Here is a 60,948-nt window from a genome sequence, read left to right on the forward strand (position 1 = left end):
CACTGCCCCGAGTCAGAAAACGGGCGTCTGTTGGGTAGCGGGGCTGGGGGCCGCTTAGTAGCAGAGCCTCCATCGGCTCTGCCTGGAGGGCTCCTGGGCCACTGTCTTGCTCTTCTGACCTGTCCTTGCCCGGGGACTCTTTCTGAGGACCCAGCTGCTATCCCATGCTCCCTCCATTCCACACTCTGCATTGGTGCTGGCCCGAGGCTTCTGAAGGTGCCCCAGCCCTGAGAAGAGCCCACGCTCCTCCCCCAGCCTGACCTTGACCCTCCGCCTGCAGTGCCACGCGCAGCCCTGAGCAGTGCCTGTTTCTCCTCTCGCCTCACCTCCCCCGAATCTGAACACGCCAGCTCGTCCAAATGCTTGTTCTGTGCTCACACAGCCCACGCGTGTCCTGGCACTTTGCTCCGCCTCACTGCCCTTACCTTGTGACGTCTGTCTCTGTTTCCCTATTTAGGGCTCCTCCACCTGGTCCTGATTCAGTCGGGAGTCCAGGGAGGGGGCGAGCCTGCATTTGGGTTCTGAGTTGTCCCTGTGTTCTTTGAGGACAACGACTGAGGACATGGTGCAGAAAACCGTGGTCTCATCCCAGACTCGCATATTCAGGGTCTCTGGGTGTGGGGGTGGAAGTCTGCGTTTCTGACACGTTCGACGGGTGATGCTTAAGTAGAGTCAAGTGGGAGAACCACCGTCGTCGTGGGTTGAGTTGCATCCCCCAAGAAGATATATTGAGGTTCTAATTGTAGTGCCCAAAACATGACCTCTTTTGGAACTAGGGTCTTTGAAGATGGAATTAGTTAAGATGGAAGGGGCCTCTAATCCCGGAAGAAGAGGAGGGCTGGACACTGGGGAGAAGCCACGTGAAGACAGCAGGTGCAGAATGAAGCCTCTTCAAGCCACGGGAAGCCACGGAAGGCCAGCAGACCCCAGAAGCTAGGAGAGGCGAGGGAGGATTCTCCCCTATATGGGGCAGGGGAACACAGCCTGTGGGACTTCAACCTTGGACTTCCTCTACAGGGGGCAAGGGAGCATAGCCTGCTGGACCTCAGCCTTGGACTTGCCCTACAGGGGGCAGGGGAGCAAAGCCTGCTCAACCTTGACCTTGGACTTGCCCTACAGGGGGCAGGGGAGCACAGCCTGCTGGACCTCAGCCTTGGACTTGCCCTACAGGGGCAGGGAAGCACAGCCTGCTGGACCTCAACCTTGGACTTGCCCTACATGGGGCCAGGGGAGCACAGCCAGTGGGACCTCGACTTTGGACTTCCTCTACACGGGGCAGGGGAGCACAGCCTGCTGGACCTTGACCTTGGACTTGCCCTATTGGAGGCAGGGGAGCACAGCCTGCAGCGCCTCGACCTTGGACTTCCTATCCCCAGACCCGTGAGACAATGAATTTCTGTTACTTTGGGCCACCCTGTCTGTGGTACTTGGTTACGGCAGCACAGGAAACTTTAACACCACTGCTCTAACCTGACAAACGTGATGCGCTGGAACTTGCCTCTGGGATAACATTTGGACGTGTTGGGGGCTTTTTCCCCCACTAAAAGAGAATTCCAGCCCAGCCTGGCTTGCTCTTTAGCCAGGGCCACATGTCCAGGGAAGGAGGACCGAGGTAAGCTCAGACTCTCCTCACCAACCTCTGACGTCTCCCGGTCGTGGAGAGTGCGCGTGTGCGTGTCCTCGGTCCTGCTGAACGTGTGCAAAGAGACGGTGCTGGCTCTTGAGGCTGCTGCATCTGCACCGCCTTGCCTGGAACTCAGGTTTCCGGGACCTCCCAAGCTGGGTGGCGGTCATCCCGGCACCCCCGAGGACACCCCCCTCAGCGGCCGAGCAACCGTCCTGTCCGTGGTCTGCAGCTGAGCATCTCCATGTGGTGCCTGTGAAGGGGAGGAGGCGCCACCGCTTTATGCCATCCCTTCCCTTTCAGGTGGCAATGCTGTTTTAACCTGTCGTTTTCTCCTTTTTTCTCTTCCAGGGAATTGCTGGCTCTTTCTCCTTGTCGGTCAGGAGTGGGCCAGCCCCGTTTGGTTTCTTGCCCATCCCAGCTTTCCCCTCCAGCCTCCCTTTCCTCCCCAAATGTCCTTCTTATCGCTAGGTCCCAGGAAGAGGCGCGGCGGGGCTGCCCCAGCGAGTCCAGGGCCGGCTGTGAGTGTTTCTTTGGCAGTGTCTTAGCTGGTTGTTGTGAGTAATAGTGCAGGAAGCAATCAGCAAGTATACTGCCCTAGAAGTGCGGCACGTTGTGGGGCCCGAGCAGGGAGAGATGGGCCGTCGTGGGCGATGGAGGCCCCGCTCCAGGATGCTGGCCGGTGAGTGCTACTGGGGAAGAAGGCGCGGGGGCCGGGGCGGGGGCTCTGGGATCCGTTCTCTTAACCACTGGCTCGGGGCCTTGGAGGGGCAGGGGGCAGGTAACGCGCCCCCGTGGACCCGACTTGAATGAGAACACACACACTCGTTCTCCCGTGGGACAGATTCCAAGTGTGGTGGTTAGGTGTGGAGCAGGTACCTGCCCGGGCAGGGGAGACGTTTCCGCCTGGGGGTGGACCGTTTAGCCCAGCAAGCCCAGGGTATCCACGGGAACGGGACGCTGGCGGTGGTTTCTAGCCCTTGGCCGATAAGAAAGCTTCTCCCGAAGGGACTCGGCTGAAAAGAGAGTTGAATTCCCTGGTCCGGCCAGTGCCCCTTACAGATGACAACTGGGTCCACTGAACGGTCACAGTTCAACCCAGTGGGGTTGCCATGGCAACAGGGATTGCACCCAAACCTGCGGGGGTGTCCGAGGACGTAGTTGTGCTTTCCAGACCTTGGACCTCGGCATGGCCACGGCCTCCTGGGTACCGGGGTAAGTTGTGAGTGGAGCCTGCGCTTCGGCAGAGCTGGCGGGGCAGCCTCGCCCCTTGCCCTGTGCCTGTCAGCCTCTTGGCACTTGGTGGCACGGGGCCGAGGGTACTCCACTTCTCTGCCCCACGCCTGGCACCTGCTGTGTGACAGCTTGCAAATTTTTTATGAATCCCCCAAATTGAAAGATGATGTTTTTAAACTAACCTGTTCCCCTGGGAGTGAGATCCTTTGATTGCATTGAATTTGGTCAAAGGTCCTTTGACTAGATCACTCGATAAGGTCGGTTAGGTCAGTGAGGCGTGAGCCAGCTTGCAGACAGAGAGACAGACAGATGCAGATACAGGAAGCCGCCGTATTTGATCCTGCGATGATGATGATGAGGGAAAGGAGCTCCAGTTTCTCCCACAGCTGAGCTGTGAGGGGAGAAGCCCTGAGAGGCTCAGAGAGCTGAGAGACGAGTGTGCCTGATAGCTCCCCGCTGAACCGGGGAAGAAAGCGGAGTCACTGAGAGAGAGGAGGCCCTGTGCTGGGCTTGCCTATAGCTGCAGAAAGGTGGAGGCCCTGGCAGAGCTCAGTGCCAGCTTGCGTCACCACGTGGCAGCTCACTGCGGTGAGAAAGCACCTCTTGGGGTCCCTTGAGTTGGATTCTCCATGAACTTGGAACTGTAAACTCTTACCCCGATGCTTAGCATTGGTACTGTGCATCGACGGCCCTCTGGTAAACTAAGGCGTGCTGTGACCCCCGGCTTGGTACACCTGCGGGCCCCTCCCCTGCCCGCGCTTCCCACCGGGGGCCCGTCACCTTGTTCCATCTTGCCAATCCCAGTGCCTCTTAGGGGAGAGGAGTTGCTTCCGTTCCGAGTCAGAGGGCACCTTCAAGAGTGTTTCTGGGATTTAGAGTCTCTCTGTGGTCTCGACATGCTCTGCCAGCAGGACCCTCTCCAGCCTAAGGTAGCATTCCCTTTTCCTCACTGCTGGAGAGCAGGGTGAGCAGCCAGGCTGCTCCCGGATCCTACTGGAATGTTCTTTTTGTCCTCAGATAGGCTGCAGCTCAGGGGGTGCTTCTGAGAGGGTCCCTCTGTAATGCACATTGGGTTGAACCAAGCCCGCTTGGCCACATATCCCCCTCTGCTCCCCAGACCCGCAGACCTGGGCGTGGGCCGGAGTGGGGCCGATGAAATGCCTGGAATGCCGGCTGGAATGACAGGCCAGCACTGAGAATTCCTGACGGGAGTTTTTTCTGAGACAGCATTTAGATTTACTTCAGATCTGAAGTCATTTCATTTTCCCCAATTTTAGACCGAAGTGAAGAATGTCTTCCTTCTCCCAGCCACGGATTCATTCAGGACACTGAGCTTTAAAGGGGCACTCCCTGGGCTAATGAGCTCACTGGCCTGCTCATTTGAGGTCGGGTGAAAATGTTTGCAACTAACCTCTCTTCCTATCTAGGTTTGCTTTCGTTATGCCAGCATAAAAACAAGAAAAGTTGTCATTCTCGGATAGACTTCACCTGTGGAAGTTTCGGGTAATAAGTAAGGAAATGGAGACAGTAGACAATCTTTGCTTCGGGCCACGTCTTTGATAAAATTGATGTCTTTGTGGGAATTTAATTTGCTATTGCAGACTTTGGAGTGGCTGGAATGTATTTTGTCATTTTTATGTCTGACAGTGGAATAAGAAATGTAGACACTTACACATGGTTTTTATTGGGCTCTTTACCTTTCAGAAATTCTGAAAGACAGGAGGAGCAGGTTTGGAATGAGTTGGGACAAAGAGGGGCCACTTCGTGCACGTACACACACACACACACGTACACACACAGGTACACACACAGGTACACACAACCGCCACGAGTTCGGGGGTTCACGGTCCAGTAAGTTGAGAGTATCCAGACTCATGGCAGAGTGCACCTCTGCTTTGGGGGAAGTCCGAGCAGATTCTAGATAACAGTTGGTGAATTAGAGAAGGACCTGAGGATTTCGTGTTTTCATGTGGACTTAGATGCAAATTTTAGGTATTGGGAGGAATTGTTTGAGCTTCTTGACTGTGAGGCAGAGTGAACTTTAAAATATACATTCTGATGTCCATCAGTGGATGAATGGGTAAACAGAACAGGCTGTACCCATACAGTGAAATATTATTCTACTGTAAAAAGGAACGAAGTCTGATATGTGCAACAACATGGATGAACCATGCAGACATCTTGCCAAGTGAAATAAACCAGATGAAAAGGACAAATATTGTATCATCTCCCTTACACGAAATAATTAGAATATGCAAATGCATAGAATCATAAATTAGAATATATATATCCTTGCTAATAATATGTCACTAGGATGTGAGCACACTACAGGTGAAAGACTAGAATAACTGGATTCCCATACCCATATGGAAAAAAATGAATCTTGAATCCTACCTCATACCCTATACAAAAATCTATCTTCATATAGATCATTTGGCCTAAGCATCAAAGCTAAAACTCTTTAGAATAAAACAGAAGAAAATCTTCTTGACCTTAGGGCAATCAAAGACCTCTTAAGACACAAAATACACAGAAGAAAAACTGATAAATTGGACTTAAAAACGTCTGTTCTTCTAAAGAAGATTTTTAAAAACAAGCCATAGACTGGGACAAAACACAATATAAATATCTGATAAAGGACTTACATCCAGATTATATAAAAAGCTCTACAGTTCAATAATAGAAGATAAATTTTTATAAAGGGGGGAAAAAGATTTGAATAAACACATCACAAAGTTGCATCAATGGCCAATAAGCACATGCAAAAATGCCCAGCACCTACAGTCATCAGGAAAACGTAAATTCAAACCACAATGAGATACTGGTATACACCAGCTAAAATGGCTAAAAGTAAAAAGGCTGGTAATACCAAGTGCTGGCAGGAGTATGGAGCAACTGGAACTCTCATCTATTGCTGGTGGAAGTGTTAAATGGTACATATAATTTTGAAAACAGTTATTTGAAAATTTAAAATCAGTTACTATGATTTTTAAAATTAAAAACAGGGCAATTACAATATTGAGTATATATATTTTTTATATTATATCCATGGTTCCCAGCTCTCCCTCACCACTTCACATGAGTTGAAAATTAGTGAATTAAAGGTTTATAATTATGGCAATTTGTAATGCTAAGCCACCAGCCTTTTTTTTTTTTTTAATTTCTTTCTTTCCCCTCCCCACCCCCACCCCGGTTGTCTGTTCTCTGTGTCTATTTGCTGCGTCTTCTTTGTCCACTTCTGTTGTTGTCAGTGGCACGGGAATCTGTGTTTCTTTTTGTTGCATCATCTTGTTGTGTCAGTTCTCCGTGTGTGCGGCACCATTCCTGGGCAGGCTGCACTTTCTTTCGCTCTGGGCGGCTCTCCTTATGGGGTTCATTCCTTGTGCGTGGGGCTCCCCCATGCAGGGGACACCCCTGTGAGGCATGGCACTCCTTGTGCGCATCAGCACTGTGCATGGGCCAGCTGCACACGGGTCAAGGAGGCCCAGGGTTTGAACCGCGGACCTCCCATGTGGTAGCCGGACGCCCCTAACCACTGGGCCAAGTCCACCCCCCCACCAGGCTTCCAAAGGAAAGGCTTTTTTTTAGGTCCCTATATAGAAGAAAGTGCTTGTAAAATATGATAGGCAGGGGCAGTGGGGGTTAAGATTTTGCTATATTTCCCTTAAATATAATGTATGTAAAGTATTTAGCTTAATGACTGTCAAATACTAATATTAACGCCTCATAAATGTTAAGTATTATTTTGTCATTTTGGGAGGGAAGTTACCCTTGGATTTTCCTGCTAAGAAATATATTCCTCATCCACCCATGCTTCTTTGGGCATAAACTCAATTTTTATTCTTCTATATAATACATGGACATATGGAAAATTTTTCCTTAAATATCTTGCAACCCTGAGGTGATGTCTTTGGGTACATAAAGTATATAGCAACAATAAATGAAATCTGAGCTTTGGGAATGACAAGTGGACTTGAAAAACATAAAATTTATGCAATTGCACACATACCTGCAGTATTCTGTGCCTGTCTAGTCTCTTAATTCAGCTATCTCTACTGCTTTACAGTTTGCAAGCTAGACAGTTTTAAAACTCTGTATCAATTTCATCATTTACAATGTCTTTCTTCTGACTGAAATTCAATAAATTAACATGAAATTTACATATAGGGATTTTTGTCTGGTGAGTGCATTGCCAGCAAGCATGCAGAATTTTTGAATACAGCATCTGCCCACATAAAATCTTTTTTTTTTTTTTTGCTGTTTTTAAGTTAATTTCTGAGTTGCAGAGATTTATCCCCCCTCCCCATGTTTTTAGAATTTCCTCTGTACCCCCGTTCAGTCTTGGCTGCCACAACTAGACAGAAAGCGCAAGGACCTTTTTTTCTTGCATCTATAGTGGAAGCCTTAGCAGCCAACATGTCAGAGATGCATCCCGTAAAATCTTTAAACTCCGAAAGGGAATGGACACTATGTGACTGCGGTGACCTTGGGCTCCCGAGGGACTCTGGGATCCACACTGGTTCCTTAATTGTAACAAATGTTACCACACTAATTCAAAATGTTACAGGGAAAACTGTTGGAGGGAGGGGTACATGGGACTTCTATACTTCCTGCAGGATTTTTCTGTAAACCTACAACTGCTCAGAAAAATTAAAAATTATTTCTATGTATTTGACAAACTCTGATATTCTACTGTGGTTCTCAAAGATGTTAGCGCTAGGGGAAAGTGGTTGTGGGCTCTACTCTGCTTTTTTTTTTTTTTTCAATTTCCTGAGAATCTTATGATTATTTCAAAATAAAAAGTTAAAGCATAAGCAAATACATATTGATATGTATTTGGACTAAATGCAGCATGAAATCCTGGATTGGATCCTAGAACAGAATAAGGGCTTGACTGGGAAAACTGGTGAAATCCAAAAAAGCCTGTAGTTTAGTTGGAAGTAATTTGCCCGTGCCTATTTCTTAGATGTTGTCGTTGAAAAAACTGGGCGAAAGGTGTAAAGGACTTCTGTACTATCCTTTGCAATTTTTCAATAATTCTAAAATTACTCCAAAATAAGGTTGTTAAACACAAAGGTGTGATATATATACACACACACCTTTGGGTTTATATGTGAACACATCTGGGGGCCTAAAACCCTTTAAAGCATACTTTCTTTGGAGGCGGTGGCGTGGGTCACTACCGAGGACCTTTTGACAAATGAGCTGCAGGGTCATTTCGCCCCTAATTTGGCTGCATGGCCAGAGGGAGCCCTGCTGAGCTCTCCCAAGAACGCAAGAGGGTCCCTGGAGTCCTCATCTGAGTCGCACGTTAGGAAGACTTCATGGTAATACAATCCCACTTTCCAGATCGGAAACGGGCACAGAAGAGAACTGACGTCCTAAGATCGCAGTTTCTTGGAATATTTAAAAACAAATTTTTAAGTTTTTGTTTTCCAGATAGGTGCTTGCAAATGTACAGAATAATTGTTAAACTAGTGGTGTGAAAAGGGCAGCTCTTTTTAGGGCCCCTCTTCAAGGTCTGTGGTTAAAATCAGTGGGTGGGGCACCCAGTCTGAAAACAAATGTTAATTCAGCACCTGCTCTGCGCTTGCTCTGCGGGGTGTCTGGGGAGGCCCGAGGACCAGCAGCACCGGGTGGTGTCACTGCCTGGCGTCCCTTCTCTGTCCTCCTGTCCGGCAGCATCTGCCTGGCCTTTGGGGAGCCACCCCCCTCCCCTGGCCGTGACCCTAACTTCTTCCTGACTGCACATGAATCCTGAGCATGAGGGAGTTGGGGGGCAGAGGAAATGTGCTTGTGACTGAAGGGTCGTGCCGCTTAAAGTGGGGTTCCTTCACCCTGACCCCCTGGTCCCCAGCTCCCTGGTCCGTCCTTGCCCAGGTGTTTCCCTCCATCCTAGGAGCTGCCTTGTCCTTCCAATAGATGTCTCTTGGCTCCACTTGGCCAGAGTCGCTTCTGGGGTTTTTTAAGGACACCCCTTCCCTGAGTGGGATGGGGAGGAGAGGAATGGACTCTTCCTACCTGTGTGTCCCTGGCGGCGCCTGTCGACCCATAGGGCAGCTGCATGCCTGCGGCCTCTTCCAACAAGCCGCTCGTCCTTTGTTAGAACTGGAACGCTTCACGAATTTGCATGTTAGAACTGGAAATGTCAACCTAAATTAGCAACTACAGCTGCCCTGTGTCATCTTCAGCCAAGAAGCACTTTGGGTACCCAAAGTACCGACATTTCTGTCGCAGGGTTCAAGCCGGGAACGGCCTCTTCCCCTTCCCAGGATCCTGGATGTTATGTTATTCCAAAACAAAACGGCGTGCCTTTAAACTTCACAACTGAAACAAACCACAGGTCAACCTGTGTGCCTCTGGGTTAGGAGCTGGAGATGTCTTTTTCTTCACTGTTTGAAGATGCTCCACCCTTGAAGCGTAGAATCCAGACCAGAGAGGAGAAAAAAGAAGAAACCATTAGCAGTGCAGGATCAGCATAGGAACAGCCTTTCGTGTAATATTCTAGAAGCATCCACGGAGCAAGGATCAGAGGGCAGCTGCCTGGGTAGGGGCAACAAGGCGGCTACTGGAATGAGTGACCCTAGACATCGCTGTGTTCTGGACTCTGACCTCCTCCCTCCTCTGTTTGCTTTTCCTAAGAGCAGGGCCACCCACATCTGGGCTGTTGCCATCTTGAAATTCGTAATAATCTTTGAGTTGGGTCACCAGTCCTGCCTAACAGCCTCCCGTAGGCCTCCAGGCTGCAGTCATGAGGACTCTGGGTCCGGGGCGCTTGGAGAGATGGTGCCGAGCTCATGCAGGGTGAGGGCAAGCCTGGCTGCGGGACTCGCTCTGCCCCCCGACTGGGGAAGCATGGCTCTAGGCTCGGCACTGCTGCCGGCTCAGGTCAGAAGCTTTGCACAGTGATGGGAACCTGGAAGGGATTTATTTAGTCTAGTGAATTGTGTCAATTTGGGGTTTTTTCTGGATGCTTCAAAGTTAAGGTTTAATAGCTTAAAAATGCCTCCCGATTTGAAAAGCCGAGGCGTGGACTCCTGGGCCTGGGGACCTGCGGGACGAGGCCCCGGGCAGCAGGACGGTGGCTGCGGGTGGGCGCTCAAGCTGATGGGAGTCGCCTGATGCTGTTTCCAGGTGGACGCAGGGGAGCAGAAGCCAGAAATCGTGCCTCAGCTGTCCCCCAGTTCCCGTGAGTGGGAGCCGCCAGCCAGGGACCTGAGGGCCAGGAGCCTCCTGGGTGGCCCTGAGCACCGTCTCCAGAGTGCCCAGAGGCTGGGGCCGGGGTGCTCGGCACCTCCCAAATGGAGGCCCCTGGGAGCTGTTTAAGCCTTAAGACTCGGGCTTCCCGGGCTGGGTGGGGCCGGGCCCTGGACCTGCACAGAGCCTCCCCGGGAGGGCCCGGGAAGCAGCTTGGTCCAGAGACTGCAAATGTGCGAGCCGCAGGTCGCTCCCTGGCAGCTCGTGTATTTTGTACAGATTAGTTTTCCACAATAAAAAGGCTTTTAAAACTGCTCCCAAGGAGATTCTGATGTCTCTCCCGGGTTAGGTCAAAGGTGGGAGCAGGTCGCCCTAAACTTGCCCCTGGGTCTCCCTGACACGCAGGAGGCAGCGCCGTCTAGTGGTGAGCCTGCGGCATGACTTGTGACCTGGAGTGGGGTGTGACTCAGACCAGGCCCGTGAGGGCCCCAGGGCGACTTTGGGAGGGGAAGCGAGGCCAGCCTTGGAGCAGGCTCGGAACCTTGGTCGTCCTACGGACCCCTTTGCCAGTCTATCGAAGCCTGTGGATCCTTAGAATAAAGTCATAAAATAAATGGGATTCCAAAGCAAACCACTGAACATGAAATGTAATTATCAAAATACCTGAAAAAATCAAATTTGTTACAGAGTACCACCTATGCTTCTTATTAGAACATAAAATAAGACCCAGCAGCAGTTGGTCTAAAATAATGACTATAATTTAAAAGAAAGTGGTGAGCATAAATGATATTTTGAGAAATTTGCAACAATTGCAATGTGAAAGGAAAATACCTATGCTTTCTGTTGGTGACAGAATCACAGTGCTGAAAAAAAGTCCCTAGAACAGATTCTTCATTCTCAACATTTAGGTAAGATGTGAATATATGTAATATAGCAATGTTTTGTTGCAAAATTGAGATATAATTCTTACTGAAAGTTTTTTAAATTTTATTATGATAACAATGTAGCAGTTTGATATAGTTATGAATTCTAAAACTAGATATTAGTTTATGTTTGAAAACTGGTCTGTACCTGGGCATGATTAAGTTATGATTAGGGCTTTGATTGGGCCATGTCAGTAGTGTGTTGAGTCCCCGCCCCTTGGTGGGTGGCGACTCACAGAAAAAAGACATGGCAAAGGACAGAGTTGGAGATTTTGATGTTGGAGTTCTGGTTTGGAATTTAATGCTGCAGTCTTGAACTGGAGCCTGGGGAAGTCAGCACACAGAGGAAAGAGAAGCAAGCCCCAGGAAGAGAAGTCCTGAGCCAGGAGAAGAACACAGGAATAGAGATGGCTCCTTAGACAAGGCAGAAACCCCAGGGAGAGAGACAGAGCCGTTCACCTGATGGTCTATAGCTGACCTGACCATGTGGCGAGAGGCAAAGCCTAGAGAGCCTCATAGTCTACAACTGACCTTGTGGAGGAAACAGATGACCTGCCCAGAGAGATGCAAGACCTGGGAAGAGAGGAACCCAGGAGGCCTGAACCCTGGCAGACGTTGGCAACCATCTTGCTCCAACACGTGGAAATAGACTTGGGTGAGGGAAGTACTTACGCTTTCGGCCTGGTATCTGTAAGCTCCTACCCCAAATCAAAACCCTTTCTGGAGCCAACAGACTTCTGGTATTTTACATCAGCGCCCCTTTGGCTGACTAATACACATAAATAACATAAAATTTGCCATCTTAACCATTTCTAAGTGTATGATTCAGCAGCCTGAAATATGTTTACAAGATTGTGCTACTGTCACCACCAACCGTTACCAAAACTTTTTCATCACCCCAAACAGTGAAAGTTTTCTTGTAATCCCACTTGCTTTTAAAGCCAGGTTTTCAACATAGCTTAAGCCCATGGCCCCCTTTTATAAAGCAACAAACACACAGAACTTCTGGAAGATTCTGAAGGGTCTCTGGGAGGAGGGGTGCTCGTCTTATGTCTCCCCCCCCGCCCCACTAAGAGACACCTCCCTGACACTTTTTCCCCCCTCCCCTGACCGTCGCGGCGCCCCAGCCTCCCACAGGACGCCCGTCCACTCTCGGTCCTGGGAGCTTTAAACAGCTTCGTGCTGACGACCTCCCAGTTGACAGGACCTCCGCTCAGAGGCCTTGCCCCCTGTCCACCAAGCGAGCCCTGAGCGGGGGGACAGAGGAGAACGCCCTTTCCCTTTTGGTGGCACAGCTCTTCTTTGATTTGCCCGGCCCCGCTTTACCGAGGCGGCTGGCGTGCTACTACCTGAAAGCTGCAGCAGCCTCCGGGCTCAGCGTGGGAGGGGGAGACTCCAGGTGATGGGGAGAGCTTGAACTCACCCCTGCCGAGAACTGAGGGCTTCTCCTGTGGGAAAACTCACTACCCATGAACGGGGCTCTCTGAACCCCCCACACCACTATGACCAGCCAGGCTTTCCCTGGGCTTCTATCTGTGTGGTCAGACAGCCACACGAATATGCCCAGTGGTTGCCCTGGGTGGTGGCGTGCCGGGGGAGGCAGGTATGCCACGCACAGAGCACCGTATCAGTATGACAAGGGGCCCGTAGGGGCCGCTTCCTCCTCGGTGGCGCCTGAGTAGGAAGGGTAAGACGAGCTCCCTGCAGCAGGTGACGTGGGCTGTGGTTAGAGGCAAAGCCCGCACCGTCCTGACCTTCAAATGGGGAAATGAGAAAGGTGGCCAGCCTGGGTTCCTACCCAACCATGGAGGAAGTCCCTCTTGTGTTCTAGTTTGAAAACCACATGGCTGGTATTGTAGCTCAGAAGATCACTTAGGTCCCCCCCACCCCCCACCCCTGATTTAGAGATGTCAAATTGTCGCTCCTTTTGCAGTGGTCAGGAGGAGACTCTTGTGCCAGCTCCTGGGGTGAGTGGAGGGAGGGGATTGCAAACCCCCGCTGGCCTGCTGCTAATGGGGCTGCTGTCACAGTTACGGGGTTGGGATCTGGGCCCCAACCTCTGCAGACAGATGTTAGGGTGCAGAGGAGGCTGTCATGAAGCATCTGCACACTGGACAGGGCCATTTCGGACATTGGACATGGAGCAGAAGACAATTGCCAGCTGGCTTGGTGCAGCTGCTCGAGAGAAGACTTAGGATCAGAGGAAGACTCCAGCTGAGTTTCCTACCAATTCCCCCACAAGGAAGAGGGAGGAGGAGGACTCAAAGACCAGAAATTTAAAACGTGGCTATTGGGACACTGCATTCGGTATGGGCTGGGAACCATTAGTGGCAGCGTGGAGCCTGGGGCTTATCTTGGTCTGTGCTGTTGGTCAGTTTGGGGTAGGAGAAAGCAAAGCCCCAGGAACTCTGGGATCTTTGGTGGCTCCCTTCGGTGGTGGTGAAAAGTGACAGACCTGTGCTGGCTTTGGGTCACCCAGCCACTTGGGGAGTCATGAGTCTCACCTCCTGGTTAGTGCCTGGATGCATCTGGGCCACACTGGTGAGCTCAGACTGTGGGAAATCAGCTTCAAGCTTAAATGACGCTCTATCATTGCATGTCTTTCCTGGTGCACATTAAACCAAACAACCTCCTGGCCTCTAAAATAGCCAACTGCTCACCTGGGAGGTGGCAAAGGTCTTTAATCTCAGTAAAGCAGTAGAAGTATAGTCAGGCTTGATATGCTCACAGAGCAGGTTTCCAGAAGACCTCGCTACCTCCCTTTCCCCCGAATACCTGAGGATTAAATGATGGACAATCTGGGGACGGAGTCCATTCCATAATTTTGCCCTGCCACATGCCAAAATCCAGGACTGGTTGCAAAACCCAAGCTTAAAACAAAGCACCAGTGAAAAGCTGAAAGCCTTCACTGACAAAATGCCCAGCTGCAGTCCCTCTTGGAGGTCAGGGGATGCTGGAACAATTAGAAGTGTCTTGGAAGGAAAGCAGCTGTTTTCAGTTCTCCGCAGAATAAACTCTATAGATATGTTGGCTCAAGCTGCAGAAGATTTTTTTAGTAATGTATTTTGCTGATTAAAAAATAATATATCTTCATTCCAGCATTGTTTATATGTGACAAAACCCCAGAAACTCCCCAAATGTCCCCAACAGTAGACTGGATAAATATATAATGAAATACTATACAGCAGTGAAAATGAATGAACTACAGCTATGTGTGAGAATGTGGATGAGTCTCACAAAAAATAATGTTGAGCAAAAATACAAGACGTAGAAAGGAGCATAGAGTATGCTCCCATTTATATGAAGCTCAATGACAAACTGCTATTTTGTTTAGGGATGGCTACATAGATGTTGAAAAGAAAAGCAAGGAAATTACTAAGGGGCTGGGGGAAGACTTCTGGTGTGCTGGCAACGTTATATTTCTTACTCTGGATGGGTTTTTGCTTTATAATTTTCCATTAGATTGCACATTTGTATTTTATGCACTTTTCATTATGCACATTTTATAGTGCAATGTTTTTTTTAATGAAAGATTTATTTATTTATTTCTACCCCCTCTATCCATTGTCTGCTCTCTGTGTCCATTCACTGTGTATTCTTCTGTGTCTGCTTGTATTCTCGTTAGGCGGCTCCAGGAACCAATCCTGGGACTTTCCAGAGTGGGAGAGAGGCGATCATTCTCTTGTGTCACCTCAGCTCCCTGAGCTGCTGTGTCTCTTATTGTCTCTCCTCTGTGTCTCTTTTTGTTGTGTCATCTTGCTGTGCCAGCACTCTGCATGGGCCAGCTCACCACACGGGCCAGCATACCTTCACCAGGAGGCCCTGGGCATCAAACCCTGGACCTCCTGTATGGTAGACAGGAGCCCAATTGCTTGAGCCACATCCACTTCCCAGTACAATGTTTTTAAAAGGCAGATACAGAGTCTAGCCTTTTATGAATCAAATGCAAAATCAAATCCAATGTATACTGAAAACTACAAAACATTATTGACAGAAATTAAAGACAAATAAATGGAAAGATCTCCCATGTTTATGGAAAGTTTTATTATTATTAAAATAGTATTACTCCCCAAATTTATCTATAGTTTCAACACAATCTCTATTAAAATCCCATCTGGTCTTTTTGTAGAAACTGGCAAGTGAATCATCAAATTCACATAGAAATGGAAGGGACCCAAAATAGATAGTCTTGAAAAAGAACAAAATCTTTCTGATTTAAAAACTTGCTATGAAGCCACAGTCATCAAGACTATGTGACTTGCAACACCTACGCTCCAGTTCATTGGACTTACCCAGGTCAGCTGACAGGGAGGTGAGGATGGTCAACCACCACAACAGGGAAACGAGAGTGTCTACAACTGCAAGCAGGAGAATCACATCCATCAGCCATGTGGGATCTAAGCCCCCTCTTGATTTAGAGGTGGAGTGGACATCACCATCCCAGGGTCCACAGGATGGAGGAATATACTATGGACTGGAGTGGACTTGCTGGTATTCTACTATAGAACTGTTGTGACTCTAGCAATGGAAGTAATTGTGTCATTGATGTGGAGATGGTGGCCACGGGAGTTGCTGAGGGCAGGAAGAGGGAGCAAGAGGTGTGATATGAGGCATTTTCGGGACTTGGAGTTGTCCTGAATGTTATTGTGGGGACAGACGCAGGACATTGTATATCTTGCCATAACCCACCAGATGGACTGGGGGAGAGTGTGAACTACAATGTAAACTATGGTCCACGCGGTGTGGCAGTGCTGCAGGGTGTGTTCACCAAATGCAATGAGTGTGCCTCACTGATGAAAGGGGATGTGATGTGGGAGGAGTGGGGGGGGGGTATATGGGAATCTCATGTTTTTTAACGTAATGTTTTGTATGATCTATTTATCTTTTTTAAAAAAGACAATAATAAAACTAAATGAATTTTTTTTAATGTAAAAAAAAAAAAGACTATGTGGCTCAGGCAACTGAGCTCCCGCTCACCACATGAGAGCTCGCTGGTCCAGCTCCCAGTGCCTCCTAAAGAAATAAGGAGGATAGCAAGTGCAAACAACAAGGGGGCGGGGAGAAATAAAAAAATAAATCTTAAAAAAGACAGGGGTACTGGCATAAGGATAGATCATCAATGGATCAATGGAATAGAACTGAGTCCAGAAATAAATCCAAACATTTATGATCAATTGATTTTTTTTTCCAAACTGTTCACTGGCTCTCGATTTTTTAAAAAAGTATTTTTATTTTTATTTATTCCGCCCCCCCTTGCAGCTTGCTTGTTGTTTTGCTCTCTATATCCATTCACCTGTGCAGTCTTCTGTGTTTTAACTTGTCTCCCTCTTTTGTTGCGTCACCTTGCTGGGTCAGCTCTCCGCGGTGCTTGCAGGCCGGGCGGCTCTTGGCGGCGAGCCTGCCTTCACAAGGAGGCCCAGGACGCAAACCCAGGGCCTCCCATATGGTAGACGGGAGCCCAGCTGACTGAGCCACAGCTGCTTCCCTCAACTGATTTTTTAGCAAGAGTGCCAAGACCATTCAATGAGGAAAGAATAGTCTTTTCAACAAATGTAGCAGGACAACTGGATATCCAGGTGCAAAACAAATGAAGTGGACCTTTACATGCAGCATATATAAGAATTAACTCAAAGTCGACCAAAGACCTAAATATAAAAGCTAAAACCATAAAAACTCTTAGAAGAACACATAGGTGTAAGTCTTCATAACCTTGGATTAGACAGTGGTTTCTTAGCTATAACACCAAAAGCACTAACAACCAAAGATGAAAATAGATAAATAGGACATTATCAAGATTAAATACTTTTGTGCTTTAAACGATGCTATTAAAAAAAAGTGAAAAGACAGAAGGGCAGAACATTTTTGCAAATCATATATCTGATAACAGTCTAGTATCCAGAATACATAAAAGAACTCAACAATGAAAAGACAAATAACTCAACTTTTAAAATGGACAAGGGATTTGAATAGACATTTCTTCAAAGAGGATCTGCAAATGGACAATAAGCACACGAAAAAATGATCAACATCATTAGTCACCAGCAAAAATGCAAAGCAAAACCACAGTAAGATACCACTTCACACCCTCTAGGATGGCTGTAATCCCCAAGTGCTGGCGAGGGTGTGCACAGATTAGAACCTTCCTATGTTGCTGGTGGGAATATGAAATGGTGTAGCTGCTTTGGAAAACATTCTGACAAACGGTTTAAGTAAGAGTTGCCATAGGAACCAGCAATTTCACTCTTAGATATCGACCCCAAGAGAAGTGAAAACTTATGTCCATGGAAAAACTTGTTCACAAATGTTCGTAACGCTGGAGTAGAAAGAACGCAAATGCCCATCAACTGACATTTCTTTTAAGACTTATTTTATTGTAATATTTCTCCCCACACCCTCGTTTGTACTTGCTGTGTCTGTTCATTTTCCTTGTTTCTCTAGGAAGCACCAGAAACCGAACCCAGGACCTCCGATATGGGAGGGAGACACCTAGTCGTTTGAGCCACCTCCATTCCCTGCTTTGTTGAGTCTCTCATTGTGTTTTTCTTCTTGTGTCTCTTGTTGCGTCCTCTTGTTGCATCAGCTCGCTGTGCCTGCCTGTCGCACCAGCTCACTGTCTTGCTCATCCTCTTTAGGAGGACCTTTCGCTCCCTACTTTGTTGTGTCTCTCATGTTTTTCTTCTTGTGTCTTGTTGCGTCAGCCTGCCGTACTTGCCCATATCACCAGCTCATTGTCTTCTTTAGGAGGCACCTGAACCAAACCAGGGACCTCCCATGTGGTAGGCTGGAGCTCAGTCACTTGAGCCACATCCACTTCCCTCAACTGACTTTGTGTCTTGTGACACTGACATTTTTGAAGAGTTCAGGCCAGTTATTTTGTAGAATGTCCCTCAATCTGAATTTGACTGCTGTTTCCTCCAGACCAGATTCAGGTTCTGGATATAAGTGGTATATTCATACAATTGAATATTATTAGATAATAAAAAGGAATGAAGTACTGATATATGTGTCAACCTAGTAAAGGAAACCAGTCACAGAAGCGCACATATTGTATAATCCCATTTATACGTAATATCTGGAACAGGCAAAACTGCAGAGACAGAAAGTTGATGAATGGGCGCCAGGGGCTGAAAGGGGGCTGTAGAGTGGCCGTGAATGGGCGGGTTTTCTGTTTGGAGGCGTGAGACTGTTCTAGAATTAGTGGTGATGGCTGCACACAGTAAGTGTATTGAGGACATTTTGTATATTCAGCCGCGTGAATATACTAAAATCCACCAATTGTACCCTTAAAAATGAATCCAGTGGTATGTGAATTTCATCCCAATAAAAACATGTACTTTTAAAAGAGAGCTGTAAATTATGTATTAACTTCTTGATTGTAAAAAATCGAATCTGTTAATAAAAAAATGGCACATGCTCGTTGCAAGAGCAATTGTAAACACCGCCTTCCCGAAGGAAGGGCCCCCTGAGGTAAGCCTGAGACGGGCGGTTTCCCGGCGCGAGGAAAGAGGCTCCCGCCCCAGAGGAAAGAATGCGCCCCTCAACCCCCCCACACACAGAGCACTCCCTCCCGCACACACACAGAGCACTCCCTCCCGCACACACACAGAGCACTCCCTCCCGCACACACAAGCACATGCACACAGCAACCCCGCACACACCCCCCCGCACACAGAGCACCCCCCGCACACAGAGCATCCCCCCCCCGCACACAGAGCACCCCCTGCACGCACACACCTCCCCGCACACACAGCACCCCCTCACAGCACCCACCCACACACACACACACCGGCTGACCGCGCGGAAGGGAAGCAACAGCAGCCCGAAACCCGCCCGCGCCGCCTGTACCCGACGTCGGGGCGGGATAGTCGGAGCCAGGAGAGCCCCGGGCGGAGCGCGCGGCCCCACGCGAGGGGCGGGGCTCGCGGACTGCGAGGGGCGGGGGCGGGGGCGGGGGCGGGGGCGGGGCTCGAGGACGGAGGGGCCGGCCGCGGGCGGGGCGGGGCGCGCTTGCGGACTGTGAGGGGCGTGGTAGGGAAGGGGCGGGGCCGGGGCCTGGAGGCGGGGCCGGGGCCTGGAGGCGGGGCCGGGGCCGGGAGGCGGGGCCGGGGCCTGGAGGCGGGGCCGGGGCGCGGCCTGCGGGCGGAGGGGCGGGGCTCGGGCTCGAGAACTACGAGGGGCCGGGCGCGGGAGGGGCCGGGCGCGGGAGGGGCGGGGCGGGGCCGCGGGGCGCGGCTTGCGGGCTGAGGGGCGGGGCAGGGGCGGGGCCGAGGGGCGCGGGTGTCTCCCGGCCCGGACGGCGGCTTCGGCCGCAGCGGGCGGCCGGGGCTGTGTGCTCGTGGGGCCCGCCGCCTCGCCGGGGGCCCGCCGCCTCGCCCGGCGCCCGCCCGCCATGCCGCCGCCCGCGCCGCCCACGGAGCTGGTGCCGTCGGAGCGCGCGGTGGTGCTGCTGTCGTGCGCGCTGTCGGCGCTCGGCTCGGGCCTGCTGGTGGCCACGCACGCCCTGTGGCCCGACCTGCGCAGCCGGGCGCGGCGCCTGCTGCTCTTCCTGTCGCTGGCCGACCTGCTCTCGGCCGCCTCCTACTTCTACGGGGTGCTGCGGAACTTCGCGGGCCCCTCGTGGGACTGCGTGCTGCAGGGCGCGCTCTCCACCTTCGCCAACACCAGCTCCTTCTTCTGGACCGTGGCCATCGCCCTCTACCTGTACCTGAGCATCGTCCGCACCGCGCGCGGGCCCGGGACGGGCCGCCTGCTCTGCGCGTTCCACGTCGTCAGGTGGGTGGTGGCGCCGCTGGCCCTGGAGACCCCCCGACCCAGGCCCTCGGGGGGTGCGGGGCTGGTGCTCGCCCTCACAGCCCGGGCTTGGTAACTTGGCAGCACCCGGGCAGCTGGCCCAGGACACTGTGTGCCCTCCCCGCCTCCTGCTTCACCGCATTCCAGCTCCTCTGTCAACCCCGGGGAGAAGCGCCTGGTCCCCAGGCTGGGAGTTGAGGAGGCGGCGGCCCCGGGAGCAGGTGGCCGCCCCAGCTGCTGAGCCCGCACCCCCCCCCCCCCCAGGTCCTGCCAGCCTCACCCCCGCCCCAGGCCACCGCAGGCGCTGTGCCCTCCGCCACTCCCAGGACGCGGACGCAGCGCCTCGGCTGTAAAAGCGCCCGAGGGACCACCCTGCTGATTTGTTTTGAGGCTAGTGGCAGAGGCGGGCGTGGAAAGGGCTGCGAGCCTGCCTGGAGTCGGAGAGCAGGGAAAGCCAGGGCCTCGACCTGCCCTCGCCGAGGCAGCGCCCCAGGAAGCCCCCACCTGTGGAGGAAGGTGGGCCTCTTCTCCGTGTCAGTTCAGGTTTCGAAAATCTCGCAGCGTCCTCTGCTGAGCCAAAGGCAGGCGTCCTAGGGTGCATTTCCTCTTCTCCCTGCCCCAGATAATACTGCCCTAATTATAGGTCCTTTCTATTAAAATCTTGAGTCCTTTCCAGGGGACTGGGAGGACAGTCAACACTTTGGTAGAGACAGGTCACCTGGTGCCTCAGTGGGGAGGCCACAGCCTGTGTCACGTGTCCCTTGACCTCCAGCCCTCAGAGCAGCTGGTGTCTGGAAGACTAAGCGACCTGCTTCTCAGCTGTTCTAGTCAAGATGGTGATTCTGTCACCCCAACCGTGCCTCGGATGCTGCAGGGATCAGCAGAAACCTGTCCTCTCTGCGGCATCCCACGTGACCCAGCAAGTCCGTTTCAGGGACTCAGTCCCGGAGGGGCAGCTTGGGTATGCGTAGCGTGCGTTCAAGAGTTCACTTGTACTGGAAAAGGAGCCCAAGACTACATCTCTCTTTGCCAGAACTTTTGCTCTGTTTCCTTTTTTTCTTTTAAAATAGTGAAGGCAATATAATATTTTTTTGGATGGATATAGAGGACCTGGTGCAGCTGTCTGTACAAGAGAGATTTCCTAGCAAACCTGAGTTGGGAGAGCTTTCTGTTCACTTCTCACCGGTAGGGGCTTTCTAGCCATGCTCTCTTTTACTTAGGAATCACCTCCTTCTAGGAAAGTCTGTGTCCCTTTCTGACTTTGAAAAAGAAGCAAATTGTTCATTTCGTCTGTTGAATATGATCCACCAACTTCTTGAAAGAAAAAAGAACAGAAAATGACCTGTATCCAAGCTAGAAAGTGAGTTTGGCAATTTAGTCCTCAGAAAGGAAGTTAGCATTCAAGGGAATTGGCTAAAACCTATGTAACACGTTCATTTATTGACTGAGATCCTCCCAAAATATATTGCCAAAGATCTTGCTAAGACTATATTATTTTGGAGGATTAGTCTGTTGTTGCCAAAGGACCTGTTAGTGTGAGAAATCTTGTCTTCAAGCATAAACTATATGACCGATCTGCTTTTAAAATATTTTGAACACTGAAAATCAATCCTTTTCTTCAAACCATCCCTTCTTGGAAGTTTGGCAGAGGATATACTCAGACAAATAGTAATGACAGTTGATAAATAAGTAGAGAAAAGTTTTGTATCATTTTTCATTAAATTAGAAGAAAACTAATACTAACCAGAATACTAAGCTAACATGATAAATACCAGTAAAAACGGTATTTTCCTACATTATTATTGGCAATGTAAATTGGAATAGCTTGCAGAAAGTATTTGGTTCACCCCCCCTTGACCCAGTAATCCTATCTCTGGGGACCTAATCTGAGGAGATAATCCAAAATATGTACAGAGCTGTATCTACAAAGCTTTTTGGCAGCGCCTTTATGATCATGAGAATTTGGAAGCACCGTAAATGTCCTACAGTAAGGGAACAGTAAGTTCCAGACCGTGCCCAGGATGTCATGCATCCAGTGTTGGTTGTAGACACCATCATCCATATTTTTTAAGAGAAAAAAAAAGCCATCTATAAAACTGAACAACTGAAGGGCAAACCTGATTGCAACCATGTAAAAAGAGGAGGCCGGGGAGACTCTGCGCAGGCACGAGTGCCCAGGCAAGTGGCCACATGCCTCCTGAGAGTCCCCTGGTAACCGTGGCAATATCTAACAGCACTCCTGTGTGCAGGGCTGGAGTTTTTATTGAGAGAGACTTTTTTTTCTGATTGGAGGAGGAGGGCAGCTTAGACTTCATCCCCAGGAAACTTTTTTCACAAGCTGCATCTGGCTCTTGATGGCTTGCCAGGGGCACCCCTTTCACATTTGATAGCAGTAAGCCAGCAGGTGGGCAGGGTTACCCTCCCTGAGAGCTGCAGTTCTCCTGGGCTCAGTCATGGTGCAGGTGAGGCGCAGGTGAGGTGCGGCTCAGGTTTAGAACCTAGAGTTGAGCCAGGGCTCCTCCAAGGATTTGATCTTGTTTCTTCTCCACAATAAAATTTTTTTTTTATTGAGATATAATCCAACAATAATTCTTTAACTTTCCAGATTTCCCAAATGTTAAGATTGAACCATGTCAGCTTAGCTGCCTGCTCCGGTTCTTTTTTCCCCTGAACTATTCTAGAGTAAATTGCAGACGTGGTAACCTTCAGCCTCTAAATACTTCAGGGTCTGTTTCCTAGAGACAAGGGCAGTTTCTTACATAATCACCTAAACTTACCCAAAGCAGGAAATTCACACTGAGCAATGCTATTATCTGATATGGGGTCTTTGTTGAGGCTTTGTAAATTGTCTCAATAATGTCCTTTGTAGCAAAAGAAATGTCCGGCTCATGTATAACAGTTTTCCTGTCTCTCCATTCTCCCTCAACCTAGCCTTTCCGCCTGTCTTTGTGTTCTGTGACACTGACAGTTTTGAAGAGTGCAGGCCAGTTACTTTGTAGAATGTTCCTCCGTCTGGATTTGGCGGCCGTTTCCTTCGCGCCAGATTCAGATTTCTGGGCAGGAATCTCACAGAACTGTTCCAGTTGCATCATGTCAGGTGGCAGTGACTTTGGTCCCACTCCCGGCCAGGTTGCCTTCGACCACTTGGCTAAGGGGAGGTCTGCCAGGTTTCTCCACTGTGTAAGAAAGAAATCTCCTTCTGGAAGAAAATAAGGCTCACCCGATTGTGGAGAAGAAGAGAATTTATTCTCAATCTTGCAAGAAGGGACGCACAACCAGAAAACGTGGCTGGTGCCCCAAACAAAGAAAAATGACACAATTTATACCCCTAAGCCTAGCGGCCAAAACCTTCCTGCATTTCTCCATAGATTGGATACTTCAGAGGTTACATCTGAGAAGTCTTACTTTCCCACGCAAGTTTCCCAATTTTTTATTAACTGCTTCTCCCATCACATTCCAACCTTTTTAGCTTTTACCTGCTCCTTTTGCCAAATAAGGTATGGAATTTAGTGCTGAATTGGTATTGACTTAGCTTTTCTTGTGCGTTCTTTTTACTGACCATAAGACTGGCTTAAGCGGGTTTCCTTTGTTCCTGCTTAACCGAGGAGTGGGAGACTGAGGCAGTAGGCTGCCAGGTTACATTAATATTTTCTTCCTTTATGTGAAAACTAAACTAATCTCTGTTTTTTACAATCACCCCTCTTTCTTTTAAACTCTTTTTAGTTTTCACATTTCCATTCAATTTTTTAAGGGCTATTTCACACTCTTCATCATAGGGGTCTCCTTCTTTAAGGGGGTACAGATTGTTTTGCCTACACTGTATGGGCATTTGTTTGGTTAGGGCAGTTTCAGTGAGTCTTTGAACTAGCCTGCGGGCACAAGGAATGATACAGCATCTGACTGTGGTAAGCACCCCAGCTGAGATAATGAGGGAAGTTAAGATGGACAGTGCAACCCCTTTCCATTTTCCAAACCAATTTTCAAGCTATCTTGTGAGTGAATTGCTAATGCCAGAATTCTCTGCTAATTCCTCAGTTAGGGCTGTTAGGCCTTGTAAAGCTTTAGTGATAGTTCCGTCAGGGGCAGTGTTTTGGGGATGAATGTACAGCAACTACCTCCAATCATAACACAGACTCCCCCTTTCTCAGCTTGCATCATAGCTAAGGCCATGCTATTTTCCCATGCCATTCTGCTAGTAGCATCTAATTGTCCTGCAATTCCCTTAACTGCATCCCTGGTGTAATTAATAAATCTCTGTTGATTATAATAAATGTAATTAGTCCAATCTACATTTTTATTAATGGTGACCCACCAGAACAAGAATGACTCAAACCCAGCTACTTCCTGATTTCTAGCCTTAAACTCATCTGGGACTCCTCGGGGAACTCCTATATTGTCTAGATAGATCTGCTCGTCAAAGGAACCAAGTAAAACGTCTCTTCTCTCTCCCTCCCTGGGATGATATTCTCGCTTCTTTTTCAAATGCCGAGGTGAATGGGATAGCCAGTTGGACCAGAGCACAGGTTCCGCCCCACCTCTCAGGCAGTATTGGTCGGAGAACACCCTTTCCACAGGACCACCACAGGTCTGCTCGAGGTCTGACCAAACTGGAGAAATTGTCAGTACAATCACTGCTTACATTCCACACTCGTGTACACGAGGCCATAGTTCCAAGGTCCCAGAATCCTTCCCCCTGTCTAGAGAGACAAGCAGAGTGATTCCCTGGGCCCAGACGCGAGGCAGATATGGCCTTGATGTTTCCGTTTTTGACTGGGGGGAAGAGAGAGGACAACGTAGTACAATTTTCACCAGGAGTAGCATTCTGGAAGAGGAGTATCATGCACTTAAACTCCCTTTTATGCTTTTCCATACCTAGTGGAAAGGGTACATGAGCTGTGGGCCAGCCTGTTGCACAACCGTAACAGTTGCTTTTGTTCAGACTCTGGACTGTGTATTTGATCCATTCTACCCAGGCATTTGTGTCCCCATATCCTGTCTCTATTTCTATGGTTTGCTTAAAATCTACTGCCTTAAATATCCTGACTGCTTTGAGATCACTTTGAAACGGGGAACTGACTTTGGTTGGTTTTCCTGTGGTATTTCTGAAGGGTTGGCTGGAGAGGGCGTTGTTGACGTCATATCTACAGGGGGAGGAAGGATGCGGACACAGAGCCTCCCCAGAGGATCTTTACCTGTAACGTCTGCTCCCATTCCATATGCTCTATTGACTACTTGGTCCCTGCCGCTGCTCTCAGTTTCTAATTTGTCTGCTTCCTTAATATTATTACTACTGGATTGCACTGAAGACTTTTGTAGTCTGGCAGGGTATTACCTTTATAAAAGGTTATCTTACCCTTTAATGGCCTCAAACTTGGTGAGACCCATCCCATATTCACGGTCCATCCCTATACTGGGTAGTCCACCATACATCATTCCAGGAGGGGCAGGGGAGGGCTTGACTGTAACCATTCCCCACTGGCTGTGGGCACAGGTGTTCATTTTCCCTACTCAGCCATCACTGGTGCTCTAAATTCCCACAGTCTATTACTTGGCAGGTGTCAAACTGCACCGTCTGGGACTCCAAACCTTCAGTCACATTTATAACTAATTTGATGGGGCTAGTTGCTTCTCCAGTTTGAAACGTCATGGCTAGTAAGATTATTTTCACCTGTAACTTAAGATCTGCATTCCTCCTTTGGTATTCCAATAGGACTAGGGCCATTGTTGAGTAGGACGATACCCAGCTCAACTATTCCCCCTCCCCCAACTATTGTCATTTCAGTGTAATCTTTAAGGGATCTGAGGCTGAAATTATTTTCCAAGACTCAGACGAAGTTGTTGGGTACTTATCATCCGGTTCAGGTACTGGTCCTTTAACTCGAGTGTAGTGAGTGCAGCCTTTTTCTGCCATTTGGATTGCTCTTACAGTTGTCAGCAAAATTGATAAGGTCCTTCCCAGCTCGGTTGGAGTTTGGACTCTTTCCATGACTTGATTAGGACCCAGCTGCCAGGTTGGTGTTGTTGGACTGCAAATTCAAGAGGTGGAGTCTGAGCTAGCAAACCCCCATGTCTAAGGGATGACAAAGTAGAAGACAAGGCCAGTCTATCATTTTGAAGAAAGAGATCCTTCGACTTGAAGGTGGGAAGTTCTCCAGGCTTCCCAGGGAAGGGCAGACCAAAGAGTATTTCATAAAGAGAAATTCCCAGTTCCCTCCTAGGGGCAGTCCGGATTCTTAACAGAGCTATTTAACCCATGGTAATTTGGTTTCTAAGACCAACTTAGAGTGATTTTTTTTAAGATTTGGTTCATTCTTTCTACTTTCCCTAAGGATGGCGGGTGCCAGAGTGTATGGGAGTTCCATGTGATACCTAGACCCTGCATAATATTTTGCAACACTCTGGATGTAAAGTGACTACCATTGTCTGAATCTATATTTTCTACTAACCCATATTGGGGAATGATTTGTTCAAGGATAATTTTTGAAGTCCCTGATGCTATAGCTGAAGCAAGAGAGTATGCTTCTACCCACCCTGTCAGGTGATCCACAATAACCAGAACATACTTTGGTCGACCTACAGGGAGTATTTCAGTATAATCAACCTGAATGCTCTGGAATGGTCTGAGGTTGGGCTCCCTCCCCTCTTGCACTGGCTTTCCTAAAACTTTCTTATTAACTCTCTGACAGGTTATACACTGTTCACTCATTTGTTTGGCTATAGTATAAAGGCCCACACACCCAAAATGCTTGAGGACCAGGTCACACAGGGCCTGCACTCCCCAGTGACTCCCTTGGTACAAAACCGCTGCTAGTATTTCCCTCATTATTTGTTTATTAAACATCTGCCGGCCATCTGGGAGGAGCCACTTCCCTTGGCTATCTAAGGTCACCCCCAGTTGTTCTAGTTCTTTTACTTCCTTTTCAGAGAATATAGGATTCCAATTTCTTTGGGGATGGAGGGTATCAGGACCATTAGTTCCAGAGGGGAACAGAGGGAAGCCTCTTTGGCCTTCTCATCAGCCAATCTCTTGCCTTTTGCTTCAAAAGTGTGACATTTCTGATGCCCATTTATATGTACCATGGCTATTTCCCTTGGTAAGAGCAGACTGGCTAACACTTGTTTTACCAGTTCCACATAGACTAATTCCTTCCCTCTGCTATTGATCAATCCCCTTTCTTCCCACATTTTTCCAAAGATGTAGACCACACCAAAGGCATATTTAGAATCTGTGTAGACTGTACCATCTTTTTCCTCTAACAATTTAAGGGCTTGATTTAATGCACACAGCTCACAAGTCTGAGCTGACCAATCATTGGGCAGTTGGCCAGCTTCTTTCACCTCACAAGTTAGTCCATCAACAACAGCATAGCCATTGTGCCTTTTTCCTTCCAGGACCCTAGAAGACCTATCTGTGAACAATTTTTCCCCCAAATGTAAGGGAAGTTCCCCTAGGTCTGTCTGGACTCAGGTTTGGTATTCGATTAAGTCTAAACAATCATGTTCAGGAGTTTCTACCTGGTTGGGACCTTTCCAAAGCAAAGAAGCTAGGTTCAGACTATGATCAATTGTCAACATTAAATTGTCTTTTTCCATTAGAATCGCCTCATATTTCAGAATTTGGGAATCCATTAATCACCTTCCTGCTTTTTGAGACAAAATAGTCCTGACCTGATGAGGGGTGCTAACAACTAAGGCCCCTCCAAAGGTCAGTTTCCTGCTTTCTTCTACTAAGAGAGCAGTTGCTGCCACGGCCTCAACACACCCTGGCCGTCCCCTGGAGACAGGGTCCAGGATTCTGGAAAGGAAGGCCACAGGCTTCCTTTGGCCTCCCCAGATCTGGGTTAGGACTCCCAAGGCTGTCCCTTTACCTACTGTTACAAACAGACGGAAAGGTTTCTCGAGGGAGGGGAGGGCTAGAACAGGGGCTTGCACCAATGCTCGTTTGAGCCCCTCTAAGGCCTTTACTTCCTCCTCCTTCCATTCTAATTTGTCAGCTCCTCCTCCAATAGTTTTTGGTGTAACCGTTTGGTTAGGGATGCATAAGAATCTATCCATAATCTACAATATCCCACCAATCCCAAAAGTCTTAATTCTCTTTTTATCTGGGAAAGAGTAATTCAGTAATGGCCTGAATTCTTTCTGGATTTCTCTTCCTCCTTCATTCAGTAATGAGATGACCCAGGTATTTGACTTCCTTTTCTACAAATTGTAGCTTACTTTTTGACACTCTTAGCCCTTGATCTCCCAGGAAATTCAGTTAGCTCTTTGTAGTTCATGCTACCATCTGCTTTTCTTCCCCTGATATTAGCATATCATCTACATACTGTAAAAGGGAAATTTCAGATGGGACTGCAGATTTCTCCAATACTTTTTCTAGTTCCTGCAGCCTTGGGGTAAAACTGTCTCCTATATTGTTGTTTTCTTCCTGTAGAAGGATCCTCCCACTCAAAGGCATACAAGTCTCTACTCTCTGGATCAAGAGGACAGGCCCAAAAGGCATCCTGTAGATCTCCTACACTAAACCATTTATGATGACAGGGGATCTTAAACTAAGGAGAGCATATGGGTTTGGGGCTCCTGGGTGTTGAACTTGAACAATTTGATTAATGGCCCTTAGATCCTGTACCAACCTCCAGCTACTGTCCAATTTCTGAATGAGCAAGATAGGAGAATTGAAGGGGACATGCAGGGCTCCAGGAGTCCATCCCAAAGGAGGCCTTGGATGATGAGTTGAAGCCCCTGCCTCCCCTTAAGGGGAATGGGACATTGTCTTCGACAAATAACTGCCCCTTCCTTTTTCAATTTGATTTTAATAGGGGGTACCTGCAAACCCCCCTGTATTCCCTTCTCTCACCCACACTTCCTCTCTGATATCCTTTTCATCTTCTTCTGTGAGCATGGTTAAGATTACTTCTATCTGCCCATCCCTTACTTCCAAATCCAGACCCGTGAATACTATTAAGTCCCTTCCTAACAAATTACTCCTGGCTTCTGGGATGTACAACAAAGGGCTACAATTTGATTGTCCTCCCAAAAAATAATAGTGGGAGAAAGAATGGGGACCTCAATTCCTTCTCCTTTTACTCCTGAGACTGTAAGGGAACTGCCAGAGAGTTTGGTTCCTTTGGGGAGATGAGACACAGATGATCGGGCTGCCCCGGTGTCCACTAAAAATATAATTTCTTCCTGATATGGGCCCACCCTTAGAATTACTAAAGGCTCCCAGTGGGCTTTAGAAGTGAGGAGCCTCAGACCCCCCTAATCCTCAAAATTCATGAGGGGGATTACCTGACTCTCTTTAATCTCGGGCATTTGCTTTTGAAATGACCAGGCCTCCCACAGTGATAGCACGGTGCAGAATCTTGCATTCTCCTTGCTCCCTTATCTAAATAAGCCCATTTTGCATCTTTATCCCACCTCTGCGTCTCTGCCTGTTCCCCCCCAGCCCCCCACCCCCACTTATCTCCAATCTTTTCTTAACCATTTGATCAACTGTGCTTATCATAACCTTTGCTTTCTGTTTTTGTTTTTCCTCCTCTCTCCCAAACAAACACTTTCTGGGACTCAATAACTCTTCCAGTGGCTTATCCATCCATCCTTCTATTTTCTGAATCTTCTTCTGAATGTCAGGCCAAGACCCCTTCGCATAGCTGACTTTTAACATTCCCTGAGCCACAGGATCATCAGGGTCCATCCCTGAATATTTCCTCACTTGGTCCCTTGATTGTTGCAGTAAGCAGAGAGTTTCATCCTTCTGGGCTACTTCAAAGGCCTTATTCAAGTTGTGAGATTTGGGTACGGCCAGTTTGATCCCCTGTATAATGAGGTCTCTAAGATCTTTCATGTACTCTGTCCCCCAGGTCATTATTATCCCAATTAGGGTCTGTGTTTGGGAACTCCTGTTCTGCTGCCATTACCCCCTGCCCTGGGGGATGCTGCCTTTCCCACTCCTTCATAGCTGCCCTCCGCACTGTTCCTCTTCTCCCGTAAAGAGGATATTCAGTATGGACATAAGTTCGGGCCAGGTATATAAGCTAGGACCTAGGAATTGAGCTACTTGTTCAGCCAGCCCCACTGGATCTTCCATTAGAGATTTCATCTCCTTTTTGAAGTTCCTTACTTCAGTACTCGTCACTGGGGCATTTACATAGCCAATCTCCCCTGGCCCCATGGGTACTTCTCTCAGCGGATACAAAGGCTCAGTGGAGTTTTGCTCTTTCACTCTCTTCTCTTCAGGGTCTGGGGAATGGAAAATTTTGTATATCTTTCTTACACTGTTCCAGTTCTTTCCTCTGCTGTTGGTGAGTTGTAATCGGTGGGGCTGTTGGCCCCAATTGATTCTCTGGTTCCCCAAGGTTTAGAATGGGTTCTGTGGGGCCCTCCAAGTCTAATGGCTCTTCTCCCAGGAGGGGAGGGGGAACATAAGGAGGAGGGAGATTAGACAGGGGGCCCCAGGCTTTAGTTTCTCCAGCTTTAGTTTCTGCAGCCTTAGTTTCTTCAAGCTTAGTCTCAGGGTTTAGATTTTCAGCTTTGATAGGATAGAGTGGCCCCCTTTCCCTTTATCCAGCACATGGCATGGTCGGAGTCTTCTTTGGAGAAGGGTGTTTTTCCATTAACACACAGTACAGGGTCTGCACAAAGCCAACCCCCATATGCCCCGTGTTTTGGCCAGAATACGTCAGGTGGTAAAATACTTTCCTTGGTCCAGATACAACAGCAGTATTTAACCATTTTCTTCTTGTCTTTTTCCCTGGTCTGATCACTGTCAGTCCAAAGCCTTAACATCCTCCCTAATGGACTATCTGGAGGAATGTCTCCGGGGGATCCTACAGATACCCTTTACCCTTTTTCCCAGGTGACTGACTGCCTCCATTTCCCGTTCTGGATCTTGTCTGGGTCTCTTTCTCTCGACTCTTTCGCTTTGTCCATCTCCGGCCCTTTCCCTCGTGGGAGAAGGGAAACGCAAATTGGGGCTCCGCACTCACGTCACACTGTATGTCACGTGTCTCATGCACGTACAATCAACCTCAGACTCTTCAGAATTTCTGACCACTAAGGTAATACTTACTAGCCCTTGTTTTCACTTTGGTCCATGCATGGAGTCACTTGGTCAACGAGAGGCAGATTTTCACTTCCCTTTTTCTCATCCTCAATCAGCATATCTAAGCGTCTGTTCTCGGGTTTCTTGGCTACCAGAGGCGAGACCCCCGCTGGTGGAGTCCAAGACCACTTCAACAGCGGGGCGCGCCTCCCCGTCATCCACCCGGGGCGTCTGCTCTCTGAAGCTTCAGAATCCCGGGCAAGCCCCCAAAGCTCTAAGAAAGAAATCTCCTTCTGGAAGAAAATAAGGCTTACCCGATTGTGGAGAAGAATTTATTCTCAATCTTTCAAGAAGAGGTTCACAATCAGAATGTGGCTGGTGCCCTGAACAAAGAAAAATGACACAATTTATACCCCTAAGCCCAGCATGCAAGCCCTTCCTCTGTTTCTCCATAGATTGGATACTTCAGAGGTTACAGCCTATCCGAGAAGTCTAACTTTCTCATGCAAGTTTCCCAGTTTCTTATTAACTGCTTCCCCCATCACATTCCAACCGTTTTAGCTTTTACCTGCTCCTTCTGCCAAATAAAGTATGGAATTTAGTGCTGAATTGGTATTGACTTAGCTCTTTCTTGTGCATCCTTTTTACTGGCCATAGGACTGGCTTAAGCTGGTTTCCTTTGTTCCTGCTTAACCTGGGAGTGGGAGCCAAAGGCAGTAGGCTGCCAGCTTACATTAGTTAATATTTTCTTCCTTGATGTGAAAACTAAACTAATCTCCATTTCTTACAGCTGCGAAGTTTCTGTTTTCCATTTTCTAGTTAGTTAATACTGTTAAGAAATATTTGAGACGATACAAACTTCCACCCCAAGAGTTTTTTAGCATCCGTTGACCTCGCTGGTATTTTGAGGTGAATTTCCTGGCGGTAGTTGCCTTTCTAAGGTTGTATGAAAGCATCCAGCTGTATTCACGAAGCCCCTTCCCATGTGTCTTAGCTCATGAGGTGGCAGGAAACAGGCCCCCTCTGGTACCTCCACGTGGCACACATCCCTGGCCGCCTCTTTACAGCCCTGAGAGGAGCGGGGATGGAGCAGCTGTGGGTGAGGACACTTCCCTTCAGATGACAAGCAGAACTGGCCGGAACCCTGCCCGGCCCCCACAGAAGGTCACCTGCCTTTTGACAAGTGGTCATCAGCCCCTCCACCCCAAAGTGGTAGACTCCTGAGTGATGGCGGAAGCCAGAGAGTGAACCGCTGCCTGCAGCTGGCGGGGGGGGGGGGGTACTTGGGGCTGGCCACGGTCATCTCCCACGTCAGCAGAGAGAGGCCTGGCCGAGCCGGCTGCCTCCGGTGCTCCTGGAATTTATTCTGACTCTGCTGTGACAGGCTCGGACCTGGTCACAGGCCCCGGCAGGGGCAGGCCGAAGCCCTGGGCCCCCTTTCAATGTACCTGCCCACCCTCTGGAATCCACCTGGGGGTCCAGAAGAATTGGTGGCACCCCAAGTTCACCCTAAAAGCTCTGCTCTGTGAGGAGTTCCAATGTAGAGAAAAGGGGGAACGTGGGCTCCATAGCTCTCTGCGGGCTGCAGTGACAAGCCACAGGGCAGAGCGGGGCGCCTTGGGGGTGCTCTCCGAGCAGGCCACGTCTCGACGAGGGGATGAACTCAGCAGCACCCCGAGTCTTCTTGGTGCTCCCCTTAAAAACAAGAGTTGAGCTGGTTTTGTCTGCTTCCCCCCCAGATGTTTTCAGAGGTCACTGCCGTGAGCCAGGCCAGTGCCCTGCACCAGCTGTGTGCGGGGGCCGGCCGCTCAGGGGAGCCGTGGGCCCAGCCAGACCCTGGCCAGCCGGGAGCCAGGGCTGTGGCTCCGGGGACACCCCCTCCTGTAACCCCGTGGCCCAGCCCGGGGGTGCCTCCCTGAGCTCTCAGCTGCTGTCCCTCTGCCCCATACCCCGAGCAGTACCTTCCCCTTGTAACCTCCAAGCGGCCACGGACCCTGTGGCCGGCTCCACCTGCTCCCGCCAGCTGTGGCAGGTGTCCCTCTGAGCCGCCTCCCTCTTGCCCCCTGCAGAGTCTCCTGCCTGACAGTTTTGTCCCGGGAGCATTTTTGATGGACCTTCACGCTGCCCCCCAGCTACGGGGAGTTGGCAGACCCGAGCAGCTGCTGGCCCACAGGAGGGGGAGGAGGCCCCCTTGCTTGCCGCCACCCCACCCCCCAAGATCTATAGTAAGGGCGTGCCCTGCGGGGAGGGGCCAGGGCAGCCCAGGCCTTCACCCCTCACAGCCTCCCCCCAGAGTGCGTGGCAGGGGTGCAGTGGGGCGGGGGCGCGGAAGGGTCTTTGCACATCGGCCTACACTTCTGGTGGAATTCCCCAACTCTGAGCAAAGAGGAAGTGTCCCGCACCCTGACTCTGCTGGGGAGAGGTTTTGGGGACCACACGCCAGAAGACGTGGTCATCAGGCAGAGCCAGAAGCTCCAGGGGACCGTCTGTTGGGGGCGGGGGTGCCAGGTGAACCCAGGCCATCCTCTCAGGGGCCAGGCCGCCCGCGGGGCCCGGTGACCACTGCCTGGGAAGCCAGGGAGCGCAGGGGGCTTGGCTGAGCGCGTGGCTGCTCCAGCACCGTACGTCCAGTTCCCACTCTCTGGAGGAGATTCAAAAACCAAGAGGGTGCCGAGTGCCGAGGAGGGCGAAGTCGCCTCTGGGTGGCCCTGGTCGTGCCTCCCCTGGGCTGTGTGCCCCCAGCCCCGCCCAGCTCCGCACCTCTGGCCCTGGCGGGAGGGGGCAGGGCATTCTGATCCATCCCTTCGCCTCTGGGAGTCTGGTGCCAGGAGCTGGGACTCATCTTGATCCCCTGGCCTGGGCCATGTGTCCCCCTCCCCACTATAGCCCAGAGTCTGCCCCAGGCTCTGGCAGACACAAGTCAGAGCTGGGGTGACGCGGGGAGAGGCTAGCGGTGCCCCTGGAGGGGCGTTCTGCTCAGGGTGGAGGCTTCCTCCAGGCAGCAGACCCCAGCCGTCCCAGGGCTGGAGAGAAGGGGCCCTGTGGGGGACCTGCTTTCACCCACGTCCCTTTCCCCAAGGCCCTTCAGAGCCTCTCCTGCACATGGCCGTGCAGCCTCCCTGCGGCACCTGCCCTTCCGCCCTCGGGCAGCCCTGGGAGTTAAGACCTGAGCTCTTGACCTGTCCCCACAGGCAGAACCTCATCAAGATTTTTGAAACACTTGAGGATCACGCAAGTCACTTTACCTGCTCCCCGGGTGAGCCAGCTCGGGTGCCAGCTTGCCAGCCTTAGGGTTAGAGGGTGGCGGCAGATGTGCACCTGGAGCCGCAGCACAGTCCACACCTGGGCGTCAGGGCGGCCCTCGGACCACATGAGTTTCTAGGTTGTAATCAACTAAATCCCTTCGTCTTTTTCATAGGTGATTTATTAAGCCACCTCTTTCTTGCTGTAGCTTTATTTTTTGTTGTTGGTTTCTTGATATATGTTATTTATTGATTTATTAGATAAGATGTGAGCTTACAAAACAATCATGCATAACACGAGTTCCCGTACATCACTCCTCCACCAACACCTTGCGCTATTGTGGAACGTTTGTTACAGATTATGAACATCATCAAAATATTGCAAGTAGCTATGCTCCGCAGCTTACATTGGGTATTTCCCCCCATACCTCCCTATTATTCACAGCATGTCTTAGTATTGTACATTTGTTATTGTTCATGAGAGAACACTCGTATTTGTCCTGTTAACCACAGTTCACCATCCATTACACGGTTCGCTGTGTTATACAGTTCCAGGCCTTGTACAGTTTATCCAGAGTGTTCACTCAATGGCTCTCACCTTCCTCACAGAGTTGTGCAGTCTTCGCCTCAGCAAATTTTTAAACATTGTCCTTAGTCCAAAAAAAAAATCACATGCCCCATTATTGTTCATTAGTGTTGATAGAGTAACTTCATTGATTGATGCAAGAATATTACAATATTGCTGTTAACTATAGCCCATAAATTATGTTAATTATATTCTTACCACCTTGTAATAGTGATGTACATTTGTACTAGTTCATAGAACTTTTTTGAATTGTACTATCAACCACACTTCTTTTTGTTTTATTTTTAAAGATTTATTTATTTAATTCCCCCCCTCCCCCGATTGTCTGTTTTCTGTGTCTATTTGCTGCGTCTTGTTTCTTTGTCCGCTTCTGTTGTCAGCGGCACGGGAAGTGTGGGCGGCGCCATTCCTGGGCAGGCTGCACTTTCTTTCACGCTGGGCGGCTCTCCTTACAGGGCAAACTCCTTGCGCGTGGGGCTCCCCTACGCGGGGGACACCCCTGCGTGGCAGGGCACTCCTTGCGCGCATCAGCACTGCGCATGGGCCAGATCCACACGGGTCAAGGAGGCCCGGGGTTTGAACCGCGGACCTCCCATGTGGTAGACAGACGCCCTAACCACTTGGCCAATTCCATTTCCCCTCAACCACACTTCTTATCTACCTCCTCATTCACTATGTTATTCAGTCCCTAGAGTAGTCTCTAGTTCTTTCACTTGACAATTACATCCCCTAGACCCCTCCTTTCAGCCACAATCACATTTACAGCCCGGCCATGCTTGTTATATTACAGCCAAGCTAATTAAAAGTTCTCTGTACATTAAGGATCAGTACCCCTTCTCAGCCCTCATCCCATCTTCTAGTAACCTATGCTCTAGGTTTTAATGCCATGTGTTTATTCTTCATATTTCATTGATATTAGTGAGACCACACAATATTTGACCTTTTCTCTCTGGCTTATTTCACTCAGCATAATATCCTCAGGGTTCATCCACGTTGTCATGTGTGTCCCAATTTCATTTCTTCTTACTGCATATTATTCCATCATATGCATAGATCCCATTTTGTTTATCCTTTCATTGGTTGATGGACACTTGGGTTGTTTCCATCTTTTGCAAATGTGAATAATGCTGCTGTGAACATTGGTGTGCAAATGTCTGTTTGTGTCCCTGTTTTCAGTTCTTCTGGATATATTCCTAGTAGAGGGATTCCAGATCATATGGCAGTTCTGTATTTAGCTTCCTGAGGAATGGTCAAACTGTCTTCCGCAGAGGGTGCACTGTTCAACCTTCCCACCAACAGTGAAGGAGTGATCCTATTTCTCCACATCCTCTCCAGCACTTGTAGTTTTCTATTTTTTAAGTCATGGCTATTCTATGAGGTGTGAGATGGTATCTCATAGTTTTGATTTGTATTTCCCTAATAGCAAGTGCTACTGAATATTTTTTTCACATGCTTTTTTGCCATTTGTATTTCCTCTTTGGAAAAATGTCCAAGTATTTTCCCCATTTTTAAATTGGATTGGTTGCCTTTTTATTGTTGAGTTGTATGATCTTTTTATATAGCATGGAAATCAGACCCTTATTGAATATGTGTTTTCCAAATATTTTCTCCATTTGAGTAGGCTGCCCTTTCACCTTCTTGACAAAATCCTTTGAAGGGCGAACGTGTTTAAGTTGAGAAGGCCCCATTTATCCATTTTTTCTTTCATTGTTTATGCTTTGGGGGTAAGGTTTAAGAAACCAGCACCTACTACCAGGTCTTGAAAATGTTTTCTCACATTTTCTTCTAGGAACTTTATGGTTCTAGAATTTATATTTAGGTCTTTGATCCATTTTAAGTTAATTTTTGTATGAGGTGTGAGATAGGGGTCTTCTTTCTTTTGGCTGTGGATATCTAATTCTCTCAGCACCATTTGTTGTTTGATTGTTCTGACCCAGCTGGGTGAGCTTCATAGCCTTCTCAAAAAACACTGGACCACAGAAGTGAGGTTCTATTTCTGCATAATCATTTGGGTTCTTTATGCCAGTACCATGCTGTTTTTAACCATAGCAAGGTAATGTGATTTAACGTCCAGAAGTGAGAGTCCTCCAGATGTTTCTGGCTATTTAGGGCCCCTGACCTTTTAAAATAAATTTGTTTATTGGCTTTTCCATTTCTTTCAAACATCCTATTGGAATTTTTACCAGGATTGCATTGAATCTGTGTTTTTGGGTAGAACTGACATCGTAACTTTATTTAGTCTTCCAGATTATGAACCTGGAATGTTCTTCCATCTACTTAGGTCTTTGATTTCTTTTAGCAATACATTATAGGTTTCTAAATACAAATCCTTTATGTCCTTGGTTAAGTTCATTCCTAAATATTTGATTCTTTTAGTCACTATTATAAGTGAATTTTTTCCTGACTTCCTTCTCAGATTGCTCATTACTAGTCTATAGAAACACTACTGATTTTGCCTACTAATTTTCCCATTCTGATAAACTTATTTATTAGCTCTAGTAGATTTGTTGTAGATTTTTCAGGACTTTCTAGATGTAGGGTCTTATCATCTGCGAATAGCAAAAGTTTTACTTCTTCCTTTCCAATTTGGATGCCTTTTATTTCTTTTTCTTGCCTGATTGCTCTAGCTAGAACCGCTAGCACTAGATGGAACAGTGGTGACAGTGGACATCCTTGTCTTGTTCCCTATGTCAATGGGAAAGCTTTCAGTCTTTCATCATTGAATACATGCCCTTTATCACGTTGAGAAAGTTTCCTTCAATTCCCATCTTTTGGAGCGTTTTTATCAAGAAAGGATGCTGGGTTTTGTCGGATGCTTTTTCTGTGTCAGTTGAGATGATCGTGTGATTTTTCTTCTCTGACTTATTAATGTGGTATATTGCACTGGTTGATTTTCTTGTGTTAACCCCCCTTGCATGTCTGGTATAAAACCCACTTGATCGTGATGAATAATTTTTTTAATGTGTAGTTGGATTTGATTAGCAAGTATTTTGTTGAAGATTTTTGCATCTATATTCATTAGGGAAATAAGTCTGTAATTTTCTTTTTATGTAATACCTTCATCTGGCTTTGATATTAGTGTGATATTGGCTTCATAGAATGAGTTTGGTAGTGTTCCTTCCTGTTCACTGTTTTGGAAGATTTTGTGTAAGATTGATACTACATCTCCTTTGAATGCTTGGTAGAATTCACCTGTGAAGCCATTTGGTCCAGGGCTTTTCATTTTGGGGAGGTTTTTGATGACTGTTTCAATCTCTTTATTTGTGATTGGTTTGTCAAGGTCTTCTGTTTCTTGAAGGGTTAGTGTAGCTTGTTTGTATGTTCTTAGAAATTTGTCCATTTCGTCTATGTTGTCTAGTTTGTTGACCCACAGTTCTTAATATTGTCTTATGATCTCTTTTATTTCTGTGGGGTCAGTAGTAATGTCTCCATTTTCATTTCTGATTTTATTTGCATCTTCGCTCTCATTTTTTCTTTGTCAGTCTAAGGGTTTGTCAATTTTGTTGATCTCAAAGGACCAACTTTTGGTTTTGTTAATTCCCTCTATTGTTTTTGTTTTCTCAATTTCATTTATTTCTGCTCTGATTGTTATTTCATTTCATTCCTTCTGCTTGCTTTGCAAGTAGTTTGCTGTTCATTTTCTAGTTTGTCCAGCTGTCTTTGATTTTAACTCTTTCTTCTTTTTTAATGTAAGTATTGGGGGCTATAAATTTCCTTCTCAGTACCCCTTTCATCCTATAGGTTTTGATACATTATGTTCTTGTTTTCATTAGTCTCAAGATATTTACTGATATTTCTTGCCATTTCTTTGACCCACTGATTAAGAATGTGTTGTTTAATCTCCATGTATTTGTGAATTTTCCCTTTTTCTGCCTGTTGTTGATTTCCAGCTTTATTCCATTATGATCAGAGAAAGTGCTTTGTATAATTTTGATCTTTTTAAATTTGAGAACTGTTTTGTGATCCAGCATATGGTCTGTCCTGTAGAAAGATCCATGAGCACTTGAGAAGAATGTGTATCCTGCTGTTTTGGGGTGCAATGTTCTGTTCACATCTATAAGTTTTAGTTTATTTACCATATTATTCCAGCTCTCTGTTTCTTTATTCTCTGCCCAGATGATCTATCCAGTGATGAGAATGGTGTATTGAAGTCTCCAGCTATTACTGTAGAGATACCTATTTCTCCCTTCAGTTTTGCCAGTGTTTGCCTTGTGCAATTTGGGGCACCCTAGTTAGGTGCATATACATTTATGATTATTTCCTCCTCGTGAATTGCCCCTTTTATTAATATTTCCTTCCTTGTCTCTAGTAACAACTTTTTAAATTTATTTATTCCCTTCCCATCCCCCCTCCCCCTGTTGTCTGCTCTCTGTGTCCATTTGCTATGCGTTCTTCTGTGTCTGCTTGTCTTCTCTTTAGGTGGCAGTGGAAACCAATCCTGGGACCTTCTAGAGTGAGAGAGAGGTACTCAATCTCTTGTGCCACCTCAGCTCCCTGGCCTGCTGCATCTCTTATTGTCTCTTTTTGTTGTGTCATCTTCTGTGCCAGCTCTCTGCTTGGGCCAGCTTCTGCATGGGCCAGCACTCCTGCACAGACCAGCATTCTGCTTCGGCCAGCTCACCACGCAGACTAGCACTCCAAGTGGGCCAGCTGCCCGTGTCAGTCAGCTCACCTTCACCAGGAGTCCCCAGGAATCAAACACTGGACCACCCATATGGTAGATGGGAGCCCAATTGTGTGAGCCACATCCACTTTCCCAGCTTTGCTTTTAAAGTCTGTTTCATCTGATGTAAGTATAGATACTCCAGTCTTTTGTTTGTTTGTTTCTGCATGCATAGAGTAACTTTTTCCAGCCTCCCACTTTTAGTCTATTTGTATTCTTGGGTCTAAGGTAAGTCTCTTATAGACAGCATATAGATAACTCATATTTTCTCATCCATTCTGCCAGTCTGTGTCTTTTGATTGGGGAGCTAATCCATTAAAATTCAGTATTATTACTATAAAGGCAGTTATTCACCCATTTTGACCTTTGGGTTTTGTCTGTTATATCTTTTTTCACCACTCTTTTTACACTTTCAGTTACTTTTACTGATATAATCTTCATGTCTAGATTCTCTTCAAGCCTCTCACCCTGTCTTATTTTTTTCAGGCTATTGCACTCCCTTTAGTATTTCCTGCAAAGTTGGTCTCTTCATTACAAACCCTCTCAGTTTCTGTTTTTCTGTTACTATTCTAAACTTGTCCTCATTTTTGAAAGACAGTCTTTTTGGTCATAAGATTCTTGGGTGACAGTTTTTCTCCTGCAGTATCTTAAATATATCATACCACTGCCTTCTTGCCTCCATGGTTTCTGATGAGAAATCAGCACTTAATCTTATCGGGTATCCCTTATATGCTATGTATCGCTTTTCTCTTACTGCTTTCAGAATTCTCTCTTTATCTCTTTATCTTTGGCATTCGACATGGCTACATCTCGGAGTAGGTCTACTCAGATTTATTCAGGTGGGAGTACATTGTGCTTTTTGGACATGAATATCTATTTCCTTCAATAGATTTGGGAAATTTTCTACCATTATTTCCTCATATATTCTTTCTGCCCCTTTTCCCTTCTCTTCTTTTTCTGGGAAATCCATTACACACATGTTTGCATGTCTCTTGCTGTCATTTAGTTCTCTGGGACCCTGTTCAATTTTTTTCCATTCTTTATCTGTTTCTGTGTGTTTGCTTTTGGAGACCCTGTTTTCAAGCTCACTGACCTTTTCTTCTGCCTTTTCAAATCTCCTGTTATATGCCTCTAGTATATTTTTTTAAATTTACTGAAGTATATCGTTCACACATAAACATACATAAACAATAAGTGCATAGTAATAGTTGTGAACTTACAAACAAACATACATGGAATCATACAGAACTCTCATAACTCACCCTACCACCAATACCTTTCATTGTTGTTAAACATTTTAAACTAATGATTAAAGAGCATTATCAAAATATTACTACTAACCAAAATATTTCCCCCAACCCACCCTATTATTATTATTATCTTTATATCATTTATGTATGAACATACATAATAAATGTAGAGTAAAAGTTGTGAACTTACAAAGTATACATACATAACATTATACAGGGGTCCCATACATCAACCTTCCACCAACAACTTAAATTGTTTTGAGACATTTCTTGCAGATTATGAAAGAATATTGTCAAAATCTTACTACTTAACTATAGTCCTTATCTTACATTTGATGTATTTTCCCCCAACCCACCCTATTACTGTTTTTTAAATATATTTTTATGACAGAAATTGTAAACTTATGAAACAATCATGCACATGTGCAGAATTCCCAAACAACATCCATCTATTAACATACCACCCTGTGGTGGAACATTTGTTACTGATAAAATAATATCATCTAATTGTTACCATGTCCATAGTGTACATTTGGCTCATATTTTTCATACTGCCCATTATCAACACAGTACATCTTTGCACAGATGCAAGCATATTACATTATTACTGCTAACCACAGTCCATACAACCTTCAGTTGTATTTATCCCATGCTTCTCCACATTCCCATCACCCTGCAGTAGTGACATACATCTGCTCTAGCTCACAAAGGACACTCTTTTTTTATCTGTAGCATCAACCACAATTCTCATCCATCTCTTGGTTTACTATGCTATTCAGTTCCTAGATTATTCTCTAGCATTCTCTCAATTGGCATTTATACCCCTAGACATCATTTTCAGCCACATCCTCAAATCAGCTGTTGCTCACTTTTTATTACCATCCACTCTATATATTTCCACACTTTTATATTAAAGCTAATTAAAACTTCTACATACATTAAACATCAGTAGTCCATCTCAGTCCTCCTCTTATCTCCTTTAAGAATCCACCACCTATCACCAGGGCTTGAACATATTTTTCTACAATTTTTTCTAGAAGCTTTTTGATTTTTGCTTTTATAGTTAGGTTTTTTTTTTCTATTTTGAGTTAATTTTTGGATAAGGTATGAGATAGGGGTCCTCTTTCCTTCTTTTGGTTATGGATATCCAGTTCTTTCAGCACCATTTGTTGAGTGAACTGTTCTGTCCAAGCTGTGTGGGTTTAATAGGCTAGTCAAAAATCACTTGACATACATGTGAGGGTCTGTTTCTGAACCATAAATTTGGTTCCATTGGTCTATGTGCCTGTCTTTATGCCAGTACCATGCTGTTTTACCACTATAGCTAGGTAATATAATTTAAAGTCTGGAGATGAGAGTTTGCTTTTCCTTTTTAAAATGTTTCTGGCTATTCAGAACCCTTTACCCTTTCAAATAAATTTGATAATTGTGTTTTCAACTTTAAAAAAATGCTGGTGCAATTTTTATTGGGATTGCATTGAATCTTTATATTAATTTGAGTAGAACTGATGTCTTTTTGATATTTAGTCTTCCAACCCATGAGCATGGAATGTTCTTCCAGTTATGTAGGCCTTTTTGAAATTTCTTTTAACATTGAGTTGCAGTTTTCTGAATACAAATGCTTTACATCATTGGTTAAGTTTATTCCTATTTGAGTTTTCTCTGTCATATTTTATTTTCCCCACTCTTTTGATACTTTTGGTTACTTTTAATGATATAATCTTCACTTCTAGACTCTCAGGCCTCTCTCTCCTGTCTTTTCTTTTCAGACTCTAGCACACATTTAGCATTTTCAAAAAATCTGTTCTCTTGGTTAGATATTCTCTCAGTTTCTGTTTATCTGTGAATATTCTAATCTCACCCTCATTTTTGAAAGACAGTCTTGCTGGATATAAGATTCTTGGCTAGAAGTTTTTCTCTTGTAGTATCTTAAATATATCAGACCACTGTCTTCTTGCCTCCATGGTTTCTGGTGAGAAATTAGCACTTCATTTTATTGGGTGTTCCTTATATGTTATGCATTGCTTTTCTCTTGCTGTCCTCAGAATTTTCTCTTAGTCTTTGGCATTTGACATTCTGATGAGTATGTGTCTCAGAGTTGGTCTATTTGGATTTTTTCGGATGGGAGTACGTTGTGCTTCTGGGACCTGGATATCTGTGTCCTTCAAAAGGGTTGGGAAATTTTCTACTATTATTTCTTCAAATATTCCTTCTGCCCCTTTTCCCTTCTCTTCTTCTTCTGGGACACCCATGACACATATATTTGCATGTCTTTTGCTGTCTTTAAGTTCCCTGAGATCTTGCACAATTTTTTCCATTTTTTTCTTTATTTGTTCTTTTGTGCGTTCACTGTCATTGCCCATTTCTTCAAGCTCACCAATCTCTTCTTCTGCCTCCTCAAATCTGCTATTATGTGATTCCAGTGGTTTTTAAATTTCATTTATTGCACCTTTCATTCCCATAAGATCTGCTATTTTTCTGTGTATGTTTTCAAATTCTTCTTTGTGTTCATCCAATGTCTTCTTAAGATCCTTAATCTCTTTAGCCTCTCATTGAATTTATTATGGAGATTTGTTTGAACATCTATGATTAGTTGTCTCAACGCCTTTATGTCATCTGGAAGCTTATCTTGTTCCTTTAACTGGGCCATAGCTTCCTGTTTCTTGGTGTGGATTGTAATTTTTGGTTGGTGTCTTGGCATCTGGCTTACTGGAGTATTTATTCTGGGTGCAGTTTTTCTCTTTAGTTTAGGGCTTCCTGCCCTTTCTCCCTTGCTGGTTGTGTAATAGGAGCCAAGGATGTGGTTGGTACTGTAAGCCATGGAGGCTGAGGCTGCCCCTGTTCCCCCAGGAACTGATGAAGCTTCTCCCACCTTTCTCCCCTGCCAGGCCGTGTGCAGTAATCCAAGCTGTGCAGGCCAGGACGGCCTGTAGTTGCCCAGGGAGACTGATGAAGCTTCATGCCTCGTCCTCCCCTGCCTGGGGCAGGGCTGGAGCCATAGGTGTGGGCAGTGAAATCAGCCATGCAACCCAAAACTGACCAAAGTTGCCTGGATAGACTGACCAAGCACCCACTCTGCCCCTGCAGTGGGCGGGGATGGAGCCATAGGTTTTGTAACAATCTTGTCTGTGTGGGCTGAAAGCAGCTGCAGTTGCCAGGAGAGGCTAAGAAACACCGCCCTACCTCCTGGCCTCTTGGGGGCCCAAGCAGTCTGGTCCACATGGGCAAAGCAAGTCTGGTTTCCCAGAGAGGCCGGAGCAGGTCCCCCCAGCTTCCTCCCTGCTGGAGGTATGGAGCCCAGGCTAGGGCAGGAGTCCCACCTGGGTGGAAGGAAGCCGGTCCCTCCCATCACCGTGATTTTCCATCAGCACTGCTTCCCTTCCTGCAAGGGTGGAGTTTAAAAGGAGGCTACTGGCCTCTTTCCAATTTGGAGAGGTTCAACCTTTAGCTGTTCTTAGGACTGGACTTTAGCCAGCCACATTTACCCATCAGCAGCAGAAGTCAATGCCCGATTGTCTCTTCCTCCCGGTTTCGGGAAGTGGAGCTTCCAACTCCAGCCAGGAAACAGCTCCCGAGGCTTCTGGCCCCACTAGCGGGGGTGGACACTGGCCTCAGGGGCGTGGAGTGCTCTACTCACAAATCTTCTCTGCAGATGGGCAGTCTCCTCCTGCCGTCCTTCCAAGGATGCCGCAGGATGCTCTTCAGGTGTCCTGGAGTCCCCAAATAGATGCTTTAGACAGCTCTGGTGATCACTGCACTGGAGGTCAGTGATCTGCTCACTCTTGGGGCTCCCTACTCTGTCACCGTCTTGCCCCTCCACCTGGTTTCTTTTTTGGAGATAAAACAGTTACGTGATACGGGTGGAGCGCCTGTCCTGGTGACACCACCTGCCACTCCTGTGGTTCCAGGGTCAGAGAACAGGCTCCGCTTATTCTGAGGCGGCCAAAATGCTGACTTTCTCCTCATCAAACACAGCTGTTATTAAAAATTAAATGATATAAACTTATAATTAAATAAATCATATTAAAAACTGAAGTAATAAGTACTTAAGACTGAGCATATGCTGATCATTTCACTACATTTCATATTATCAGTTGCTCTTGGTTTGCCTCCCTTGTAGCTGTGTGATGGAAACAGGATGATCGCATAGTAACTGGGCATCTCTCAGCTATGTATGTTGGTGGCTTGACATTGGTCACACTGGGAGTATTTACACCATGGAAATGGTCAAATGCTGCATATCAGAACTTGTTTAATATTTAGTTGATTTCGTAGAGCAGAGGTCAGAAAACTTTTCCTGCAGAGGACCAAGCAGTAAATATATTTGGCTCTGTGGGCCACACGGTCTTGGTCACAGCTACTCAATTCTGCTGTCGTAGCACCAAAGCAGCCTTAGCCAATGTGTCAGTGAACGGAGATAGCTTGTTCCAATGTAACTTCATTTGAAAAACAGACCTTGGGTCAGATTTGGCCTGTGGGCCATCGTTTGCCAGATCCCTGATCCAGACTTAAGAAAGTGATGGAGAAAATGCTAATAATTATAGGCTGAAGCTAAAAGTATCATTTTCAAGTTACATCTCTGAACTCGGGCATAGATGGGGCCAGAATCCAGATGGGGAGGTGCTGAGAAGAGGCCATCTCATGGAGGAGCTAAAAATGAGAAAATATCCTTTCACTGTTGGAAAACTTTTACTTGATTCAGCAGAGAAGTTGCTCATGTCACTGACAAACAAAGCCCCAGCCTAAGAAGTTTGGTCCTCCTTCTCAGTCATCTTGCTTGTTCTGGTAAACATAAACAGCAACCACATTCTTACATGGAACTACTCTCATTTGCTGATTGCAGCCGTAGGTTGGCTGTAGGTTCAAGTTTGGCAAAAATTAGTGAACACATTCTGGGAGAACAGTTGGTGAATGGAATTACACTAAGGAGTAGAGCATATTTTATTTTTTGTAAACAGTATACAAACATCTTTTCTATCAGGACAATTTATAATACACTTTTATATTTGAGTGTGCATATGTACGCACATGCACACATGCACAGTTTTTTCTGGAGAGCCAATTGTTGAACATTTCCCAGCACGCCCTTGTCTGTATCCATAAATTACGAGTCTGGTTGAGCCTGCTCTGCGAGATGACTTGAGCATTCCTTCCGTAGTGCGCCTGCAGTATGCCTGGGGGTGTGGTACCACCTCCCCTTACCGCTTCCAAACCTGTGCTGACATCTGTGCTCAAGTTCAAACACTGGTTCCCTGTTGCTCTGAACCCTTTCAACGACCTCTGCCTATATCGTCTGCTGCCTGGCTGCTTCCCAGCACACACTCAGCTCTGGGCACGCTCAGTGATGTAGGAGAAGTTCGTTACTTTGTAGCTTTCTTGCTGGAATCCTAGTCTCCTGCCAGGCTGCTGCTTCCTGCCAGGCTGCTGCCTCCTGCCCAGCCTTGCCAGGCTCTTCCAACCTGAACCGGAAGCTGCTATGGGGAGAGTGGGCTTAAGTCCAGCCTCCGTCCTGGACTGTCCCCAAGTGCAGTGCTTTGCCCCTCCCCAGAATTGCTTAGAGGAATCCAGAGAGCCATAAAGTGACCAGAAACACTTTATAACTTTCCAGATTGTACTTTGATACTTCAAAACCCTCTTATTTCCTTTTCAGTCATTTTCTTTGAGTGAATATTTAAGGAGCCAATTAATTGGGGGGTGCTGCCTCAATCCCTTGGCTCAGACCTCATTCATTCATTCATTCATTCGGCAGGCCCTCATCTTGCCCCTGCCACTGCTCTAGACGCTGGCCTGGACCAGTGACCCACAGGACACTTGCTGAAACCCTGGCCACTCTGAGATTGAGAGACCGAGCCCTTTATCAACACCAAACCATTTGATTCTAATTTCTATTAATTTACCAGATAAATAGCTGCATAGAACAAGCATTTAAAACTAACTCCTGGGTGTAACTTGGTGCCTTTCTCATACTCCTTTACCTTTTTCCCCACCTGTGCCTGTGTGGCTTGAAAGAGGTCGTGCTGCCACCCCGTCGAGGGGCAGCCGCCGACAGGACGGGGACACCGCCTCCCGCTCCCGCCCGTCCTTGCAGAGGCCAGTGAGGAGGGAGAGGGAAAAGCAGCCAGGCGGGTGCTTCTGGGGCCAAGGCCACCCTGGAATTCCCCACCCAGAGGGCCCCCTGGACCAGGGGCTGCCCAAAGGGGCCGCCTGTGGGGTGGCCGGCAGGTGGGGTTTACGTGCTGGTGCACAAGACCCCTAGGGTGCAGGGGGATGAGAGGGGGGTCTGGAGCGCCCCGGGAGCCCAGGAATTCTGAGTCGGGACCAGGCCTCCCAGGGGCGCGGGAAGGTGCGTGGGTCAGGGCGCACCTGGTGTTCTCTTCCCGGGCCGTGCCCGGTGGGCTTGGCGAGGCCGGGACAGGGCACCTGTCTCCTGTTTCGCGCCCTCCTGAGTCGGTGGGTTTGAGGAGACCTGCCCCTTCCTGTGCCCGGCCTGGCGACCCCGGAGAGGGCCGCCCTCCTCCCCAAAGCGCGCCCCCGCGCCTCTGCCCTGGCTGCGTTCGGGGCCAGCCGCAGTGACCCGAGCTCCGCCTCCCCTTCGGTGTCCTTCGCAGCTGGGGGGTCCCGCTGGTCATCACCGTGGCGGCCGTGGCCCTGAAGAAGATCGGCTACGACGCCTCCGACGTGTCCGTGGGCTGGTGCTGGGTCGACCTGGAGGCCGAGGACCGCGTGCTGTGGATGCTGCTGACCGGGAAGCTGTGGGAGCTGCTGGCCTACGTCACGCTGCCCGTGCTCTACGTGCTCATCAGGAAGCACATCAGCAGGGCGGTAGGTGGCCGGGCCCGCCGGAGCGCCCTGCGCGCGGGCTGGGAGGGCGCGGGCGCGGCCCCCCGGGGGCACAGCCAGGCGCGTCGCTGGGGCCGCTCAGCCCGGGTGGGGCGCCGGCTGCGGTCCTCCCGGGAGTCGCCCCCGCGCAGCCTGCCCTCTGCTGCCCCCTGGTGGACGCGCCGCGGCGCTGCTCAAGCGCAAAAGGCGTTGAGAGCCAAGGGGAGGTACCCAGTGGGGCGCTGCGCCCCAGCCCCTGCAAGGGAGGGCATGGCATTTCATAAGCAGTGGCACAGAGAACTCACCTCATTGCTTTTGGGCGGTGAGGTTATGTGATAGGTGGTCGGCGTTTCAGGCCCCAGGGAATTCATAAATCCACAGGCTGGGCTGGCCAGAGTACTAACAAATGAGTTTCCTCCACCACCTTGGCACTTGCCCCCACCACCAGTCCTAGTCACGAGCAAACGACCACAAAAAAACCTCTGCAATGGAGTTTATAATGAGGACCCAGACACGGCTTCTGTCCTAGAGAGAAGCAGATGTGGAAGTAACTGGAATAAGATACAATGGGGCAAGTGCCTGGAGCAGGAGGGTAGCTGCAGATGAAATGCTCCCAGTCGCAGACCCTCGAGTGCACGCAGCAGGCGGCCAGCGCCGTTCCTGTGGTTCTATCATTTGTGTTTTCAGATGCTGAGCTCCTCGGAGGGTATGTCCCCACTCTCAGGGCAACTCTTAGCTCAGCAGCCATTTCTCTCTTGGCAGCTGCCTGTGGCCGTCGGGACACCCAGCCACCTCCCTGCCCTCCCAGCTGTGTTCTCTTCTCACATCCAGACCTGTGGCTCTCTTTTGACTCGGAAGTCTCACTGACTCTCACCCCACCCCCAGCCCTGTCCTGGCCGGCCGGTGTCGCTGAGGACGCCAGCAGGACTTGCCCCTGGTCTGAAACCCGCTTTGGGCTACTTGCGAGCTTGTCCTTGTGGCCTGCTGGCCGGTCTCCTGCCTTCCCTCCTCCTCTTTTCCACTGCCCTGGAAGGGTCCAGCTCCCTGACGAAGGCTTCCGAGCTTGCCAGGCTCTGTGCCGGACCCCCTGCTGGAGCCCCTCCCCTGGGGGCAACAGGCTGGGGGCTGTGCCTGCGTGGCTGACCCTGCCCATCGGAATGGGCTCCTCTGCTCCAGCTCTGCGGGGGTTTTGAGAAAGGAGGAGAATGGTGGGCAGGGAGGAGAGAATGCACCCCCTCTCCCTGCCTCTCACTAAGAAGGAAAGTGAAAACCACGCGGGCGAGCACAGGCTTTGCTCTGAAGAGGAGTAGACCAGTGGCCCTGGCGGGTGCCCGGTTCCTCCTTTCCCCCAGTTCTCCTGGGCTTAGAGGAGGGTTGGGGGGCACCCAGCTCTCTCTGGGCTGCTGCTTAGTGCCCGAGAGGAGGCAGGTGCTCTGAGCAAGTAAGTTGCAGATGCTTGGGTGCTGAGGGCTCCTTAGGATACCAGGTGTCAGCTGGGAACTTGGTGCTCCTCCCCTCACTGGAGCTCAGTGCCCCAGATCAGGTGCATCTTTGCTCTGAGTGTTTCACTTCTTATTAAGTATTCAGGTGCTACCCGGATGTTGAGCTTGCTCCTGGGAGTAGGGAGAAGCCAAGGCCGAAGCATGCTCTCCTCTTCATTCTCCCCAGCTTTGGACTAGAATTCTCTTTGCAGAAGCTCACTGTGGAGGAGGCAGATTCTGGGGGGCAAGGGACACAGAAGGAAGAGCCCCGGGGGGGCTTGCATTCAGGGGAGCAGGGTTAATAAACAAGAAGTATGATGAACGGGTGCAAGCTGCAGAGAATGGTCTGGGGCAATGTGAGCTGTGAAAACAGACAAAAATATGGGGGAGGGGGCTATCTGAAAAATGCCCTTTATAGTTTAGGGTTGTCAGGAGATAACATTTGAGCAAAGACTCAAATGTCAAAGAGGGAGTAAGCCACATAGATGAGTGGGGAAGAGCAGTGCAGGTGGCAGTGGCAGCCGTGCAAAGGCCCTGAGGTGGCTGTGTGCCCAGCCTGCTTGGGAACTAGTGAGCCACAGAGAGCAGGGGGAGTGAGGGCAGAGCTAGGCCAGGGGTAGCCCTTGTGAGACATTGTGAGGAAAACAAGGGGGGAACCAGGGAAGAGTTCCCAGTGGAGGATTCTCTTGAGCTGACTTGGGTTGCATTTTCATTTTTATTTTCTTCTCACTTAAGAACAATTTTGACAACATATATATATAACATAAAATTTGCCATTTGAACCCTTTTTTTGACCATCACTCAGCTTTTTTTTTTTTTTTTAGGTACTAGGCTGGGGATTGAATCCAGGCCTCATATGTGGGAAGCTGGCGCTCAACCACTGAGCCACATCAGCTCCCCTGAGTTGGTTGTTTCATTTGTTTCCTTGTTGTTTGTTTTTAGGAGGCACCGGGAACCAAACCTGGGACCTCGCATGTGGGAAGCAGGCGCTCAACTGCTCGAGCCACATCCGTTCCTGTCACTCAGCTTTAATAAATTCAAACCTTTCACATTTGATTATTCTTCAAACAAAATAACACTTTACAACTACAACTGGAGCCTCCTCTGTGTACATCTTGATCCCATTTACCTCCTACCTCTCCAGAGACTAGGAACAAGCCTGATTTGAGTGTTTATCTTTCTCATGCATGCTCTCACACTTTCACTATATATTTATGCTGTTTTGCATGTTTTAAAACTGTTCACTGTTTTGCATGTTTTAAAACTACTGTATATAGCACATATCATTGGGTCATTTTTTTCAGTTATTAGGTCACTTTTTCAGTCATTGATTGTGAGACTTATCCAAGTTAGTACACCTATTCCTGATAATTCACTTTATCAGCCACATACTATAAATATACCACAATTTATCCATTCTTCAGATAGACATTAGTTCCAGGTTATTGCACTTAAAAACAATACAGTGAACCTTCCATACATATATCCTTGAGAAAACACGCAAGAATTCTTACAGAATATAAGCACCCAGAGGCAGAGTTGCTGGGTATAGCATCTTCAATCAACTAAGATGTTGGCAGCTCTCCCAATAATATAAATTTACACTGTCATCAGCAAAGTAGATGAGAGCCCACAGCTCCAGGCTCAGCACATGTGGAGATGGCAGGCTGGTTTTTTCTTTTCACCTTTGCCCATCTGATTGGCTGTGAAATGGTATCTCGGTGTTTTTCAATGTACAATTCTTATTGCATCTGTTTATGTTGATGACTACTCAGGGACCCTCATCTATGAACTGCATATTATATTCTTTCCTGATTTTCTTGATTTATCTGGAGCCCTTTGCAGTTATACAGTATGCAAACACAGATTTGAAATTTCAATGCACACAAATTTATCAGCCCTTCCTTTTGTGCTTGCATCAACTCTAATGTCACACTCTATATTTTTCTATAGTTTTCAAGTTTTACTTTCCATAAATAGAAATCTTTAGGCCATTCTTTCTAAAAGGAGTCTGGGTAACAATAAGAGTCCTAAGGGAAAAAGCCACATTTAAGAAAGCAAACATTCCAACAGCTTCAGCCTTTGACGGAAATTTCTGGGTTATATTTAACACTCAAAGCATGCAAAATACTGGAAATCATGTACTTCAAATGCTTTTAGAACAAGATTTAATAGGTACTATTGACCTAAACTAACCTGGGGATGTTACTACCTACCTCAACAGCAAAACTACTCAGAGTAATAGTTCTAGACATGAGAACGCTTTGCAAAAACATATTTACAAATGCAGCCTAGAGATGTAATGAAGCAAAAAAGCATTGGATTTCAAGTGGTGGCTGTGCTATACCTGAACACACAAAGTAACTTCCTCACTGTCTGATGCTTTGATTTTATAGCTCCAAAATTGAGAATTTCAACAGAAAAGTCTGGTACATTTTTTGTCATTTCTGAAATAGTTTAACTCATCTGTTTTTACATAAACTATTATATGCTCATGTCTTGTGTATTCTTCATGACATGACTTCAAGGACATTTAATTTCTTTTCTAAATTATGAGAACAATTTGTGCACATACATCACTTACACCATTCAATTACAGGTCCCTTTCACCTTTCAAAAAACCATGTTTGATGTAAAAATAATAGACTCTTGCGTAGATACTCTAAGCCCCTACTGCTGTGAGTATTTATGTACCACATTTCTCTAGGAGTTTCCGATAGTCATTTCCCTCCTGTTATCTTTGAATCTTAGGCTTTTAGCTCCATCTACTCCAACTCACTTGATACTTTTGTATTTGTTTTAATAGGAGATTCTTAATCTAAATGGGTTTTATGTTCTGGCTAAGAGAAGTTATTATAGTTGTGTATCATTTTTGTCATTCTGACAGAAGCATGAATGAGTACTAAATTTCATTCTAAGAACACAATGAAGTATACCAGACTGCAAATATTTAGATGTGTATTTTGTTCCATTTGCATGTTAAATATGACTTTATGGATGTAAGGAGATAAATAGGGCAGGAAATTCCCTAAAGAATAATTTAGCCAAAACAGTTGAGAGTATCCCAACATTAAACATAAAGCAGAAATAACTTTTTAACCATACCAAAGTCAATGATAAATATCCAGTAAGGTTATAAATAAATGTTCATAATAAAAGATTTCCTACCAGTAAACTTTCATATAACTCTTCCTCAGATACATAGGTTGTTTTGGGCCATCATTCTTCATTGCCTCATAGAAAGAGCAAGGCTTATAATCAGATATTAAGAGTTTTAAGTAGACTTTCGTGTATCTAAATAGTTTAATGTACTTATACATGCTTTTTACATCAGACTTAAGTCCCAGGTATCCCATCTAAATATCTTGTTGAAACACAACTAAAATGGCTGTCATTTTCTAGGATTAAAAAAAAAATCAATAGAAGAATTCAATTCAATTCACTTTACTTCAAATATTGTTTGAAGATTTATTCTGGGCCAAGCATTAAAGATAAGAAAGCTATCCTGATTTCATGGTGCTTACAATCTACAAAGGCATCTAAGAATGATAGAAGTACTTTCCTTCATTTACTCTTATGTTTTTGCAAGTTGATTCTAGAAGATCACATCTAGTGAGAAAAGTCAGTTCCCATCTTTAATTTGAAGAATCAGCTGCATTCATGCATTAAACAAAAAAAATGCAATCATCGTCAGTTGTCTATCCCAGACATAGCAGCCAAGAGGTCCAGACTGGGAAAGAAGACTCCGATCTAGTGTCGCTCTCTTGAAATTTCATTTCTCTGGTATCACATGGCTGGCTTCTTCTTAGGAATCATGTGGCGCTACTTCATCTTTGATTTTTGGGGGTTGTAGCAGCCGTCATGGAGGTCCTCCCAGCGCCTCCTCTGCTCTGCTGCCTAGGCCTTCCCTCCTCGGTGGATTCCATCTTCAACCAGCCCACCCAGTGGAGAGAAAGGGAGCCACTCTGAAGGGTACAACGCAGAGGCATTAAATACATCCACAGTGTTGTCCAAAAGTCTTTCATCTCCCCACACAGAAACGATGTCCTAACTAAGCACTAACTCCCCCTGCGTTCCCTGCTCCACCCCAGCCTATCGTCTACTTTCCGTCCCATGGACTTGTCTTCTAGATACTTCATCTATGTGGAATCATATCATTTTTGTTTTTTCGTGTCTGGCTTCTTTCACCTTTGCATCAAGTTTTCATAGTTCATCCACGTTGTAGTGTGGACCAAAACTCCATTCCCTGGTGTGGCTGAACACTATCCTGTTGTGTATGGAGACCTCATTTTGTGTCTCCGTTTATCTGCTGACAGACACTTGGGTGGTTCCACCTTCTGCCTATCGTGGGAAATGCTGCGATCAACTTTGGCGAACCAGTTTTGTTTGACTCCCTGTGTTCAGTTCTTTGGGGTATTAACATAGGTTTTTAGAGGACAGTGCTGCTCCTGGGATGAGAATAGCTAGTGGGGAGCTGGGTGGAGTGGGTGAGGGTGAAGCAGGGAGAACAGGGAAGAGGCAATTGCACTTACGCAGAGAGGGTGACAGTGGCTCGGCCCAGGGTGGTGGCGGGGGACAGAAGGCTGGGATGCTGGATCTCCTGTGAGGGGAGCCCCAGCAGGACCTGCTTGGGGACCGGGTGTGGCCGTGAGAGAAAGAGGAGGCAGAGACGGCTCCTGAGCTTCTGGCCTGGACACCTGGGAGGACGGGGTTCCCATTAGCCAAGACGGGGGCGATAAGGTAGGTTGGGGCTCAGGTTTGGACATGAGAAGTCTGAGGCGCCTTCTAGACCCAGAGCCGGGGGTGGGTCTCCGAGTCCGGGCTTCAGGGGAGGGGTCCAGGCTGGAGAGAGAGGAACTGGGGCACTCCTCGCGTTTGGGCGCTTTTTCTTTCTCGGCCATCTGAAGGTGCCCGGGTGAGCCGGGCGGGGGCGGGCGGGGGCGGGCGTGGCCGGGAGCGCCCGGGGGCTCAGGCGCGCCCTGGTGTCCCCGCAGCACACCGCGCTCTCCGAGTACCGGCCCCTGCTCCCCGAGGCGTCCCGGCGCGGGCAGCGCAGCTCGGCGGCCGACAGGAAGCTGGTGCTCATCCCGCTCATCTTCATCGGCCTGCGCGTCTGGGGCACCGTGCGCTTCGTCCTGACGCTCTGCGGCTCCCCGGCCGTGCGCGCGCCCGTGCTGGTCGTTCTGCACGTAGGTCCCCGGGCGCGGCGGGCCCAACGTGAGGTCACCCCCAGGCGAGAGGACGGGGCGCGGCGGGGGACAGCGCTGCCCGGCACCCCCGCCAGGGCCAGAGCGCCTCCCGCCTGGCGCGGCCCGGGCGTGGGGTGCTCCCGCGGCCTTGGGAGGAGCCCCAGGGTCCCTGGGGCCCGCCCGACCCCGAGGCCCCGGGCCAGGCCTGCCCGAGCGCGGCCCAAGGCCACGTGGCCGCGGGCGTCGCAGGCCTCGGGGGCGGGGTGGGAGGAGAGGCCGCCTCCGCCGGCTCACGCCGCCCCTTCTCCCGCAGGGCATCGGGAACACGTTCCAGGGCGGCGCCAACTGCATCCTGTTCGTGCTCTGCACGCGGGCCGTGCGCGCGCGGCTGCTCTCCGCCTGCTGCTGCCGCCCGCCTGGCCCTCCCGCCCGGCCGCCGGGGCCTCCCGCCGCGCCTCGGCCCTCCAGGGCCCGAGACTCCCAGGAGCCCCACCGCACCCCCGTCGAACTCCCCAGCACCTGAGCCTCGCCTCGCCTCGCCTCATTCTGTGCCTGGGTGCTGCCCGCTACGGCCCGGCGGGTGTGCGGGTCCCGCCCCCAGGAGGGAGCGAGGTACCTGCTGCTCCGCCAGCCCTCTGCCCTTTCCGCCCTTGACCCTCAGTGCGGGGGCAGCTGCGAACTCAGCTTCTTCTACCTCTTAGACCTCGGGTGGCACGTTGCACCTAGCAGGTTCCGACACTCTCAGGGATCTCCCTCTCCAAGAGGGTGGGTGTCGGGACTCGGGTACGCCAGTGGCCATACTCAGGTACGGCCTGGTGGCCACTAGGTCAGCGGTCGCTCGTCTCTGGGTGACCGCCACTGTTTACAATTTGTTGGGCTCACACCCACAGGCAAAGCACGGAAAGGCACATCCACTGCTTGGCCATCCTGCGCGCGATTGACGTCAGCGTTGGGGGGACCAGAGATGTGTCCCCAACCTAGATGTCGTGGAACAGGTCCCTAGTGCTCAAGGCATTGAGATTCCCTGGGGGTGCTGGCTTTCTTGGCGAGCTTTGCCCGTCAGCGGGAGCCAGGTGTCTGTCACCAGGTTCCCAGAGGTTTCCCGGTGACTGGTGTAAGCGCCTCCCAGCACACGTGTTCAGGGACAGCAGGTCTCCTGGCCCCCTGAATTCTCTCTCCATCAGTTGCCAACCTGGCTGTGGATGGCGTCTGAGTTTTATGGACAGGCCAGGAGATCCACCCTCCTGCCTCTGCCAGCTGGTTCCTTAAAACACAGGTTCCAGGGGTCAGGCAAGGACCGGGCCGCAGGCAAGAGGGGCGAGGCAGACCCCCAGAGACCTCGGGGTCTTTTCTTAGAACACTCTTGTTCTTAAGAAGACTAAAGTGGGGTGAGGCAGGAGGGCCTGCCTTTTCACGTCCTGGTTTAGCTTTTTGTACAACAGACACCCCAAGAGCTAGTGAATCATCCAAAACTGGTGCTTCCTGGGAGGTGGTGGTTTCAAGGCTTGTCCATTTGCACAGTTGGCTGGGGAAGTGCTGCCCATGGGTCAGGGGGCGGTTACTTACACTTACAAGACAAGAGATGTAAAATAAGCTTCCGTCTCTCCCGTGCAGTGGGTCTCCCACCCGCGCTTTCCTCTTCTTCAGAAAGCAGTTTCCTGGCCCCAGGAGCCAAGTCACAGAAGCTGTTGGCTCAGAACGGGGCCAGCCGCTCCCAGTGCAACCCCACAGCGGGTTGTTCTGGGCGGATTTGGGAGGGAAGTGTACCTCGAGCTAGTGGGTGTTCTGCCCTCAGATTCCATCCAGGCTCTGCGGAGCTGAAATCCTTAAACCACTGACTCCCGGGCCATGCTGTGCTGTCCACTCCTGTTTAACTCTTAAAGCAAAATCTCAATCAGGAAGCAAATCTGAAAGTAATAGGCATTTAGAGAACCAAGTCCAAACTGCTCATTTTGGTTTCCCTTAAAAACACACTTCTTTCTGAAAATCAGCAAGAGGCGAACATCCCCTTAGAAGTCAAAGACAAACTGGGAAGCTGCCAACCATGGGACCGCTTATACCAATGACCGTGTCAGGGCAACCCTGGGTTTCTCTAAAGAATTCTGTGCTCGTGGCCAGGAAAGACCCTCACTGAGCTTCTAGAATGTAGAGGAAGTCCAGGAGTCCGCTTGCTGCTGAAAAAGAAAATGATTCACGGCTAAGTTAGAAAGAGCGCCGGGCATGGGAAATGCTGCCAGCGTAGACTGCCTGGAAGGGGCTCCAGGGAACTGCAGCTGGTGCCACCGGGCAGAGGCTGCTGGCTGGGCTCATGGCTTTGGCAGGATGGCCTAGACCTGGGTGTGCATCTTGCCAGCCCTTGCCGGTGCATCGTTCAAGGCCTGCAGAGGGGGCCGGCGGCTCAGGACACGTCTCGGGGGGCCTGGGGGCTCGCTCAGCTCTCATTCTGCCTGGTCGGGGCCGCCAGCTGTGCGGGCCGTGCTCGGAAAAGCCTCCAAGGAGGTGCACCCAGGAGCGTCCACTTGCACTCCTCTGCTGCCCACCGCCCCTGCACGACAAGAAGTGAGTGGGACCTGAGTGGCGTGGGGGCGGGGGGAGCTCGTGCCTTCGCCAGATCCCGTGGGAGTCCAGATCCCTGGTCCCCGGCCTCACTGGGGGACTCCTCGCTGCAGCTGGGCAGGCGGAGGTGGGCGGGAATTGGGGGGTGTCCTCCCCGTCCAGGAGGGGTGACTGCTGCTGCCCGCGCAAGAGAGCGGATTCCTCCACTGTGCCGGGCCAGGGCCTCTCCTCCCTCCTTGGTGTCATCTGTCTTGCCTCCCTCGGTTTCCCAGGGACACAGTGCTGCAGACCTCACAGTGGCCTCCCCAGGGCCCCCTCTGGATGCACTTGCCGCCCCTTCTCCTTCCAGATCAGGTTTACCAGCCCCTTTCTCCCCGTTGGTGCTGCAGGGGTTTTGTGGGTTTTTTAAATAAAGACTATGATTTGGCCCCGGGTGAGGGCGCAAACAGCTCCTCTTACCTTTGCTGCAAGAACTATTTTGACAGGCGGAATAATACAGTGTGTGTCTCGACGTGCCAGACTGTTCTGAGAAACCACGACCACCTGCTGTTTTAAACGCAATAAACGACTTACTTTTCTTTCATGTGTTTGGTAAACTGCTACCCCGCGGGTTAGGGAGGCGGGGGAGGTGGGCTTTGACCAGCAGGTGCTGCCCGCGGGGGCCCTGGCACCTCCCACGGGCCGAGACCTGGCGAGCTGGCCGTGGGCCTCCCTCGGCAGGTGCCTTAAGTGGACGGGCGCCCTGAGCACCCAGCCAGCTTCTCCAGGGTTTGCCAGGTGATGGGTCATGGTCAGGTGGGCTGCAGTGAGGGCGCAGATGTCCGGGTCCCGTCCATCACAAGGACCCACGCTCCTAGCTTCCAGGGACCCCCGACTTGGGGCTAAACAGGCATGAAGGAGACGCCCCAAGCTGACCCATTCTTCACACGTCCTGCTGTCACGGGACCTGCTGACCCACCTCCTCTGTGGTTCCAGGACCCCTGGGACCCTGGGTTATTTTTTGTGAGTGGAGCTGGCTGCCTACCTGGTTAGGTGTTTTGTTTTCTGTTGTTTTTTTGAGGGGGTACCAGAGACCAAACCCAGGACCTCGTACATGGGAAGCAGGTGCTCGACCACTGAGCTACATCCACTCCCTGCTTCCTGGTTAATTGGCGCCTGCGCAGTCCACTGGCCTGGCCTTCAAGTCAGATTTTTTCCAACTGCTGCAACTTGGGACTTTGCTCCCCAAAGTACTGCTTGTTTATTCTTCCCACTTATTTTTTGGATTTTGTGAAGTTAAAAATACTTGGGAAGTGAATGTGGCTCGAGCAGTTGGGTGCCTGCCTACTGCATGGGAGGTCCTGGGTTTGGTTCCTAGTGCCTCCTAAAGACCAACAAGACAACAAGCTGGCATGATGGGCTGGCACAGTGAGCTGACTCAGCAAGATGACACAAAGAACAGATGGTGAGTGCAAACCCTGGGTGAAGGGGGGAGAAATAAATAAATCTTAAAAAAAGAAACACATTGACTCAGGGAGTGGCTGTGGCCCAGGAAGTTGGGCTCCCACCTCCCACATGGGAGGTCCTGGGTTCAGTTTCTGGTGCCTCCTAAAGAAGCAGCAAACAGACAACGAGCAGACATCAAGCAGGAACAATGAACAGTGAGCAAAAAAACAAATGAGCAGTGAGCGGATGTGGCTGACATTCCTTGAGCCCTTGCTATGTGCCAGGCCAGGTGAGTGTGCAAACAGTCGGGCCCCCTCCCACATGGGAGGTCCCAGAATCAGTTCCTAGTGCCTCCTAAAGAAAAAACAAGCCGACGAGCAGACAACAAGCAAAAAATAAAAAATAAAAATAGATTGACTAAATAAATGCAAAAACATGACCAGCACCTAGAAAGGACTGGCCATGTTTTTTAAATGAACTGTTTTTAAGACAAATCGTGCACACTCTAAAATCATCCTGATAGCATTACACACCCTGCTTCCCCGAGGCAGCCACTTGGGAGCCTCTTGGCTGTTCCCCCCGGTATGTGCCTCCAACCTGCAAGCTAGGTGCTGGGAGCTCACCTGCAAGAACCTGGAAGAAGCCTCTCCACCCATCCTGAGTAGTCTCCCCTCCTCAGGACCCTGCATCTGTTGTTTGCTGCCCTGTTCCTCTCTCTTCTCCCCTTTCCAGCCTGTCCCCCCTGCTCCAGTGGCCGTGACTTCCCTGATGTCCCCACAGCCTCTCCCTAAATGCTGCCTCCAGTCTCCTTGTCCCCTTAGGGAGCACCCCCAAAGCTCCATCAAACCACAGCCAGACCACCCCTTTCTGGAAAGCTCCAGAGGCTGCCCATCACCCAGGGGCAAGAGGCCAGGCTCCTGGACATGGCATGGGTGTCCCTGTCTCCGTAGTTCTGTCCACCCTCCTCGTCCCTCTAGGAGCTCACTGTTCCATGGCGTTCCATTCCATTCCACACCATTTCCTCCTTTTCCCTCTCTCGCCCAGCCTCTTGCTTCTGCCCTTCTCCCAGCGAACACCCTGACCCCACAGGTACACCCCTCTCCCCGGCTCCCACGGCCTCCTGAGCAGATGCGTGGAGACCAAAGCCCAGTGACCACTCTCAGATGCCACCCAGGGTTGGCCCAGTGGGTACCTGAGGCCTCCAAAAAGTTACAGAGGGGGAGACCTGGGGGCAGAGTGGACTACTCTCTAATGAAGCGCTGTGGGTCAAAAATACCACCCCAAAACCCTCAGCATCACGTGTTAGAGAAGAGTCTAGAATCCAGGCTCCACGAAGACAGGGTTTGCCAAATGTTTGTGAGCCAGGACATCCCTAGGAGCTGAGAGCTGACATTCCTTGAGCCCTTGCTACTGTGCCAGGCCAGGTGAGTGTGCCAGCTGTCCCCTGGCCTCCTTTGACAAAGAAGTGCTGGCAGGATTGCGAGGCCTCAGGGCTGCCGGTGGGAAGGGTAGGGCTGGGATCGAGTCCACCCAGACTCGCCCCTGCACTCAGCAATCCTGCTCTTACCAGCACGCTCCGGTCCAGCTGATAGAGAGGCCCAGATGTGTGTGTGCTGTTTGTGATTTTAGAAATTCCTCCACCAATTAAAATGCGCAAATTGCTGCTAATATTTTCCATGAAACTCTCTGCAGTCCAAACAAAGTTCCAGCCGGAACAGAAAGCGTGGCCTCTCGCAGCTGTCAGTGCCCCCTCAGCTCCAGATGTGACTCGCTGACTTTTTATGTGCTTTGAGCCTTGCCGCGCCCCCGCGCACGGTGACTGGGCTGGACGTCTGGGCTCACGGGCCATCACAAATGCTCCGTGCGACTGCGCAGCCAGGAACAGCGGGCGTGCACATCCCATGCGTTCTTCTCTGCTCATGTGCGTGGTCCGTGGTCCCATCAGACTTCACTCACAAAAGCCAAGTCTGAAGATAAAACCGTTAAGAATTCAATGACACAGCAGAACATTAAGCCTGGCACGAGGCCTGCCGAGTGCGGGCCCGTGGCGCCTGCCCCACCTGTCGATAAGACAAAGGGGGCTTTGTGCTTGCCAGGGTAAAGGGAAAGCACCCCGGCTTGTAGCACCCGAGGGAAGGGATGGGGTAAAGGGCGGGGGGTATGGATTGAGGTTTGTGAAATCTGGTTTCAGGTGGTCTTTCAATGTGGTTGGAGGGTGCTTGGTGGGAAATGGGCAACGATCGTGGTATAGTTGACTCTTTGGTGGGCCCGGCAAGGTGAGGACTTGGGGGTGAGCAGTTCAAAGAGCTTGGGGGTAAACGCATTTGATGCTTTGCATTAAAGAAGTGGGGAGTCTTTCAGGCAGTCTCTGGAATGAACGATAAAGTGTCCCACAACTTCTACCTTCCCGGGCAAGAGTCTCCCGGAACGGTGAAGCTACGCTGATGACGACACGAAGCCGTGGCAGAGCAGAGCAGCGCAGCGGGGGGCTTCGATTCTCCCCGGAAAGGTATCAGAGAAGCCGGCGAGTCCCCGCAGCAGGTCTGTGGCGACACACTTCTGGAAGGAGACAAAGTGGGCTGCAGCCGCGGCGCTACCATCTCGTCACTGAGTGCCTGAGCAAATGCCCCTCCGCTCTCTTAGCGTCGCTTCATCTAAAGCGGGGACAATAACGAGGCTGAAATGGGATCCGGCGCTTCGCCCGGCGAGGGGCCTGGAGAAGAGCTCCTCCGCTCGCGCTGTTGTCGCTGACGCCCTTTCCAGTGCGTCCAAGAGGCGCTCAAGGGTCCACCCCACCTCTCCTCACCCAGCTAGGAACCCCTGAGTGTCCGCTGCCCCCGGTCTCCCTCATCAGTCACCAGTGGCCCTGGGAGGGGACACCCCTACACTGCCTTGTTGGGCGGCCCCTATTTACACAGCGTTTCCA

General features: G+C 49.0%; 1 protein-coding gene and 1 long non-coding RNA gene across 2 annotated transcripts; one reads left to right on the forward strand and one right to left on the reverse strand.

Annotated features, from left to right (window-relative positions):
* Nucleotides 1–19,261: 19,261 nt before the first annotated feature.
* On the forward strand, nucleotides 19,262–57,175 carry GPR157 (G protein-coupled receptor 157). Its single transcript, XM_071217797.1, has 4 exons — nucleotides 19,262–19,752; nucleotides 47,161–47,374; nucleotides 53,847–54,041; nucleotides 54,355–57,175. Exons 1-4 carry the CDS (start codon nucleotides 19,370–19,372, stop codon nucleotides 54,562–54,564), a joined length of 1,002 nt encoding a protein of 333 aa, XP_071073898.1. The 5' UTR covers nucleotides 19,262–19,369; the 3' UTR covers nucleotides 54,565–57,175.
* LOC139439709 (uncharacterized) lies at nucleotides 52,307–53,792 on the reverse strand. The gene is made up of 2 exons (XR_011649763.1): nucleotides 53,385–53,792; nucleotides 52,307–52,817 (listed from the first exon to the last, which is right to left on the reverse strand). It is a non-coding gene; the product is annotated as an uncharacterized lncRNA (long non-coding RNA).
* Nucleotides 57,176–60,948: the final 3,773 nt, after the last annotated feature.

Source organism: Dasypus novemcinctus, chromosome 9 (genome assembly GCF_030445035.2).
Source record: "Dasypus novemcinctus isolate mDasNov1 chromosome 9, mDasNov1.1.hap2, whole genome shotgun sequence".
NCBI classification, from domain to species: domain Eukaryota; kingdom Metazoa; phylum Chordata; class Mammalia; order Cingulata; family Dasypodidae; genus Dasypus; species Dasypus novemcinctus.

What these genes read in the sequence shown, in the direction of transcription:
- GPR157 (XM_071217797.1), top strand. Translation starts at nt 19,370, where the DNA reads ATGCCGCCGCCCGCGCCGCCCACGGAGCTGGTGCCGTCGGAGCGCGCG. An exon ending in TGCGCGTTCCACGTCGTCAG is followed by an intron (nt 19,753 to 47,160) that starts GTGGGTGGTGGC and finishes TGTCCTTCGCAG; the next exon opens with CTGGGGGGTCCCGCTGGTCA. An exon ending in GGAAGCACATCAGCAGGGCG is followed by an intron (nt 47,375 to 53,846) that starts GTAGGTGGCCGG and finishes GTGTCCCCGCAG; the next exon opens with CACACCGCGCTCTCCGAGTA.